The following is a 72,089-nucleotide window of genomic DNA, read 5'->3' as shown; positions in this document are numbered from 1 at the left end:
TTCTGGGCTGCATAGTGGCCCCTGATTTCAGACAACAACTGCTCTGAGCAGATGGTAGATAGGATAACTGGAATCCTTGTGGATGAGGTGGAAGAGAATGGTAAGGCAAAGCCATCTGAGGTCTATAGAAGTTGTTATAAGCCAGGGGGAGCATTCCATGTTAGCTTATACCATACCAGGGAGTCAGGAAGGGGACTAGGCTGCACTTCTGCCAACAGCCCGTGCCCAGACCAATATTTGGTTTTACTAGGTACCTTTCTTCCTTTTAACAGCAGGCCCTTTGTTCCCACATCTAGTAATCTGGGGTGCAGGAGCACCAGGGTACTTGTTATTGATCAGACCAGCACTGCCACCTTTGTATACTCCTCTGCTCCTTTGTAATTTGACACTTAGGAGGTCATTATGACCCCGGCAGTCGGCGTTAATATATAGGAAAGTACTGCTAACAGGATGGCAGTACTTTTCTCTACATTATGACAGCCAAACCGCCAATGTTCCACACCGACTGCCACGGCGGTAACGACAACTGGTCTGGAGACTTCACTCTCCAGCCCGGCGGCCGTCACTTGCTGGCCTGCGGGATTAGGACCCCGCCTACCACCATGGTTTTCGTGGCATCCTTACCACCACAAAAACCATGGCAGTAGGCACTATCAGTGACAGAGAATCCCTTCCCTGTCACTGAATGGGGTCTTCCCCGCCCCCACCTCAGGTTTCACCCCACATCCCCCCTCCTCTCCAGACCCCCTTTCAAACATGCCCCTCCCTTCACACACACACACATGCATACACACACGAATTCAAACATTCATCCATGCATGCATATAACCATTCACACACACATCCACACATACTAACATACATACACGCAGACACACATTCACACAACTCAACACGCACCCACACATCCAAACATGCACACACACAACACGCAACACACACCCGCATACAAGCACGCACAGACATACACACACACCCCCCACACGCACACAACAACCCCCTACCCTGTCAGAGCACCCAACTTAACTGTAGTAAGGGGGTCCTCTGGCAGGAGATGGGGCGCTGCTGCCAGCAGCAGCGTCCGCCAGCAGAACACTGCCAGGCCGTATTATTCTTATAATAAGGCCGGTAGAGGTCTACTGGCGTGGTGTTGCTGGTGGCAGCAGCGCCACCTTACTGTCATTCGCCAGCATGACCACAGCCGGATTTCCGCCATCCTTCTGGCTGAAATCCGGCTGTGGTCATAATCCAGTGGACGGCTGGTAGCCGCAGCAACGGTCTTTTGATGGCCATCGCTGCGGCAGTAGCAGTTTTTTACCACTGGGTTCATAATGACCCACTAAGTAATTGACAGTGGCAACATATCCATTTTCTGAATCGAAGAGTTCAGGCCGTTCCCAAGCTTTAAGAAGTGATCCTCAAGTTCTAACTGTTGGGTAGTAGCATTCCAGAGTGTGGTATTCTAAAAGTGGAGAAGTCTGTCCATAAACAGTTTGATTCTACATTGTGGTTGACCAAAAACTTCAATGCAGATGACTGGAAATACCTTAATTGAAAGCAAGGATGGACCATTTCATAGGCAGACCTGTGGATTACACACACAGCTTTTAATTGCAAACTCTTTGATAGACATTAAATAGAGCAATTCAAGGGCATGTAGGGTATGGTCATTAGTAATATGTCAATTAGTGTAGATCTAAAGCCTTTGTAGCATGCACCACACGAGCAAAGGGCGATATTGCTGTCACCATAGTTGATTAATTTTCTTAAAGAGAGTTAGAAACTGGGTTACTGATTAACTGGGGTGTGAGTCGTCGTCAAGCAGCCACCACAATCTCAGTCAGGGTAAGGCACAGGAAAACCCCAAATTAACCTTTGCTCAACCCGCGTAGCTTGGCACAGAGTAGTTAGACTTAACTCAGAGACAATGTGTAAAGTATTTCTGCAACACTTCAAACAATAAAACAGTGAAGATACCACACAAAAAGATCTCACACCAGGTTAAATGATGGAGCAAAATTTAATGGATAAAACAAGACCAAAACAACAAAAATCCTATCTGTAGAAATGGAGTTATGATTTTTTAGAATTATCTGCAAAATACCACCTAAAAGCATAAAACGCCAAATGCAGCTATCTGTTCGCACTGGATCAGGTCCAATCCAAAAGTTCAAATGAACCATGATGGATTGTGCATCAGGTACCATCCAAAATTAGTCCTGCTGAAGTTTTGCCTTATCAAGTTTTGTATCAATTGTCCTGTTCACATGGAAGATCATCACTGGAAGCAAGGGGAGTGTCACTGGCAGTGGTTAGTATGGTGCAAGAAGCAGGCCATGAGTCACAGATGGGCCAGATGGAGTCTTGCGTTAACAATCCAAGCAGAGGGATGATACTTGTGTTCAAAGAGATTGATTGTAGTGGCTTGTGCTGATTTTCCACGTGAGCAGTGTGGCTTAAGTGTGAATGGGCCCTTTTGCAGTCACAAAGAGCCCAAAAGCTTGAATGTAAGAGTCTGAGAGTCACACTAAGGGCCCAGGACCTGAGAGGCAACTCTTAGGGGGCAGGAAATTCTTGAAGACTGGTCCAGGAGCTGTGGGGAGCCTGTTATGTCCCTGAGGCTCAGATCAGATCAGGAGGACAGCAGACTAGCCATTAGAGTCACTCTGGGGTCCTGAGTTAAAGATACATTTGTAGTTTCAGTTCCCTCCTCAGGTAAGAGTGAAGCAGGCAAAAGGTCAGCACAGGAAGGCAACAGCTCCTTCTGTGTGGCAGTCCAAGATGGAGCAGTCCTTTCAGCAGCACAGCAGTCCTTCTTCCTGGTAGAGTATCCACAGGTCCAGAAGTGTATTGAAGTGGTGTCATCTGAGGTCATTCTTTCATACACATTTGTGCCTTTGAAGTGGGGAGAATTTTCTAGAGGCATGCCTTTGAAGTGCACAGATGCTCCATCTGCAGCCATCTTCCCTACCCTGGCTGCAGACTAACTACAGCAGATATGCAGCCTATTGTTTAGAGATAGGACACAGCCTATTCAGGCTGGGTTCAGCTCCTATTTCCATCCTGCACATTGAGTCATACATGTGCTCCCATTGTGTGTGGCTGTCTAGCAGGAATATAAAAAGCTCAACTGCCAACTACACTCAGGCATGTGACCCAGGCAGGCTGCTGGCACCAAAGTGCTAGAGCAAGAAAATCCCAGCTTTCTAAAAGTGGCATTTTCAGAACTGTATCTTAAATCATCCTACATCATAAGTTAGGATTTTAAATTAGGGTTCTAGAGATGCAAAACATGAAGGGGTTATCTCTTCCCATTTGGAAATTACACTTCCAAAATCTAATAAGGCAACTTCAATTTCTCCTATGGGAGAGATAGACCTTACAGTGAAAAACAAATGTAAGAGTGTTTTACTACCAGGACATGTAAATTTTAGAAGTACATGCCCAGCTGTTTAAATACACTGCACACCCTGCCCTTAGGGCTGCCTGGGGCCTAACTTAGAGGTGAATTATATCTATTAAAAAGGAAGATTTGGGGCTAGAAAAAGGTTTATTTTGCCAGGTCAACATGGCGGTTTAAAACTGCTCACACAGGCTCTACAGTGGTAGGACTGAGACACGTTTATAGGGCTATTTAAGTGGGTGGTGCATTCAATGCTGCAGGCCCACTAGTAGCATTGAAATTATAAGTCATAGGTACATATGGTACTGCTTTACTAGGGATTTATAAGTACATTAAATATGCCAATTGGTTATACACCAATTGTAGCATGTTTTAAGAGAGAGTACAAGCACTTTAGCACTGATTAGCAGTGGTAAAGTGCACAGGGTCCTAAGGCCAACATAAACAAATTCATTAAAAAGTAGGAGGAAGGCAACATATTTGGGTAGTGCAGAAAGGCTGCAGAAAGGGCCATTTCCAACCAAGAGGATGTCCTATATGCTCATGAGAGAACATACTTGGAAGGATACTTTTATCAGTGAATACTCAATTACGAGTCGCTATCTTGGAAGCATTAAAGTCCTCCATAGAATTGTTTGGGCTACTAGAGAAGTATTGATTGCTACCCATCCCCCTTCAGCACAAACGTCCTGCAAGGTTCTCTTGAACAATGTAAAATCTTTCTTCATTAACATAGAATTACTACATTCAGACCTAATGTAGGATATCTCACCTTTACAAATTTCACTTCCTGCATTAATGTCACAAACCACCACCCTCTGAATCATCCCATCCAGGAATGTGAAGACCGTATCAACATTCAGGACATTGTCCCAACATCTATAGTTCATGATTCATCATTATGGGCCTAGTAAACACCAGCCATAACTACATCAATAATTTACTTTTATTAGTTGAAGATCCATGCAAACTGAAACATGACATCATCACTCAAATCTTGTATGCTACACATCACTGGCACAAAGTCAGTGTTTATACAGACATCTCAGGCATATTTTTCCATCCTAACACAATAGAAAATATCTATTTAGTGACTTTCCATCAAGATTTCCTCTATGATCAAACAATGAAAACATTCCTCTGTGGATCAGGCAAAAGCACCTCGTCATGACGGATCAAACCAAACATGTGCTCTGATACTTCCTTTTCTTTTGGTGGCTTTTATTGCTTTTAGCAATAATCTCTTGTTCATTGTGCTCAATTCACATGCTGGTATTGTTGGTAGGATGCCTTTCTGGTCACGGTAGTTTCTTACTACACTCACCCAGTTAATGTTAGTTCCATCATACCAACACATTCCACCATCATATGCAAAGTCCCTGTATGCTATCTCTCTTCTCAGATGCCTTTAACAGCTACATAACCACACTGGAGCACATCTTTGATACGTGCAGCATAGGCCACCATTATATACTCATGATACTTGTAGGAGGCTAGCCTGGTATGTGGTGGGTTCCACAGGTACTTACACCTCATACCAGGTCCAGTTATCCCTTATTAGTGAAATGTAGGCAGTGTCTAGAAGCCAGGATGTCTAGAGGTAGCTGTAGGCAGAGAAGCCAAGGCTGAACTAGGAGACATGCAAAGCTCTTGCAATACTACTATAGCCACACAGTACTTATACACAAGAAAGACAAGGTACTTTATTTTAGTGGCACAAGGCCAAAAATATCTTAGAGGCTATACTCCCTCTGGAGGGAAGTATTATACACAATATATGCACTAGTAAACAAAATCAGGTAACTAAATAGTCATACAATAGTGCAAACAGTGAAAAACACAATAGGTTGCAATGGGCCTTGGGGCAACACAAACCATATACTAAAATAGTGGAACGCAAATGTCTGATTCCCCCCTAGGAAAGTGTAGTGTGTAGAGGGGCACTGGGAGTGTAGGAAAACACCAAAGGTAAGTAAATTACCCTACCCCATGAAGTACTGGGTTTTTCAGAACCCAGTGGTGCCAGGGAACACACCCTAAGACTTTGAGTCCTTCCTGTTTCAGACTACAGAAACACAGAGTCTTCTTGGTGAAGTCAAAGATCTTGTTTATTGGCTGCAGCCAGTAACAGTTATCCTAGAAGTACAACACGGTGTATATTCTCAGGAGACTGCTGCTCTTGCAAAGCTAACCTTCTCTTTTATACAAAATATTATGCTTTGGGCAAACATTCCTTATTTTACAGTTGACCATTCACATATTTTCACTACAAAGAAATAGCAGGGTTATGATGACAAGCCCATATTTCAGTTTGTCCAGCTCTCAATCAATTACCCGGCAAGGCTCAGTACTTTCATCAGATATCAACGGACCCCCAATATAAACAGGCACCTCCTCCTTGTAAAGCAAGTCATAAAGAAAGAAACAGGGACAGGTGCGGGTAAGATTAGGCATGGTTTGTGTGTGATGAAAGATTTTGTGATGTGTTGTGCCTTGATACTAATCTCATTCGGCCACTGGGAAAGAAACTGGCCGAACAGGTTTGGCTTCAGGCAGTGGAGTCAGCTTGTCCAGGTCACAGAGGAGTCAGCAAAGATATACGTGTCCTTCAGACTCATTTTCGGCATTAGTCATTGGCCTATGTGAGGGCAATCACAAAATGGCTGTCGTTTAAATGGAACCCGAGGGTTCAGGACGGAAACTCTGATATTCGGGTGATTTTGTTACCCGAATATGAATACAATGCTTGTGCATACTATTCTAATCATTCTCGGTCTGCTGATACCAAAATCGTTGTGATACGACGATGTTTATAACACGGGTCCAGAATTTTCAGTACCACAGACCCTCCTTTTGCCCTTACATAGGCAATAAACTATACTCACGCTAATCTGAGTCCAGGTCTATATTCATAAAGTCGTTGAGATGTTGCTGTAGCATCATCCTATTACCTAGCTCGTCCCTTGATACAGGTTTCCTTACACACGATGTAGCACAGAGGCCACATATTGCAGGAGCACACTGTACACACAGACAGGACAGGAAAAGAATGGCTAAGATCATCCCAATGACTACCAGAGTCTTCCATCCCCAGGCGGATATCAGCTCCCAGAACCACCCCATCAATGACCAATCTCCTTTATCCACGTAAATAGACTCGGAGATCTTATGCAGTTTGGAAATGGCCTGGTAGACTGTCGGAGCGTTATCTGGGATGAAAACACTGCAACTTGATTGGATCATTTTACATACCCCACCTCGGTCTGCAAGTATGACGTCTAATGCGACCCTGTTCTGAAGAGTCATAAGGCGATCCGACTGGAGCTCCGCAGTCAAATTACCAAGGGCACCGGAGGTTTCAACTACCGTGGATTCAACCACCTTTGTCAATTGCCTTATGTTCCTGCTGTTAACCATAGGACCCCAAAACGGCAGAATACCCTTTACGAAATCTCCAAATTCTTGTCCTGTAGTGTCTTCTTTACTTATGACACCTCTAACTATCCTTGTCTTATGGTAATCTGCCGCGGCCGTATAGGTGGGAGGTAACAGGAATGAAACAAAACATGTGCCTGAGAAGTCAGGGGGCAACCATGTATAGGCTCTATTATGGCAGATGAAATAGGTACCCTTAGCTGCTAAGAACGAAGGAGAAGTCTGAGACGCAAAAACATATGTTTCAGTGCAGATACTTTTCCCTAACTGAGCTCTGGGATTCTTGCCATTACCTTGCAGACATAGGTGACCCTGATGGGGTACAATCCAAATCGGGGAGGATTTCTTTGCTCGCTGGTTCCCACTCAGAGTAACTCCATATCCTGTTATGTTCCATCCAATATATGCTAGTGTCTCATCTCTCGGGATAGTCTCATAGGAAATATCTTCCCTAATCATATCTTCTATACCCTTAGCTAGAGCACTATTCTTAGGATTATCTTTCACAGAACGTAGGGGGTTGGTTTCATACACGTATATGAACACCGTTCTATATGCCCATACAGAACCATTATGGCTGAAAGGCAGGACCAGATAAGGGATACCTTTATCAGTAGTATGAGGCATAAGACCACACACCCAACAGTTAGTTGTGTTCACTACTAATTGGTGTTGGTGTAGAAGCTGAATGAATGAATTGTTGACAAATTCTAATCTTCTGGCAGACTCATGTTCAGGCAGGGGGTGAAAAGAATGCGAGGAAACAGTAGAAGGAGGTATGGGCTGTGTAATGGGTGCAAATGTCACTTGAAAATAGAATAAAACATATCCTATTAAAAACGTCATTACACTAAGCAACATGAAAATACATAATATCAAAAATCGTTTCTTTGTCATTATTATACACTTTCTGGCTTTAAAGTCCATCTGTCTGGCAGGTCTCTCATTCTTGAAAAACTCCATCCTCTCTAATTGCTGCTCGTGGTGGTAGGGTGTTCTATGCTAGGGAATACTTCTGTCAGTCCAGGGCAACTCCCTTAGACCGACCAGAACTGTCGACCTATCGTCTTCAGCTGCACTCCAAAGACTTGGGCAACCACGACCCTACAGCTGAAACCGGATGGCGGTTCGAAAAGAAAAAAACAAAAATAAGAAAGTTTCTCAGATGAGAGAGCCGCACCTTTAAAAAAAAAATAGCAAAGGAACGGGAAAAAAAATATTTGTCCTTAGTTCTTGGTCTCAAATTATAACGGCTTTTTCCAGGTACTGTCTGGTTCTGAAACAAGAGTTCAGGCTCTGTAGTGCTCAATCGAATTGACGGTGGCACAGCTTCTTGCAAATTATTGTCACTTTCTCGTTCAGAAATTGTTCCTTTTACACGTGCATCGCTAAATGGCAAAAAACGAGGCACAGTCTCAGTCTCAGAGTCAGCGATCCCCTCCTGGACCCATCAGTCGTATGGTAGAGGAAAAGGGACCCTCTTGCAGTGTACGCCGTGGATCCAGTTCTTTTTCCCTTCCACTCAAACAGCTGATCTTGTTGAGAGAAGGACGAGGTGGGGGCCGGTCCAACGGGGCTGGTCATTCTTTGGAAGTTCTTGACCAGCACCCATGATCCAGGATCGATAAGATGTCCTGGAGCTTCAGAGACCTGAGGCAGAGTATCGTGAACCTGTTGGTGTAGAACACGCAATTTAGCCGTCAATTCATACAAATAATCAAGCAGTACAGGGTGTTCGATCTCACTGAATTTTGTTGGTCTTGGCACTCCCCATATGTTGGCCGGGCGGCCGAACACAATTTCATAGGGACTAAGTCCCAATCGCGAATACACAGTCATTCTTGTTGTTAGGAGTGCTAGAGGCAGAGCGTCAGGCCATTTAAGACCAGAGCTCGCTTGTATCTTTGCCAACTTCAGTTTTAGCGTGCCATTATAGCACTCTACTAGTCCAGCTGATTGGGGGTGATTTGCAGCGTGGAATTTTTGCTGGATACCTAGCCCCTCACATACTTTTTTCATCACTCGACCCACAAATTCACTCCCATTTTCACTCCAGACCATTCTCGGCATTCCAAACCTAGGGAAGAATTCTTTGGCAAGGGCTTTAGCTGTGGATAAGGCAGTGTTGTCTTTTAAGGGATATGCTTCTACCCATCTTGAAAAAGCACAAACAACAACGAGTACGTATTTCAGATTCTTGCACCTTTCCATGTGGATGAAATCTAGCTGCAAAACCTCGAACGGATACGTTGGAGGCGCAAAATGACCAGCTGGAGTTGGGGTTCCCCTACCAGGATTGTATTTCAGACACACCATGCAATTCTTGACCACATTCTCTGCACATTTAGGAATTCCAGCATTTTGCCATACTGGAGCCAACAACTTACAAATCACTTTCACACTGATATGGGCCATTCCATGAGCCATTGTCACCACTGCAAGCACATACGCATCGGGTAACAACCATCGCTGATGTTCTGACAAGTCAACCCAACAACCATTTTTATCCAATTTACCCGTACTTTCTTTCCACACACTCAACTCTTTCTCTGAAGCTTCAGCTTGAAGAGACTTCACACCCTCTATCGTATCTTCACATATTCCAACGTCACCAACCCATCTTGCGGGGCCTGCAACATACATTCGATTCATCACATCTTTTGCTGTTTCTTTTGCGATTTCGTCAGCAAATGCATTGCCACGACCGACATCATCAGTAACCTTCTTGTATGCACTGCATATCACAATCGCAACTTGTAATGGCAAGGTCAGTGACTCAAGAAGCTCATTCACCAACTGACCATGCTGAATTTTAGCTCCATGCAAAGTCAGGAACCCACGTTCTTTCCACAATCGTCCAAAACTATGGGCCACACCAAACGTATACTGGCTGTCGGTATATATGGTCACTTTCATTCCTTTCGATAACACACACGCTCTCGTAAGTGCAATCAGCTCTGCTGCTTGAGCTGAATTATGTGGTATACGTGCATCTTCAACAATCGTATGCAAAGTTGTGACAGCATATGCTGCAGTCGTATCACCATTCGGACGCTTGAAGCATGAACCATCCACCCATAAGGTACCATCACACTTTACAAGAGGAGTATCTTTAAGATCTACTCTCCCATTCGTTTCTTCTTCTGTCCTAAGAAAACAATCATGTTGTTCAGCATCATCTGTCTCTACTGAAATCGGCAATAACGTGGCTGGATTCAACGTATTGCACCTCTTTATGTGCACATGACTCGCTAACAGTGTCAACTCGTAACCTGACAACCGAGCACTAGTTAAATGCTGTGTCTTGGTCCTGTTTAGCAACGTGTCCACTGCATGTGGAACCATCACAATCAACATATTATTCATCACTAACCCAGCAGACTGTCGAATAGAAACAGCTGCTGACGCTGTGGCTCTCAAGCAACTCGGCAATGCTTTAGCTACCGGATCCAAAGTTGACGAAAAATATGCGCATGGGCGCTGCTTGTCTCCAAAAGACTGTGTCAGCACTGACATTGCACAACCCTCTTTCTCATGGACATACAGTGTAAAGGGCTTACTGTAGTCGGGGGTACCCAACACAGGAGCGGAACACAATGCATTACGCAATTTGGAAAAACTTTTCTGACAATCTTCAAACCACGGAACGGGTTCGGTGAATCTTTATAGGTCAATGATACCAAAGGTTTGGCCAGCAAAGAAAAATTCGGTATCCATTGTCTGCAGTATGATGTAATGCCCAAGAAAGCACGTACTTCTCTCTGTGTCCTTGGCACACTCAATTTAGCAATTGCCTGAATTCTTTCTGAGGTCAGTTTCCTTCCCTCCTTCGATAAGAGATGACCTAAGTAGGTCACTTCTTGTCGACAATATTGCAGTTTTGAAAGGGACACTTTGTGATGTAAATCAGATAAATGACGCAACAACGACAAGGTGGCTTCTTTACAAATCTCTTCGGTATCTGTAGCGACTAGCAAATCATCGACGTACTGAATAAGGGTAGCGCCGTCAGGTAAAACAATTGCATCAAGCTGTTTTTTTAAAGCCTGACTATATATGGATGGACTTTCACAGTAGCCTTGTGGAGCGCGTTTGAAGCGGAAACTTCGGCCTGCTAAACTGAAGCCAAAAATATCCCTGCTCTCCTTTGCAATCGGGATGCTGAAGAAAGCATTCTTTAAGTCAATCACTGAAAACCAGGTGGCGGAAGCTGGAATCATAGTCAATAGGGCAGTGATATTAGGAACAACTGGAAACTGTGGCACAACTATTTTATTTACCTCTCTAAGATCAATCACAAACCTGTAAACAGGTGGCTTAGAGGGGTCAGTACGTTTCAAAACAGGCAGAACAGGACTATTACAAACGTTGCCTCTTGTCTCTTCAATTACATCTTTTTCAATTAAATCATAAATGATCGCTAGCAACGCCTTTTCACCTTCACTAGAGATCTTGTATTGTTGAATGCGTGGTAATTTAACATTGGCTTTCAATGTCACAACATAAGGCGGTATTTCCAACAGACCCACGTCATTAGGACCAGTAGCCCAAATGGTATCAGGAAGAAACGACAATTCGGTCGGAAGTTTATCCTTCGACAAATACATTGGAGAGACCATTTTCCTACCCAGTGTAAGTTGTACTCCCGAAGGAGAACAATATAATGTCGCATACAATCTTTTCAACAAATCCAATCCTAACAAGTTTTCACCACAACCTGTCGTCAGAATAAGGGGTGCTTCCAATTCACAAGGTCCAACAGAAAGGGACATAGGACTAGAAATCGGGTTCCTAACCGTGGCGCCAGAAAAACCTACTGAAACATTCATCTCGCCAGACAAAGGTGCGCCAGGGAGTTTTGAGTGCATAATAGAACTCTTTGTAGCATCAGTATCCAACAGAAAAGGCTCCGACACACCTGAGGTAATCACCTTAACATAAGGTCCATTCTGATCTACTGGAACTAAAAAAACTCCCTCTCTTCGTCTATGGCTGTCCTATCAATTATTACCTTCCAAGTTCTCATCTTCTGCATAGTAGTCGTCAGCAGAGTACTGAGCCGTCCTACCAGACGCGTTATGTTGCTGGTCAAAACTATTCATTGAGTTTTGAGACGGAAAGGAACGCGTGTTCTGGGGAAAACTTCCACGTCCTCTACCTGTAGGAGCTTGTTGAACACCTCGACCTCTTGCGCCAGAAGCACCATTCGTACGCTGTAACAAAATCGGACAACTATACTTGAAATGACCCTCTTCTTTACAATATGAACACTGATTGGGACCTACAGGAACACGTGGTTAAGAAAACTTGAACCTTTGCGAGTTTCTCTGGAACTGTTGAGGTTGCTGATAGTTACTCTGACCACCACGTGGCGGATACGCCTGTTGTAAAAGAACCTTCGTCTTTAATTCTTTAGTTTTCTTGTCTGCTCTATCCTTCTCATCTTTATCCCTATTTTCGTAGTACTGTGCAGTAGCCAATATTTGTGCTGAAGAGGAAACGGCCCAAGAACTCTCTGAATCCTTCAATTTCTTACACAGCTCGGCAAGCAAATTGTGCACAAACTTGTCGACGAACAACCGTTGGCCACCTTCTGTACTCATATCTTGACCACTGTGGTCGATAAACGTTTCCTCAAACCTGGTGAAGAAATCAGACACTGTTTCATCTTTCTTCTGCTTACACGCAGACAATTTATCCTAATTCACACGCATCGCAGGCATTAAAGTCTTCATGTAAGTAATGATCCTAGCAGGCAGTTCTGCTACCAAAGGCTCAGGCTTGGCACCACCAACTTGTCTATCATTTGCAGCACTAATATTAGCCCATGAGTCACCTAACTCTTGTGCATGATCTGTATGGCGAATCAATCCCCACAAAGGCTGTGGAACAACATTCCCAAATAACATGTCTATGTCGGCTAAATTCATAATGCATGAGTCTGCAGTCTGTGATAATTCCTTATAATACCCTGCAGGGTTTTTACGGGGATCAGGCAAAGTCTGCTTAAGGGCTAAAACTTCAGCTCTCTTCCACGGAACATGTACCCAAACACACTGAAAATGAGCTGGGACAGCATCAATTTGATTAGCAACATCAGCCGCAATGGCGTCCTTCCATACCGGAGGGACTTCTCTCATTGGGTACTGTTGCACCTTTTTTTTAACAGAGGAGTCATGTTGGAACAATGACTGAGAAGGATCCTTATTCCTAAGGGACAACAACATCGCAACTGCTTTCTCAACATCGGGACCCACAATCATGCCTTTTTCAAACTCAAACCGTACACGGCACAAATCAGGCGGATTTGTTTCCAAATCATTATCCTCCAATTCCTCACAATGGAAAGCACACATTTTCTCAAAAACGTATCTTTGTTTCGGTGCTTCCCATTGACGGAAGACATCCATAACAGACTCTACATCGTATCTTAAAGGGTAAACAACCCATGTACACGCCATACGGTCAAACATTTCTCTCTCTTGAGAATTAGGCAGTTGACTACGCGACTGTTTACGCTCCGAATCTGGGGTCACACCAGACGACCCAAAGAAAGGAAATATAAGGCTGGCAACAGTATCTGTCATTCTCTGTCGGACAGAAGGAGAAGTTGATGAAAGAACAGGAGGAAAAACAGAGGGAGGCAAGGCAGACTCAGAAGCAGACGCAGAGGCAGTATCAGGAAGAACACCAGAAGAGGCAGTCGATGTAGTACATAAAGTCGCAGGAGGTACAGATGGAGCAGGTAGCGAAGTCGGCGGCCCTTGAAGGGGCTGCGCCATTGTAGTAGGAGCCAACTGAAGAGGAGCTGGCGGCTGTGGAAGAACCTGAGGCACAATAACCGGAGGTTGCACAGCTAAAGGTTGCAGGGGTGCTGTAGCATTCTGCGCATAAGGGGGTGGCGAACTCAACAAGTGTGACATTAAAGGATCTTTCTCAAGTTCTTTTGCTGCATCTTGCTGAAGAAGCGGAAAAACTGGATAACATTTATCGGTCACCAATTTACGTTGCCTGTGCAACTGCTCATTCATCTGTTCTTCTTCATCATCTTTAAACTGCATGGCAGCTTGCATTATCGAGATACCCTCTTCCCTCTTATTTCTCTTTGCTAATTTAATTTCCTTCTGTTTGGCTTCCTTACGCCATAGGCGGAAAGAGTCAAACATTGCCGGCCGGGCTTTCTTCTTAAAAAGTTTAACCACCTAAAAGCATAAAACGCCAAATGCAGCTATCTGTTCGCACTGGATCAGGTCCAATCCAAAAGTTCAAACGAACCATGATGGATTGTGCATCAGGTACCATCCAAAATTAGTCCTGCTGAAGTTTTGCCTTATCAAGTCTTGTATCAATTGTCCTGTTCACATGGAAGATCATCACTGGAAGCAAGGGGAGTGTCACTGGCAGTGGTTAGTATGGTGCAAGAAGCAGGCCAGGAGTCACGGATGGGCCAGATGGAGTCTTGCGTTAACAATCCAAGCAGAGGGATGATACTTGTGTTCAAAGAGATTGATTGTGGTGGCTTGTGCTGATTTTCCACGTGAGCAGTGTGGCTTAGGTGTGAATGGGCCCTTTTGCAGTCACAAAGAGCCCAAAAGCTTGAATGTAAGAGTCTGAGAGTCACACTAAGGGCCCAGGACCTGAGAGGCAACTCTTAGGGGGCAGGAAATTCTTGAAGACTGGTCCAGGAGCTGTGGGGAGCCTGTTATGTCCCTGAGGCTCAGATCAGATCAGGAGGACAGCAGACTAGCCATTAGAGTCACTCTGGGGTCCTGAGTTAAAGATACATTTGTAGTTTCAGTTCCCTCCTCAGGTAAGAGTGAAGCAGGCAAAAGGTCAGCACAGGAAGGCAACAGCTCCTTCTGTGTGGCAGTCCAAGATGGAGCAGTCCTTTCAGCAGCACAGCAGTCCTTCTTCCTGGTAGAGTATCCACAGGTCCAGAAGTGTATTGAAGTGGTGTCATCTGAGGTCATTCTTTTATACACATTTGTGCCTTTGAAGTGGGGAGAATCTTCTAGAGGCATGCATTTGAAGTGCACAGATGCTCCATCTGCAGCCATCTTCCCTACCCTGGCTGCAGACTAACTACAGCAGATATGCAGCCTATTGTTTAGAGATAGGACACAGCCTATTCAGGCTGGGTTCAGCTCCTATTTCCATCCTGCACATTGAGTCATACATGTGCTCCCATTGTGTGTGGCTGTCTAGCAGGAATATAGAAAGCTCAACTGCCAACTACACTCAGGCATGTGACCCAGGCAGGCTGCTGGCACCAAAGTGCTAGAGCAAGAAAATCCCAGCTTTCTAAAAGTGGCATTTTCAGAACTGTATCTTAAATCATCCTACATCATAAGTTAGGATTTTAAATTAGGGTTCTAGAGATGCAAAACATGAAGGGGTTATCTCTTCCCATTTGGAAATTACACTTCCAAAATCTAATAAGGCAACTTCAATTTCTCCTATGGGAGAGATAGACCTTACAGTAGTGAAAAACAAATGTAAGAGTGTTTTACTACCAGGACATGTAAATTTTACAAGTACATGCCCAGCTGTTTAAATACACTGCACACCCTGCCCTTAGGGCTGCCTGGGGCCTAACTTAGAGGTGAATTATATCTATTAAAAAGGAAGATTTGGGGCTAGAAAAAGGTTTATTTTGCCAGGTCAACATGGCGGTTTAAAACTGCTCACACAGGCTCTACAGTGGTAGGACTGAGACACGTTTATAGGGCTATTTAAGTGGGTGGTGCATTCAATGCTGCAGGCCCACTAGTAGCATTGAAATTATAAGTCATAGGTACATATGGTACTGCTTTACTAGGGATTTATAAGTACATTAAATATGCCAATTGGTTATACACCAATTGTAGCATGTTTTAAGAGAGAGTACAAGCACTTTAGCACTGATTAGCAGTGGTAAAGTGCACAGGGTCCTAAGGCCAACATAAACAAATTCATTAAAAAGTAGGAGGAAGGCAACATATTTGGGTAGTGCAGAAAGGCTGCAGAAAGGGCCATTTCCAACCAAGAGGATGTCCTATATGCTCATGAGAGAACATACTTGGAAGGATACTTTTATCAGTGAATACTCAATTACGAGTCGCTATCTTGGAAGCATTAAAGTCCTCCATAGAATTGTTTGGGCTACTAGAGAAGTATTGATTGCTACCCATCCCCCTTCAGCACAAACGTCCTGCAAGGTTCTCTTGAACAATGTAAAATCTTTCTTCATTAACATAGAATTACTACATTCAGACCTAATGTAGGATATCTCACCTTTACAAATTTCACTTCCTGCATTAATGTCACAAACCACCACCCTCTGAATCATCTCATCCAGGAATGTGAAGACCGTATCAACATTCAGGACATTGTCCCAACATCTATAGTCCATCGATAGTTCATGATTCATCATTATGGGCCTAGTAAACACCAGCCATAACTACATCAATAATTTACTTTTATTAGTTGAAGATCCATGCAAACTGAAACATGACATCATCACTCAAATCTTGTATGCTACACATCACTGGCACAAAGTCAGTGTTTATACAGACATCTCAGGCATATTTGTACATCCTAACACAATAGAAAATATCTATTTAGTGACTTTCCATCAAGATTTCCTCTATGATCAAACAATGAAAACATTCCTCTGTGGATCAGGCAAAAGCACCTTGTCATGATGGATCAAACCAAACATGTGCTCTGATACTTCCTTTTCTTTTGGTGGCTTTTATTGCTTTTAGCAATAATCTCTTGTTCATTGTGCTCAATTCACATGCTGGTATTGTTGGTAGGATGCCTTTCTGGTTACGGTAGTTTCTTACTACACTCACCTAGTTAATGTTAGTTCCATCATACCAACACATTCCACCATCATATGCAAAGTCCCTGTATGCTATCTCTCTTCTCAGATGCCTTTAACAGCTACATAACCACACTGGAGTACATCTTTGATACGTGCAGCATAGGCCACCATTATATACTCATGATACTTGTAGGAGGCTAGCCTGGTATGTGGTGGGTTCCACAGGTACATACACCTCATACCAGGTCCAGTTATCCCTTATTAGTGAAATGTAGGCAGTGTCTAGAAGCCAGGATGTCTAGAGGTAGCTGTAGGCAGAGAAGCCAAGGCTGAACTAGGAGACATGCAAAGCTCTTGCAATACTACTATAGCCACACAGTACTTATACACAAGAAAGACAAGGTACTTTATTTTAGTGGCACAAGGCCAAAAATATCTTAGAGGCTATAGTCCCTCTGGAGGTAAGTATTATACACAATATATACACTAGTAACCAAAATCAGGTAAGTAAATAGTCATACAATAGTGCAAACAGTGAAAAACACAATAGGTTGCAATGGGCCTTGTGGCAACACAAACCATATACTAAAATAGTGGAACGCAAATGTCTGATTCCCCCCTAGGAAAGTGTAGTGTGTAGAGGGGCGCTGGGAGTGTAGGAAAACACCAAAGGTAAGTAAATTACCCTACCCCATGAAGTACAGGGTTTTTCAGAACCCAGTGGTGCCAGGGAACACACCCTAAGACTTTGAGTCCTTCCTGTTTCAGATTACAGAAACACAGAGGCTTCTTGGTGAAGTCAAAGATCTTGTTTATTGGCTGCAGCCAGTAACAGGTATCCTAGAAGTACAACACAGTGTATATTCTCAGGAGACTGCTGCTCTTGCAAAGCTAACCTTCTCTTTTATACAAAATATTATGCTTTGGGCAAACATTCCATATTTTACAGTTGACCATTCACATATTTTCACTACAAAGAAATAGCAGGGTTATGATGACAAGCCCATATTTCAGTTTGTCCAGCCCTCAATCAATTACCCGGCAAGGCTCAGTACTTTCATCAGATATCAACGGACCCCCAATATAAACAGGCACCTCCTCCTTGTAAAGCAAGTCATAAAGAAAGAAACAGGGACAGGTGCGTGTAAATTTAGGCATGGTTTGAGTGTGATGAAAGGTTTTATGATGTGTTGTGCCTTGATACTAATCTCATTCGGCCACTGGGAAAGAAACTGGCCGAACAGGTTTGGCTTCAGGCAGTGGAGTCAGCTTGCCCAGGTCACAGAGGAGTCAGCAAAGATGTACGTGTCCTTCAGACTCGTTTTCGGCATTAGTCATTGGCCTATGTGAGGGCAATCACAAAATGGCTGTCGTTTAAATGGAACCCGAGGGTTCAGGATGGAAACTCTGATATTCGGGTGATTTTGTTACCCGAATATGAATACAATGCTTGTGCATACTATTCTAATCATTCTCGTTCTGCTGATACCAAAATCGTTGTGATACGACGATGTTTATAACACGGGTCCAGAATTTTCAGTACCACAGACCCTCCTTTTGCCCTTACATAGGCAATAACCTATACTCACGCTAATCTGAGTCCAGGTCTATATTCATAAAGTCGTTGAGATGTTGCTGTAGCATCATCCTATTACCTAGCTCGTCCCTTGATACAGGTTTCCTTACACACGATGTAGCACAGAGGCCACATATTGCAGGAGCACACTGTACACACAGACAGGACAGGAAAAGAATGGCTAAGATCATCCCAATGACTACCAGAGTCTTCCATCCCCAGGCGGATATCAGCTCCCAGAACCACCCCATTCAATGACCAATCTCCTTTATCCACGTGAATAGACTCGGAGATCTTATGCAGTTTGGAAATGGCCTGGTAGACTGTCGGAGCGTTATCTGGGATGAAAACACAGCAACTTGATTGGATCACTTTACATACCCCACCTCGGTCTGCAAGTATGACGTCTAATGCGACCCTGTTCTGAAGAGTCATAAGGCGATCCGACTGGAGCTCAGCAGTCAAATTACCAAGGGCACCGGCGGTTTCAACTACCGTGGATTCAACCACCTTTGTCAATTGCCTTATGTTCCTGCTGTTAACCATAGGACCCCAAAACGGCAGAATACCCTTTACGAAATCTCCAAATTCTTGTCCTGTAGTGTCTTCTTTACTTATGACACCTCTAACTATCCTTGTTTTATGGTAATCTGCCGCGGCCATGTAGGTGGGAGGTAACAGGAACGAAACAAAACATGTGCCTGAGAAGTCAGGGGGCAACCATGTATAGGCTCTATTATGGCAGATGAAATAGGTACCCTCAGCTGCTAAGAACGAAGGAGAAGTTCAGTGCAGATACTTTTCCCTAACTGAGCTCTGGGATTCTTGCCATTACCTTGCAGACATAGGTGACCCTGATGGGGTACAATCCAAATCGGGGAGGATCTCTTTGCTCGCTGGTTCCCACTCAGAGTAACTCCATATCCTGTTATGTTCCATCCAATATATGCTAGTGTCTCATCTCTCGGGATAGTCTCATAGGAAATATCTTCCCTAATCATATCTTCTATACCCTTAGCTAGAGCACTATTCTTAGGATTATCTTTCACAGAACGTAGGGGGTTGGCTTCATACATGTATATGAACACCGTTCTATAAGCCCATACAGAACCATTATGGCTGAAAGGCAGGACCAGATAAGGGATACCTTTATCAGTAGTATGAGGCATAAGACCACACACCCAACAGTTAGTTGTGTTCACTACTAATTGGTGTTGGTGTAGAAGCTGAATGAATGAATTGTTGACAAATTCTAATCTTCTGGCAGACTCATGTTCAGGCAGGGGGTGAAAAGAATGCGAGGAAACAGTAGAAGGAGGTATGGGCTGTGTAATGGGTGCAAATGTCACTTGAAAATAGAATAAAACATATCCTATTAAAAACGTCATTACACCAAGCAACATGAAAATACATAATATCAAAAATCGTTTCTTTGTCATTATTATACACTTTCTGGCTTTAAAGTCCATCTGTCTGGCAGGTCTCTCATTCTTGAAAAACTCCATCCTCTCTAATTGCTGCTCGTGGTGGTAGGGTGTTCTATGCTAGGGAATACTTCTGTCAGTCCAGGGCAACTCCATTAGACCGACCAGAACTGTCGACCTAACGTCTTCAGCTGCACTCCAAAGACTTGGGCAACCATGACCCTACAGATGAAACCGGATGGCGGTTCGAAAAGAAAAAAACAAAAATAAGAAAGTTTCTCAGATGAGAGAGCCGCACCTTTAAAAAAAAATAGCAAAGGAACGGGAAAAAAATTATTTGTCCTTAGTTCTTGGTCTCAAATTATAACGGCTTTTTCCAGGTACTGTCTGGTTCTGAAACAAGAGTTCAGGCTCTGTAGTGCTCAATCGAATTGACGGTGGCACAGCCTCTTGCAAATTATTGTCACTTTCTCATTCAGAAATTGTTCCTTTTACACGTGCATCGCTAAATGGCAAAAAACGAGGCACAGTCTCAGTCTCAGAGTCAGCGATCCCCTCCTGGACCCATCAGTCGTACGGTAGAGGAAAAGGGTCCCTCTTGCAGTGTACGCCGTGGATCCAGTTCTTTTTCCCTTCCACTCAAACAGCTGATCTTGTTGAGAGAAGGACGAGGTGGGGGCCGGTCCAACGGGGCTGGTCATTCTTTGTCCGCTGGAAGTTCTTGACCAGCACCCATGATCCAGGATCGATAAGATGTCCTGGAGCTTCAGAGACCTGAGGCAGAGTATCGTGAACCTGTTGGTGTAGAACACGCAATTTAGCCGTCAATTGATACAAATAATCAAGCAGTACAGGGTGTTCGATCTCACTGAATTTTGTTGGTCTTGGCACTCCCCATATGTTGGCCGGGCGGCCGAACACAATTTCATAGGGACTAAGTCCCAATCGCGAATACACAGTCATTCTTGTTGTTAGGAGTGCTAGAGGCAGAGCGTCAGGCCATTTAAGACCAGAGCTCGCTTGTATCTTTGCCAACTTCAGTTTTAGCGTGCCATTATAGCACTCTACTAGTCCAGCTGATTGGGGGTGATTTGCAGCGTGGAATTTTTGCTGGATACCTAGCCCCTCACATACTTTTTTCATCACTCGACCCACAAATTCACTCCCATTATCACTCCAGACTATTCTCGGCATTCCAAACCTAGGGAAGAATTCTTTGGCAAGGGCTTTAGCTGTGGATAAGGCAATGTTGTCTTTTAAGGGATATGCTTCTACCCATCTTGAAAAAGCACAAACAACAACGAGTACGTATTTCAGATTCTTGCACCTTTCCATGTGGATGAAATCTAGCTGCAAAACCTCGAACGGATACGTTGGAGGCGCAAAATGACCAGCTGGAGTTGGGGTTCCCCTACCAGGATTGTATTTCAGACACACCATGCAATTCTTGACCACATTCTCTGCACATTTAGGAATTCCAGCATTTTGCCATACTGGAGCCAACAACTTACAAATCCCTTTCACACTGATATGGGCCATTCCATGAGCCATTGTCACCACTGCAAGCACATACGCATCGGGTAACAACCATCGCTGATGTTCTGACAAGTCAACCCAACAACCATTTTCATCCAATTTACCCGTACTTTCTTTCCACACACTCAACTCTTTCTCTGAAGCTTCAGCTTGAAGAGACTTCACACCCTCTATCGTATCTTCACATATTCCAACGTCACCAACCCATCTTGCGGGGCCTGCAACATACATTCGATTCATCACATCTTTTGCTGTTTCTTTTGCGATTTCGTCAGCAAATGCATTGCCACGACCGACATCATCAGTAACCTTCTTGTGTGCACTGCATTTCACAATCGCAACTTGTAATGGCAAGGTCAGTGACTCAAGAAGCTCATTCACCAACTGACCATGCTGAATTTTAGCTCCATGCGAAGTCAGGAACCCACATTCTTTCCACATTCGTCCAAAACTATGGGAAACACCAAACGCATAGTGGCTGTCGGTATATATGGTCACTTTCATTCCTTTCGATAACACACACGCTCTCGTAAGTGCAATCAGCTCTGCTGCTTGAGCTGAATTATGTGGTATACGTGCAGCTTCAACAATCGTATGCAAAGTTGTGACAGCATATGCTGCAGTCGTATCACCATTCGGAAGCTTGAAGCATGAACCATCCACCCATAAGGTACCATCACACTTTACAAGAGGAGTATCTTTAAGATCTACTCTCCCATTCGTTTCTTCTTCTGTCCTAAGAAAACAATCATGTTGTTCAGCATCATCTGTCTCTACTGAAATCGGCAATAACGTGGCTGGATTCAACGTATTGCACCTCTTTATGTGCACATGACTCGCTAACAGTGTCAACTCGTAACCTGACAACCGAGCACTAGTTAAATGCTGTGTCTTGGTCCTGTTTAACAACGTGTCCACTGCATGTGGAACCATCACAATCAACATATTATTCATCACTAACCCAGCAGACTGTCGAATAGAAACAGCTGCTGACGCTGTGGCTCTCAAGCAACTCGGCAATGCTTTAGCTACCGGATCCAAAGTTGACGAAAAATATGCGCATGGGCGCTGCTTGTCTCCAAAAGACTGTGTCAGCACTGACAATGCACAACCCTCTTTCTCATGGACATACAGTGTAAAGCGCTTACTGTAGTCGGGGGTACCCAACACAGGAGCCGAACACAATGCATTACGCAATTCGGAAAAACTTTTCTGACAATCTTCAAACCACAGAACGGGTTCGGTGTATCTTTATAGGTCAATGATACCAAAGGTTTGGCCAGCAAAGAAAAATTCGGTATCCATTGTCTGCAGTATGATGTAATGCCCAAGAAAGCACGTACTTCTCTCTGTGTCCTTGGCACACTCAATTTTGCAATTGCCTGAATTCTTTCTGAGGTCAGTTTCCTTCCCTCCTTCGATAAGAGATGACCTAAGTAGGTCACTTCTTGTCGACAATATTGCAGTTTTGAAAGGGACACTTTGTGATGTAAATCAGATAAATGACGCAACAACGACAAGGTGGCTTCTTTACAAATCTCTTCAGTATCTGTAGCGACTAGCAAATCATCGACGTACTGAATAAGGGTAGCGCCGTCAGGTAAAACAATTGCATCAAGCTGTTTTTTTAAAGCCTGACTATATATTGATGGACTTTCACAGTAGCCTTGTGGAGCGCGTTTGAAGCGGAAACTTCGGCCTGCTAAACTGAAGCCAAAAATATCCCTGCTCTCCTTTGCAATCGGGATGCTGAAGAAAGCATTCTTTAAGTCAATCACCGAAAACCAGGTAGCGGAAGCTGGAATCATAGTCAATAGGGCAGTGATATTAGGAATAACTGGAAACTGTGGTACAACTATTTTATTTACCTCTCTAAGATCAATCACAAGCCTGTAAACAGGTGGCTTAGAGGGGTCAGTACGTTTCAAAACAGGCAGAACAGGACTATTACAAACGTTGCCTCTTGTCTCTTCAATTACATCTTTTTCAATTAAATCATAAATGATCGCTAGCAACGCCTTTTCACCTTCACTAGAGATCTTGTATTGTTGAATGCGTGGTAATTTAACATTGGCTTTCAATGTCACAACATAAGGCGGTATTTCCAACAGACCCACGTCATTAGGACCAGTAGCCCAAATGGTATCAGGAAGAAACGACAATTCGGTCGGAAGTTTATCCTTCGACAAATACATTGGAGAGACCATTTTCCTACCCAGTGTAAGTTGTACTCCCGAAGGAGAACAATATAATGTTGCATACAATCTTTTCAACAAATCCAATCCTAACAAGTTTTCACCACAACCTGTCATCAGAATAAGGGGTGCTTCCAATTCACAAGGTCCAACAGAAAGGGACATAGGACTAGAAATCGGGTTCCTAACCGGGGCACCAGAAAAACCTACTGAAACATTCATCTCGCCAGACAAAGGTGCGCCAGGGAGTTTTGAGTGCATAATAGAACTCTTTGTAGCACCAGTATCCAACAGAAAAGGCTCCGACACACCTGAGGTAATCACCTTAACATAAGGTCCATTCTGATCTACTGGAACTAAAAAAACTCCCTCTCTTCGTCTATGGCTGTCCTATCAATTATTACCTTCCAAGTTCTCATCTTCTGCATAGTAGTCGTCAGCATAGTACTGAGCCGTACTCCCAGACGCGTTATGTTGCTGGTCAAAACTATTCATTGAGTTTTGAGACGGAAAGGAATGCGTGTTCTGGGGAAAACTTCCACGTCCTCTACCTCTAGGAGCTTGTTGAACACCTCGACCTCTTGCGCCAGAAGCACCATTCGTACGCTGTAACAAAATAGGACAACTATACTTGAAATGACCCTCTTCTTTACAATATGAACACTGATTGGGACCTACAGGAACACGTGGTTAAGAAAACTCGAACCTTTGCGAGTTTCTCTGGAACTGTTGAGGTTGCTGATAGTTACTCTGACCACCACGTGGCGGATACGCCTGTTGTAAAAGAACCTTCGTCTTTAATTCTTTCGTTTTCTTGTCTGCTCTATCCTTCTCATCTTTATCCCTATTTTCGTAGTACTGTGCAGTAGCCAATATTTGTGCTGAAGAGGAAACGGCCAAAGAACTCTCTGAATCCTTCAATTTCTTACACAGCTCGGCAAGCAAATTGTGCACAAACTTGTCGACGAACAACCGTTGACCACCTTCTGTACTCATATCTTGACCACTGTGGTCGATAAACGTTTCCTCAAACCTGGTGAAGAAATCAGACACTGTTTCATCTTTCTTCTGCTTACACGCAGACAATTTATCCCAATTCACACGCATCGCAGGCATTAAAGTCTTCATGTAAGTAATGATCCTAGCAGGCAGTTCTGCTACCAAAGGCTCAGGCTTGGCACCACCAACTTGTCTATCATTTGCAGCACTAATATTAGCCCATGAGTCACCTAACTCTTGTGCATGATCTGTATGGCGAATCAATCCCCACAAAGGCTGTGGAACAACATTCCCAAATAACATGTCTATGTCGGCTAAATTCATAATGCATGAGTCTGCAGTCTGTGATAATTCCTTATAATACCCTGCAGGGTTTTTACGAGGATCAGGCAAAGTCTGCTTAAGGGCTAAAACTTCAGCTCGCTTCCACGGAACATGTACCCAAACACGCTGAAAATGAGCTGGGACAGCATCAATTTGATTAGCAACATCAGCCGCAATGTCGTCCTTCCATACCAGAGGGACTTCTCTCATTGGGTACTGTTGAACCTTTTTTTTAACAGAGGAGTCATGTTGGAACAATGACTGAGAAGGATCCTTATTCCTAAAGGACAACAACATCGCAACTGCTTTCTCAACATCGGGACCCACAATCATGCCTTTTTCAAACTCAAACCGTACACGGCACAAATCAGGCGGATTTGTTTCCAAATCATTATCCTCCAATTCCTCACAAAGGAAAGCACACATTTTCTCAAAAACGTATCTTTGTTTTGGTGCTTCCCATTGACGGAAGACATCCATAAAAGACTCTACATCGTATCTTAAAGGGTAAACAACCCATTTACACGCCATACGGTCAAACATTTCTCTCTCTTGAGAATTAGGCAGTTGACTACGCGACTGTTTACGCTCCGAATCTGGGGTCACACCAGACGACCCAAAGAAAGGAAATATAAGGCTGGCAACAGTATCTGTCATTCTCTGTCGGACAGAAGGAGAAGTTGATGAAAGAACAGGAGGAAAAACAGAGGGAGGCAAGGCAGACGCAGAAGCAGACGCAGAGGCAGTATCAGGAAGAACACCAGAAGTGGCAGTCGATGTAGTATATAAAGTCGCAGGAGGTACAGATGGAGCAGGTAGCGAAGTCGGCGGCCCTTGAAGGGGCTGCGCCATTGTAGTAGGAGCCAACTGAAGAGGAGCTGGCGGCTGTGGAAGAACCTGAGGCACAATAACCGGAGGTTGCACAGCTAAAGGTTGCAGGGGTGCTGTAGCATACTGCGCATAAGGGGGCGGCAAACTCAACAAGTGTGACATTAAAGGATCTTTCTCAAGTTCTTTTGCTGCATCTTGCTGAAGAAGCGGAAAAACTGGATAACATTTATCGGTCACCAATTTACGTTGCCTGTGCAACTGCTCATTCATCTGTTCTTCTTCATCATCTTTAAACTGCATGGCAGCTTGCATTATCGAGATACCCTCTTCCCTCTAATTTCTCTTTGCTAATTTAATTTCCTTCTGTTTGGCTTCCTTACGCCATAGGCGGAAAGAGTCAAACATTGCCGGCCGGGCTTTCTTCTTAAAAAGTTTAACCACCTAAAAGCATAAAACGCCAAATGCAGCTATCTGTTCGCACTGGATCAGGTCCAATCCAAAAGTTCAAACGAACCATGATGGATTGTGCATCAGGTACCATCCAAAATTAGTCCTGCTGAAGTTTTGCCTTATCAAGTTTTGTATCAATTGTCCTGTTCACATGGAAGATCATCACTGGAAGCAAGGGGAGTGTCACTGGCAGTGGTTAGTATGGTGCAAGAAGCAGGCCAGGAGTCACGGATGGGCCAGATGGAGTCTTGCGTTAACAATCCAAGCAGAGGGATGATACTTGTGTTCAAAGAGATTGATTGTGGTGGCTTGTGCTGATTTTCCACGTGAGCAGTGTGGCTTAGGTGTGAATGGGCCCTTTTGCAGTCACAAAGAGCCCAAAAGCTTGAATGTAAGAGTCTGAGAGTCACACTAAGGGCCCAGGACCTGAGAGGCAACTCTTAGGGGGCAGGAAATTCTTGAAGACTGGTCCAGGAGCTGTGGGGAGCCTGTTATGTCCCTGAGGCTCAGATCAGATCAGGACGACAGCAGACTAGCCATTAGAGTCACTCTGGGGTCCTGAGTTAAAGATACATTTGTAGTTTCAGTTCCCTCCTCAGGTAAGAGTGAATCAGGCAAAAGGTCAGCACAGGAAGGCAACAGCTCCTTCTGTGTGGCAGTCCAAGATGGAGCAGTCCTTTCAGCAGCACAGCAGTCCTTCTTCCTGGTAGAGTATCCACAGGTCCAGAAGTGTATTGAAGTGGTGTCATCTGAGGTCATTCTTTTATACACATTTGTGCCTTTGAAGTGGGGAGAATCTTCTAGAGGCATGCATTTGAAGTGCACAGATGCTCCATCTGCAGCCATCTTCCCTACCCTGGCTGCAGACTAACTACAGCAGATATGCAGCCTATTGTTTAGAGATAGGACACAGCCTATTCAGGCTGGGTTCAGCTCCTATTTCCATCCTGCACATTGAGTCATACATGTGCTCCCATTGTGTGTGGCTGTCTAGCAGGAATATAGAAAGCTCAACTGCCAACTACACTCAGGCATGTGACCCAGGCAGGCTGCTGGCACCAAAGTGCTAGAGCAAGAAAATCCCAGCTTTCTAAAAGTGGCATTTTCAGAACTGTATCTTAAATCATCCTACATCATAAGTTAGGATTTTAAATTAGGGTTCTAGAGATGCAAAACATGAAGGGGTTATCTCTTCCCATTTGGAAATTACACTTCCAAAATCTAATAAGGCAACTTCAATTTCTCCTATGGGATAGATAAACCTTACAGTAGTGAAAAACAAATTTAAGAGTGTTTTACTACCAGGACATGTAAATGTTAGAAGTACATGCCCAGCTGTTTAAATACACTGCACACCCTGCCCTTAGGGCTGCCTGGGGCCTAACTTAGAGGTGAATTATATCTATTAAAAAGGAAGATTTGGGGCTAGAAAAAGGTTTATTTTGCCAGGTCAACATGGCGGTTTAAAACTGCTCACACAGGCTCTACAGTGGTAGGACTGAGACACGTTTATAGGGCTATTTAAGTGGGTGGTGCATTCAATGCTGCAGGCCCACTAGTAGCATTGAAATTATAAGTCATAGGTACATATGGTACTGCTTTACTAGGGATTTATAAGTACATTAAATATGCCAATTGGTTATACACCAATTGTAGCATGTTTTAAGAGAGAGTACAAGCACTTTAGCACTGATTAGCAGTGGTAAAGTGCACAGGGTCCTAAGGCCAACATAAACAAATTCATTAAAAAGTAGGAGGAAGGCAACATATTTGGGTAGTGCAGAAAGGCTGCAGAAAGGGCCATTTCCAACAAAGAGGATGTCCTATATGCTCATGAGAGAACATACTTGGAAGGATACTTTTATCAGTGAATACTCAATTACGAGTCGCTATCTTGGAAGCATTAAAGCCCTCCATAGAATTGTTTGGGCTACTAGAGAAGTATTGATTGCTACCCATCCCCCTTCAGCACAAACGTCCTGCAAGGTTCTCTTGAACAATGTAAAATCTTTCTTCATTAACATAGAATTACTACATTCAGACCTAATGTAGGATATCTCACCTTTACAAATTTCACTTCCTGCATTAATGTCACAAACCACCACCCTCTGAATCATCCCATCCAGGAATGTGAAGACCGTATCAACATTCGGACATTGTCCCAACATCTATAGTCCATCGATAGTTCATGATTCATCATTATGGGCCTAGTAAACACCAGCCATAACTACATCAATAATTTACTTTTATTAGTTGAAGATCCATGCAAACTGAAACATGACATCATCACTCAAATCTTGTATGGTACACATCACGGGCACAAAGTCAGTGTTTATACAACATCTCAGGCATATTTTTCCATCCTAACACAATAGAAAATATCTATTTAGTGACTTTCCATCAAGATTTCCTCTATGATCAAACAATGAAAACATTCCTCTGTGGATCAGGCAAAAGCACCTTGTCATGACGGATCAAACCAAACATGTGCTCTGATACTTCCTTTTCTTTTGGTGGCTTTTATTGCTTTTAGCAATGATCTCTTGTTCATTGTGCTCAATTCACATGCTGGTATTGTTGGTAGGATGCCTTTCTGGTTACGGTAGTTTCTTACTACACTTACCTAGTTAATGTTAGTTCCATGATACCAACACATTCCACCATCATATGCAAAGTCCCTGTATGCTATCTCTCTTTTCAGATGCCTTTAACAGCTACATAACCACACTGGAGTACATCTTTGATACGTGCAGCATAGGCCACCATTATATACTCATGATACTAAAATAGTGGAACGCAAATGTCTGATTCCCCCCTAGGAAAGTGTAGTGTGTAGAGGGGCGCTGGGAGTGTAGGAAAACACCAAAGGTAAGTAAATTACCCTACCCCACGAAGTACTGGGTTTTTCAGAACCCAGTGGTGCCAGGGAACACACCCTAAGACTTCGAGTCCTTCCTGTTTCAGACTACAGAAACACAGAGTCTTCTTGGTGAAGTCAAAGATCTTGTTTATTGGCTGCAGCCAGTAACAGTTATCCTAGAAGTACAACACGGTGTATATTCTCAGGAGACTGCTGCTCTTGCAAAGCTAACCTTCTCTTTTATACAAAATATTATGCTTTGGGCAAACATTCCTTATTTTACAGTTGACCATTCACATATTTTCACTACAAAGAAATAGCAGGGTTATGATGACAAGCCGATATTTCAGTTTGTCCAGCCCTCAATCAATTACCCGGCAAGGCTCAGTACTTTCATCAGATATCAATGGACCCCCAATATAAACAGGCACCTCCTCCTTGTAAAGCAAGTCATAAAGAAAGAAACAGGGACAGGTGCGTGTAAGATTAGGCACGGTTTGTGTGTGATGAAAGGTTTTATGATGTGTTGTGCCTTGATACTAATCTCATTCGGCCACTGGGAAAGAAACTGGCCAAACAGGTTTGGCTTCAGGCAGTTGAGTCAGCTTGCCCAGGTCACAGAGGAGTCAGCAAAGATGTACGTGTCCTTCAGACTCGTTTTCGGCATTAGTCATTGGCCTATGTGAGGGCAATCACAAAATGGCTGTCGTTTAAATGGAACCCGAGGGTTCAGGACGGAAACTCTGATATTCGGGTGATTTCGTTACCCGAATATGAATACAATGCTTGTGCATACTATTCTAATCATTCTCGGTCTGCTGATACGATACGACGATGTTTATAACACGGGTCCAGAATTTTCAGTACCACACCCAGAGCCCAGGAAAACAGGAGTCAAGTACAGCACAATTCCTAAGAACATACTAGAAGTTGTAGTAAAGGATTATGAAAAAACCAAGACTGTAAGAAACCAACAAAGGATTTCTAGACCTGAAGACCTGTGGAGAGAGGACACCAAGTCCAGAAGTCGATGAAGAGTCCAGGAAGAGCAGGAGCCCCTGCTCACCCGGATGAAGGTGCAAAAGTAGATTCTCCGGTTGGAAGAAGAAGTCAGAAATGCACCAAAGAAGACAGCTGTGGGTTCCTGCTTGGTGCAAGAAATATACCACATCAAGTTGTTGGACGCAAGCTGGGTTTCGTCATTGGATTCTGCCAACAAGCCTTGGCCCATGCAAATCTCACGGTTAGCAGGAAAAGGCGCTACCTGGACCCAGGAGGGACCTGGGTGTCTCAACTTGAAGTGAGGTGACAGAGGGGGCTTTCAGCACTTTAGAGAGCCATCAGAAGACCAGGCAGCTCCTGCAGGAGTCCCAGAACATGGGACAAAGGAGTTGCAAAATGCAATCGTTGCAGCACTACACAAAGGGATCCCACATCACCAGAGAACAACTCAGGGAGACAAGCGTCACAGAATAAAGTGCTGGGGACTGGGGATGTGCTGTGCATGAAGGATTTCTGGAAGAAGTGCACAGAAGTTCAAAGAGCCGCAGAATAAACAGAGCACAGGAGTACTGTCTGGCACAAGGAGGCAAGCCCTTACCTCCACCAAAGTTCCAGGGATCAGGCTCGTCGACAGGAGAGGAGTCCCAGATTACCAGTTGTCATTGCAGAGAAGTGCCTGCTGAAGTAGGCAAGTGACTCCATCACTCCACAGGAGATTCTTACAGTCCTTCTGGTGCAGAACGAAGATAGGCAGTCCTCAGAGCATGCACAACCTGGAAACTGTTGCAGCTGCTGGCAGGAGCTGAAGTTGCAGAGTCACAGTAGCCTTCCTGGATACTTTGTTGCAGTTACAGTGTTCCTGGATCAGTCTGCGGTTGATCTGACGGTCAGAAGCTGAAACAGAGGATGCAGAGGAGTCCTGGTGGAGTCTTGCAAACCGAATCTGATGAGACACCCAGAGGAGAGACCCTAAATAGCTCTGAGAGAGGGACTAGCTACCTAACTGGGTAGGCACCTATCAGGAGGGGTCTATGACATCACCTGCTGGCACTGGCCACTCAGATGCTCCCAGAGGGGCCCCACACCTTGGAATCCAAGATGGCTATTGCCAGGGACACTCTGCAGGAGCTCTGGGCACCACCCTTGGGGTGGTGATGGACAGGGGGGTGGTCACTCTCCTTTCCTTTGTCTGGTGTCGCACCAGAGTAGGGACTGGGGTCCCTGAGCCGGTGTAGGTTGGATTATGCAAGGAGGACACAGTTTGTGCCCTTTAAAGCATTTCCAGAGGCTCTAGGAGGAGACCCCTCCTATGCCTGTAACACTTAATTGCAATGGGAGCGGGTGTAACACCCCTCTCCTAAAGGAAATGCATTGTTCTGCCTTCCTGGGATTGAGCTGCTAAATCCCCAGGAGGGCAGAACCTGTCTGTGAGGTGGCAGCAGCTGGGGCTGCAGTGGAAACCTCAGAGAGCTGATTTGACCGTACTGGGGGTCCATGGAGGAGCCACCAGTGTGCAAGGAATTGGCCCCCCAATACCAGAATTGGACTGGGGGGTACCATTTTCTCAATCTTAGACACCTCACATGGCCATATTTGGAGTTACCATTGTGAGGCTACATATATGTATTGACATATATGTAGTGCACACTTATAAAGGTGTCCCCCTGACTCATGCAGTCCGGGAAATTGGTCCTGGGCACCCTTGGGGCACCTTTGCTAGTGCATGGGTGCCCTCGCACACAGTAACTTTGCACCTATTCTTCAGTAACTGAGGTTAGCCATATAGGTGATTTATAAATTACATGGTGCAGTGATAAATGCTGTGTAATAGTGTTTGCACTATTTCACTCATGCTGCAGTGGCAGTCCTGATGGAGTGTTTGTATGAGCTCCTTATGAGTGGCAAAAGAAATGCTGCAGCCCATGCCCTGGATACCTAGGTACCATATACTAGAGATTTATAAGGAGGTCTTGTGTGCCAATTTGGATTGGAATATGGAGTCACTAGACTATAGTGAAACATTTGGAAACCGAGAGAGCATAATCACTGGAGTTCTGGTTAGCAGGACTCCAGTGACTCAGTCAAGCATACTCACAACAAAGTAAAACACACTGACATATAGGCCACAAACTATGAGCACTGGGGTGCTGACTAGCAGGATCCCCGTGAGATAGTAAAAACACACTGACAAACAGGTAGAAATTGGGGGTAACATGCCAATAAGGATGGTACTTTCCTACAATACTAAAATAAACATTAAATTGAAAGAGATACTTGAATATGAAAACCAAATTGACTGAAGAATATCCATAATGCAATGCAAACTATTATTTTATTTGAACATTCACCAGTCAGAAATCTTGGCAACTGAAGTGGACCTTTGCCTGATTGCTTTTCATGGAATGTTTCACTGGGTCTATTCTAACTACCTGTTGTGGCAGTGTACAATGGTGGTGCTGTATTTGACAAGGTTTTCACCTTCCTCTCAAATGTTTAATGCATTTCAGGGCAGATAAACTCATAAATGTTTCTCAGGAACATTTTCCAATTCTGTATCAAATAAGTTATAAGCTTTACAATTTATGACAGATCCTGAATGGTAACATTCACAATTTCACATAAATAAATAAGCACCATATTAACTATTTCAAAATATGCTTTTGTTAGCTTCATGAAATGTGTGCTAACAAACGTAATAGCCACAGCTGTAGTAATCATATGGAATGTGGTGTGTTCCAACTGAAGTATAAGCATATAAACCAACTCCAGTGTACATAGGGAAAAGTTTGCAGAAGACATTGTGACACAAAAGGGTTAAATAGCTTAGGCAGTCTTAATGAGTGGAAATGCATGCAGAAAACCCTTGCACAGTGTTAACTGGTGAAGCTTGCTTTAGACATCCACAGTGTTTTCAACATCTCACAAGTGTGGCCAGTAGTTAAAAACATTAAGTTTATAGTACCAAGCTGCATGGAGCACATGACACTTGCTTTCAACATTCATAAGATACTGATATTCCACTGGTGTTTAAGATGGTCTGCACCAAGTGAATGTTGCTTGTTTTTTAATGTTCGTAGAATATTGCTATCTTATTTACCGCATACCATTGAGGCTGTGCTGCCACCAAGAGAACTTAGGAATAAGACTGATGGGTACCAGAAAGAACAGAATGATAAACACTGATAACAATGACAAAACCTGAGAGAAGCGAATAGAATAGTGTAGAATGTTGTGCAAGTCAGCTTTTAGTGTATAAAAAGGCTCAGCTGTCAAAGCTCGGGGATGCCTGAAGATGGAGTCCTTCAGAACTGCTGTTGTCCTGCAAGCCGCCCCTGTCACTGTGTCCGAGGGAGGGAGAGGAGAATAATCGGGAAGGGCTTCCCAGTGTTACGTTAAGTTCTAGGGGTGAAGGGCCAGATGCTCATGCTTTATCCTGATCTAAATAATTGTTATGCTGATTTAGGTTCACTTTATTATGAATGATTCCAGTTTCTTTCTCATGTTTCGTTGTGCTAGCACTGTGCTATAAATACACATGCCACTGTTCTGTATTCATTATTGAATCAGTGTTGTTTGCGCAACCATTCCAGTGTGTTAGTATTTCAGTCATTTCTTCTTGCCTCTCTTATTAACTGCATTACAATTGATTCTAGACAGTGTGTTTTACTATCTTTGAGCTAGTAGTGTACTGTAAACTTGATTGTGACCATTGGGTTCAGTATCTAGGGTGAAAGGTTGGATTCTCTTGTGCTGGTCTAAGTGACAGATTTACCTTTGTGCCTTAATTCAGTACATCATGACAGATTACAACATCTACCTCTAACCATGCTTCTAATGTACACATATATAGACTCATAGAAATAGTCTGCTGTTTGACCATCATTGCCAATATAATTGCATGTGCTAGTGTTTAATTAAAGTTACATTGCTTTAGCTACGTGTGTGTGTTGCTCCTCACTGAGTGTCCTTGTTGATTTGTGTCTGATTAACAGCACTCAGATTGGTTACCAGCAGCCAATACATGACACCAACAGATCAACAGTTGCACATTGCTAATATTACTGGTCATTGTTTACACACAGACATATGGGACATAAGACACAAACAATGTACTCTTCTATAAAGTACACCACTCCTTTTTCGATCCCTGTGTTTTTAGAATAATTTGGATGGATTAGCCCTTAGTGCATCTTCACAAATAGTGATCTAGTAGTTGGAAGGACAGTAATAACATACTAAGAGGGCCAGCAATACAAGATTTATGATAAATTACTATGAAATTAACCTATGGTTGAATATCTGAAATCAGAAGGGTATGACAGATTACGGTGAGATCCATTTAATCTTGGATGATCTCTTATAGTTGTATAAATATTTCAAATTTTTAGTACACTTTGATTGGTTAAGATTGATGTATGGGTGGAAAGCTAAGAACTCCATCTCTTTATAGAAAGACAAAATATTTTACTTGCCTTTTAGGCTGATTTTAGACTCTTCAGACTTAGACAGTCAGGTGTGATATCAATCCTTCTTGACATGCAATTAGATATGGGTGGCAATGATATTTGAGTGCTGGTACTGAAAGATCTGCTGATTACCTTCAACAGTGTTTGCAATGACATTCAATGACGCATGCGACTGGGTTTGGCGGCAGGGAAAGGGAGCCAAGCCCCCTTCAAATTTAAACTTGCGTTTCCACTTCGTGGGAAGCGCGCGACTGTGTTTGGCGGCAGGGAGCCAAGCCCCCTTCAAATTTAAACTTGTGTTCCCACTTCGCGGGATGCCCGCAACTGTGTTTGGCGGCAGGGGTAGGGAGCCAAGCCCCCTTCAAATTGAAACTTGCATTCCCTCCTCAAGGGACACGCGCAACTGTGTTTGGCGGCAGGGGCAGGGAGCCAAGCCCCATTCAAATTGAAACTTACATTCCCGCTTTGCGGTAAGCGCCCAACTGTGTTTGGTGGAAGGGGCAGAGAGCCAAGCCCCCTTCAAATTGAAACTTGCGTTCCTGCCTCGTGGGATGTGTGCGGGCGGCGCCCGGGCAAAGCCCGGGCCAAGGGTTGGCCCATCCTTCACCCATCATCGCCAGGAAGAGGCTGGGCCAACCCTCTTGGTTGCAATATTTAATCCATTATAGAGATCACACTAAGAACAGAAGGTACTGTTGTTATTTCCTTTTCTAGAAGGTGTGCATGATTATCATATAAAATGGGGAAAAGAAAGATCAGTCTTCATAAAAAGGAAGGGGGGCTGGGTTCTTCAGTCCAACCATGCATCACTAGCTTTTTATCTTCTGTAATTGGGGCCATTGAATCTGAATTGGAGCAAGCTGAAGAAAGGATTGGGACTGTCCAAAAATCTGCCAAGCAGCCTCCCCTGGAGCCCTCTGTTCATATAATTACTAATTCAAAGGTTGGGTCATCTTCGTCGGCTCCGACTACTAGTATTACACAGTCCGTTCACTGTGATGTGCCTATACATGATCTAACCAAAACCTCTGTTTTAAGTGTTAATTCATCTTTGGAATGCTCCCAGGCAGATTCTCCCCCACTGAAGAAGAGGAGAGCGTGTAAAAGGTTCAAGAATATAAAAAAGATCTTGGGCCCTAAAAAGAGAACCCACTTTCCGTCAGCATCGAGTACCGGTAATTCAGTTACTTTGGTTTCAACTAATGATACCTCTATGAATAAGGATGTTTCTAGTGACACCACCTGTAAAATAGACTGCTTAAATCTTTCTGTGTAACTTTAGAGGAGAAGCTTACGATTAAGATAACTAATATACCTAGGGCCATATTTATACTCCGTTTGCGCCGGATTAGCGTCGTTTTTTTTTACGCAATTCCGACGCAAAACTAACTCCATATTTATACTTTGGCGTTAGACGCGTCTAGCGCCAAAGTCCATGGAGTTTGCGTCATTTTTTAGCGTGGACACCTACTTTGCGTTAATGATATGCAAGGTAGGCGTTCCCATCCAAAAAAGTGACTCCGAGGCATGTGCGCCGTATTTACACTCCCAGGCAAAAATGTTGCCCGGGAGTGGGCGGGTCCAAAAAAATGACGTCCAGCCGCTTTTGCGTCGTTTTTTAGCGCCTGGTCAGGACAGGCGTTAAGGGACCTTTGGGCTCGGAAGGAGCCCAGAGGTGCCCTCCCATGCCCCCAGGGACCCCCCCTGTCACCCTTGCCCACCCCAGGAGCATGCCTAAGGATGGAGGGACCCATCCCAGGGAACATAAGGTAAGTTCAGGTAAGTATTCATTTTTTTTTTTTTTGTGGCATAGCAGGGCCTGATTTGTGCCCCCCTACATGCCACTATGCCCAATGACCATGCCCAGAAGTCCCCTGGGCATGGCCATTGGGCAAGGGGGCATGACTCCTGTCTTTGCTAAGACAGGAGTCATTTCAATGGGGGTTGGGAGTCTAAAAAAATGGTGCAAATCGGGTTGAGGCGATAATTTTGCCTCAGCCTGACTTGCCCCATTTTTTGGCGGCCAAGCTCCATATTCCCCTACGCCGGCGCTGCCTGGTGTACGTCATTTTTTTGGACGCACACGAGGCAGCGCCGCCGGCTAACGCCGGCTAACGTCATTGAATAAATACGGCGCCCGCATGGCGCTTCAGAATGGCGTTAGCCGGCGTTAGATATATTGACGCACAACTGCGTTGGCGCAGTTGTGCGTCGAAAAGTATAAATATGGCCCTTAATTGTTTCTGCAATAATGTAATTAGCACTCTTTCTCAAACACTTAGGGCCATATTTATACTTTTCGACGCACAACTGCGCCAACGCAGTTGTGCGTCAAAAAAGCTAATGGCGGCTAATGCCATTCGGAAGCGCCATGCGGGCGCCGTATTTATTCAATGACGTTAGCCGGCGTTAGCCGGCGGAGCTTCCTGGTGTGCGTGAAAAAAAATGATGTACACCAGGCAGCGCCGGCGTAGGGGAAAATGGAGCTTGGGCGCCAAAAAATGGGGCAAGTCAGGCTGAGGCAAAATTTTCGCCTCAACCCGATTTGCGCCATTTTTTTTGACTCCCAACCCCCATTGAAATGACTCGTGTCTTAGCAAAGACAGGAGTCATGCCCCCTTGCCCAATGGCCATGCCCAGGGGACTTCTGTCCCCTGGGCATGGTCATTGGGCATAGTGGCATGTAGGGGGGCACAAATCAGGCCCCCCTATGCCACACAAAATAAAAAAAATTACTTACCTGAACTTACCTTATGTTCCCTGGGATGGGTCCCTCCATCCTTAGGCGTCCTCCTGGGGTGGGCAAGGGTTACAGCGGGGGTCCCTGGGGGCATGGGAGGGCACCTCTGGGCTCCTTCCGAGCCCACAGGTCCCTTAACACCTGCCCTGACCAGGCGCTAAAAAACGACGCAAAAGCGGCTGGATGTCATTTTTTTGGACCCGCCCACTCCCGGGCGTGATTTTTGCCCGTGAGTGTAAATACGGCGCACAGGCCTCGGAGTCAATTTTTTAGACGGGAACCCCTATCTTGCATATCATTAACGCAAAGTAGGTGTCCACGCAAAAAAATGACGCAAACTCCATGGACTTTGGCGCTAGACGCATCTAATGCCAGAGTATAAATATGGAGTTTGTTTTGCATCGAATTTGCGTTAAAAAAAACGACGCAAATCCGGCGCAAACGGAGTATAAATATGCCCCTTAATTTAGGATTATTAAGTCATGAAGCAGAAAAAAAGGATAATTTAACACCTAAGTTACCATCTAAAAGACCTAGCAGTACATCTTCGGCCAATTCCTTGGTCACCCTTGGTCAAGTTAATATTGCGAACGATATGCTTCGAGGGAAGTCTAAGGAAGTTTATTCCATTGGACCAAATCTCCCCTCATGTAATAAATCTATAAATCACGCAGAATCTTTGCATTTACCTGTTGATTGTATTCCGTATGTTCTGGTGTTCACAAATGTGCCTCCTTTGGATAGTAACAAAAAAGAAGATACACAAGCCTTGATTAGGAAGTCCGCTCATTGGCTGATATCTAAATTTGAATCTAATTATCATCCTAACAGCAAGATCCTTATGGCGCGTAGAGTGAAGCGGGTTGGTTATTTAAGGAAAGCGGATGAGGGTGACTGTGTTGTAATCAATTTTGCAAACCCCTATTCAGTTGACTTTTTGCTGGCTAACTCAGATTATTGCAGTAGGTCAGAAAATGAGATTCATATACACTCTCTGTGCCATTTTTATGATCTTTCTCTTCTACCACAAAGTTCTACTGTTGACGATAGTAACTACAGTTTGGACCCAGTTAGGCCATATCTTCAGACAAATGTTCCTACTAGTAATCGTTTTTTTGGCTCTTAATTCTCTTGATGAAAATGATTGACTTATGGACACTGAGGCCCATATTTATACTTTTTGACGCTAAACTGCGCTAACGCAGTTTAGCGTAAAAAAATGTAGCGCCGTCTAACGCCATTCTGAAGCGCCATGCGGGCGCCGTATTTATGGAATGGCGTTAGCCGGCGCTAGCAGACCGGCGCTGCCTGGTGTGAGTGGAAAAAAAACACGTAGACCAGGCAGCGCCGGCGTAGGGGGAAAATGGCGTTAGGGCGTCTTAAAATGGGGCAAGTCAGGTTGAGGCAAAAAAATCGCCTCAACCCGATTTGCGCCATTTTTTTCAACGCCCAGACGCGATTTAAATGACTCCTGTCTTAGTAAAGACAGGAGTCATGCCCCCTTGCCCAATGGCCATGCCCAGGGGACTTATGTCCCCTGGGCATGGTCATTGGGCATAGTGGCATGTAGGGGGGCACAAATAAGGCCCCCCTATGCCACCAAAAAAAATTAAAAATATAAAAAATTATACTTACCTGAACTTACCTGAATGTCCCTGGGGTGGGTCCCTCCATCCTTGGGTGTCCTCCTGGTGTGGGCAGGGGTGGCAGGGGGGGTCCCTGGGGGCAGGGGAGGGCACCTGTGGGCTCATTTTGAGCCCACAGGCCCCTTAACGCCTACCCTGACCCAGGCGTTAAATAGTGGCGCAAATGCGGGGTTTTTTGACCCGCCAACTCCCGGGCGTGATTTTTGCCCTGGAGTATAAATACGACGCAGTTGCGTCGCCGTCATATTTTTAGACGGGAACGCCTTCCTTGCATCTCATTAACGCAAGGAAGGCGTTCACGCAAAAAAATGACGCTATTTGCCCATACTTTGGCGCTAGACGCGTCTAACGCCAAAGTATAAATATGGCGTTAGTTTTGCGCCGAATTTGCGTCGAAAAAAACGGCGCTAATTCGGCGCAAACGGAGTATAAATACGGGCCTGAATGTTTGGGACCAAAATAAATGATTATTAATGACCATGACTACCCTATACAGGAAGTAAGATAGATTCCATTTGATACTTCCCTTTTAAAAATACCGATAATTCGGTACTAGGTTTAGGACCCAAACCCATAACATTGATCAGTTGGAACATTGCCGGTCTTCGGTCAAAAATAAACAATTTGGATTGGACAAGTTTTATATCATCATCATCATCATCAAACAGACTTTATTCGGCTTTCAACAGGCCATAAAAGTAACGAGTAATAGTACATTGATAAATATGTATAAGAAAAATTATAAATAAATAGGGAAGATAATAAAACACATCATAATTCATTCAAGGACAGGTATATAAAACTTGATAAATTTACATCAGTGCAAAATCGAGTTCAATTACAGTATTTTCTGGAGAGTGAGGAGTTTACCGGAAATTCCAAATTTTTCAAATAAAATTAGTTCAGTACGCCCATAGACTTCCTTACAGAGAGTACTGTACATAAAAAGTTTGCTAAAATTCCACACATTTCAATAGAGGATAAAATCTGTAAGCTAAAATACGCGTCGCGCCCCTGACGCAAATTGGTCGATCTTAAAAAAGGCAATAAAATACGTTTTCTTGGAATATCATAAAATTTACAAAAAAGGACCACATGCATTGTAGATTGGGGAGCTTTTGCATCACATGGACATACTCTTAAAACTGTACTCCAGTCGCACATAATCGGAAAGGTTACTAGCCGATGGAAGATATTTAAGCGGAATCTTGTAAGGACAAATCGATGTCGGGGATTTGCCACGCTTACTAAATAGGGCTGGACTGCATCCGTCGACAGAATTAGTTGGTTAGACATTACTGTAGATTTTTTTGATTCCGCTTCCCATCTCTGTTCATCCAGGTGCTTCAAAGTCAGAGCCCTCAAATCTCTCCTGGTTATTTTTTCCAGTGATTGTGGGTTTTGGTAATATGCTTCACAGCCCATATTTTTAAAAAAGGTCATAATATATTTTAGCCAGGGAACTCTAAGTTTTATATCATCTTTCGACATAATCTGTTTACAGGAGACTTGGGTGGGTACACATCCTTTTATCAACTAGCATTAACCTCCTCAATGGGAAGGGCAAGAGGAGGCCTTTTAGTCCTTGTCTCTGTACAATTACCATTAATGGAGGTGTCTCTAATTTGGTCCTCACCCTATTTCATGATCGTTTTACTATCATTAGGGGAAGTAAAGGTATCTTGATTTAAAATTCTTATAATAATGTTCCTCGAGGTCTCCTTAAGGGAATCCTGGAGGATGCAGTAGATTTTATTGATTCATCTACCAAATTGCAGGATGAAGATTTAGTTGTTTTATGGTTTGGAGATTTTAATATTCCTCTATGCTGTCGGGAGCCCTCAGAATTGTGTGCCATCCAAACTGAGGGTAGAGAGTCGTTAATGCATTTTATTCATTTAACTGAAGGAGAAGCTCTGAATTTTTTTCTATTTACATTTGATCAGGTAAATGCAATGGAGAATGTGGCATTAGATTCCTTAAAAATCCCTCCTTTCTATGGAACTCGAAGGGGAGTGTTATTGATTTTATTTTTATTGGTTCTTCAGACCACCACTTAATCTCTAATTTTAATATTATTCCCCACTGTGCTAGTGACCACAATCCTTTATGTATTAAACTAGACTTAAATATTAAACTGGCCCATAAGGATAAGGGTTTGAGAAGAAATACCACTTTCCATATAAATTCTGGCCTACGTTTGAAATGGGACAAAATAGATCCAATGACATTTAAATGGAAATTATAAGTTCAAGGTTAGATTCTATTAATATTTGTTTGTCCCAGCAGCTAGACCATGATCATATAGTCCAAGAATTAGAATCTTTAAGTAATGTGATTTTGAATGCTTTGGTGGCAGATAGGCCATTCCAGGGGCCGGCCGCACATAGATGGTTTGATTCCGCTTGTTCATCTGCCCATAAAAAAACTAAAAGATGGCCTTAAGATAGTTCCTTCTTCTTGTAACCTAATTAAATTAGCTAGGGCCGAGTACAAGGCCACTCTGGAAAAAAGGAAATCAGAAATTAGGCCTAAGGCATGGGATGAGCTATTGGCTGCCACTTACCTGAAGGACACTTCAAAATTTTAGAAGGTGGTAAATCACTCATACTTCTCGGATAGTACCAGTACGGTTGATGATTGTCTTATTGCAGAGGATGTATGGTTAAGCCACTTTAAGAAGGTATTTTGCCCAGATAATGATATTATGACTAAGGAGGATAATTTTACTAAACAGAAAAACACAGGTTCTAATTTAAATGTCTTAGATATTTGATTTGATCTTCATGATGTTCTTGGAGCCATTAATCGCTCCAAGCAAGGGAAGGCTCCCGGTCCTGTTGGAGTTCCTGTTGACATTTTTAAATCTATACCCAATCTTTGGGGCCCCCTTGTCACAAATGTGTTAAGAAGTGTTGCTAAAAGTAATATACCCTCCTCATGGAAATTGGCAACTATTATTCCTATATTTAAAAAGGGCAATAGACAAGATCCTTCTTGTTATAGACCAATATCTTTTATTGATTCAACGGCCAAGATTTTGGGCAGTGTGATTTTATCATGCCTGGAGGACTGGGTGACAGAGGCACAGATTTTATCCCCAATTCAATTTGGTTTTAGACCCGGCCTAGGCACAGTTGAGCAAGTATTAAACTTGCATCTTATTCTAAGTAAATACGTAATTGCCAAAAAGGAGTCCATTCATATGGCATTTATTGATTTAGCTAGCGCTTATTATCTGGTTAATAGGGAGAAGCTATGGCAAATTATGGGATCTTTGGGGTGTGATAAAGCGCCTACACACGGATTTAAATGTGTCAGTCCAATTTGGCCTATCAGGTCAGCGGACCTCCCCCATTCCTTCAACCAGGGGAGTAAGACAGGGCTGTATTTTAGCCCATTTTCTTTTCCTGACATATATAAATGGGCTTTATGATTTTTTGACAAAATATGGGAAGGATGTACCTAAGATGGGCCAGAGATTGCTCCCAGTTCTATTATACGCAGACGATGCTGTATTAATCGCCTGCACTGCAAATGGCATACAAGGCCTGTTGGACATTTTTTTTACTTTTATGCTGGATCTTGATCTGAAAGTTAATTATTATAAGACATTCGTTATGACATGTGGCCCTCAAAATACTAAGTCTAAACAATTTTTCTATGGGGGGTAATATTATTAATAAGGTTAAGAATTTTTGCTATTTAGGCATGCATGTGAGTTCTTCTATGTTATGGAATACCCATCTTAATTTTAAGACCCAGCAACTGGCAAGGAATATCGAAGCAAATTTCTGTTTTACTCATAAATTGGGCCAATAGACCGCTGTCCCAGATTGTAACACCAAGTGTGTTTCAGCAGCCCTATATGGGGCAGGTGTTTGGGGCTATATTAAAGTACCCACTCTCCAACGTGTTGAGAATACATTTTTGCATAGGCTTTTGATGGTACCTAAATGCATAGCCAACATCATCAGTCACGAGGAGGTGGGCCAATGCTTTTTAGAGGACATGGTTTCCATCGCCCCTCTCTTGCTGTGGATTAGATGTTGGACGAATCCAGCGGCAAGTCCTGTGCAGGAATGTATTACCGAATGTTTACAGTTGGCCAATTCAATCAGGATTCCTTGGCTTTCGTATTTTGAAGAACCACAATTGTTAACCACAAATGCTAAGACCTTGTTGAAACTACGTTACTCTGAGCATATATTAGATTTAAGACTTCACAGTTCTTTGAAACTGAAAACCTTTGAATCTTATGTCCAGATTGTTACGGTTTCTCATATGGAACCCTATCTGACCTGGTTTTCATGTCCAAAAATATATTCTCTTTTAACTTTATTTAGATTGAATCTGATTTATTTTAAGGTGGCCTTTCCTAATCAGTGCACTTGGGAAAAAAACTTACCGCTTTGCCTATGTGATGCTAGATCTAAGCAGAGTACTTCTCATTTTTTTATTTGTTGTTCTCTTTATGCTTCCCCTAGAAATGTTTTTATTTGACCTCTTTTACGTAAATTAAGACCTATTCACTATAAGGAAGCTTTGACATATTTTCAGAAACTGTCAGAAATTCAAATCTGTTATTATGTATTACATTTTTTTAGATCTTCTATTGCTATTAGGGAATTGGTACTAATATCTTATAAATTATTTAGGATATATTTTATATTTTATATTCTCTTTTGTTTAAATTTTATAAATCTTATATCCATTTACTATGTTTTTTGCGATCCTATATGGAGTGAGGATTTAAAAAAATATTTTAGGTCACCTAAAATTTGGGTATTGTATTCTACCATTTTAAGATATTTAGTAACTGTTTTGATAAGAACTATTATAAATTTGTACATTTCTAAGTGGTTTTAAATTATACTTAGTAAATCTTTTCCCTATTTGTGAAAAGGGGACTTTGGCGCAGATGAATTTGGGTTGTTAAGGTAACTTATTTATGCTATGGTATTTGGTTTGTTTTAAAATGTCTTTGTTGCTTGTTTTTAATATATGTGATCTTGTTTGTACTTTTATGGCAACTGCTGAATAAAGAACTTTTGACTGACTGACTGACTGACATTCTCATCTCAAGGTTAGAACAGATAGGGTGTGTGGGAACAGTGTTAACTTAAATGAAGCTGTTCCTGTTTGATAGAAAGTAGATTACAGTTATGTCATCATATTGGGTACCTACTCAAAACTTAACTTTCCTACACTTTAAATTTGGCATTGTTATTGTTCTCTTTAAAAGGTTATACAGTGAGCCAAAGCCAGTTGATTACATTTTAAATGACCAATTTCCTGAATTAAATAGTTCACAACCATTTATGACTTAAATTCATTTTAATTCTAAATAATGGTGGGTGCTGAAAATGTAGAGTGCATCCTGGCCATCAGCAACTAAATGTATTTCAATTACCTGAAAGCAACCTCATTGCATGGAAGCTAATAGAAATCTGCCCAATGTCTAACATTTACCATCTTAATTGGTGGTCAGAATACCTGTTAAATTGTCAGCCCCTGTTTCCAAAGTGTAAACCCTTAAAGTCATCTCTGACGAATAACTGATGTTAATACCAGAGATCACACAGGTTGTGTAATTGAATGTCTTTACCTTCTAACCTTTGAATGCTTATGTTTTAAGTTTCAGTTACTGTTTTCCTTTCCTCTGACTAAGAGAGCAAGTACTGGTGTTGGACTCTTCCTTTACCTGATTCTCATATCCTACTTATCTTTTAGGAATTGGTTGAAAACCTTTCTGTTAAATTAATTTCATATATGTTCCTTTGCTTAAATGCCACTATGCTTTGCTGTTCCTATCAACAAGATGCCTAAGTTGGCAACAATTGTATTTAATAAATGTATTTCAATCCATATTCCATTCTATAAACATACTTAGTTTGGTGGTGTTTGTGAGAAATTGAGTTACTAGTTAAGGGGCAGTGAAACCCTACTCAAGCATCAACCACAATTCTTGGCACGGTGAAACATGAGTAAACCCCAAATTAGCCTGTGCTTAACCTTCTGGTAGCTTGGCACAAAAGTGGTCAGGCTTAACTTAGTGGCAATGTGTAAAGTGTTTAAGAAGTAAACAAACAGCAATAACTTGAAAACCGAACACAAGAAGAATGGTGGCCATATTTAGAAAAACAGAGTACATGTTATTAAACTATTTGATGCAAAAACAACAAAAGTGCACAAATAACTAACTGATTACCTGGTTGCGCCAGAACAGGATAAAGTCACAAGTTCATGCCAAGTGGGATGGCGCGTCGGCTGGATGCAGAGACCAAGTTAGTCATGCTGAGATATATACCTCAAATCCTGGATGTGGAACATTGCACCGTGCACATGCAGTCCTGATTAGTGATGTGGGGTCTGCGTCATGGAGCAGTGGTTGCAATGAGCTGAGAGGGCTGCTATGCAGGCTTATGTCAAGGCTGTGCAATGCTGCATCAGTTCTGATGAGGATCTGTGATGTCCAGGATGAGGATGCATTGTAAGATGGTTGTTCCTATGACCTGTGAGGACAGTGATGCAGGGTTGCTTCATTGCTGCCTTGGTTTTAATGAAGCCAGACAAAGATCTGTGACAGGTTTGTTTCACTCTACATCGGTTCTGGTACAGACCACAGCTGGGCTGGCAGAGCCCATTTAGCCCATTTCAAAATGGTCCAGGACTGGAGAGGCACCACCAGGGGGTTAGGACTCACAGCAGGCACAATCCAGGTGGAATGGTCAAGATGGTTGGAGCCTTTTTCATCCTTAAGGCTCTAATCAGGAGACCAGGCAACTAGACCTTGGAGTCACTCTGGTGGCCCTTAGTTCAAGATGAAGGTCTAGTCCCTCTCACTCAGAGAGCAGGTCAGGAGAGCAGCAGGGCAGCAGAGTAGCAGGGCAGTCCTTCTTGCAGCACAGAAGTCCTTCTTCTGAGTCTTTTTCAGGCCCAGTGATGTACAGAAGAGTTGTGTATTGGAGCCCAACATATACCTCGTGTACACTTCAAAGTGGGTGAAGTTTCTACATTCCCCCCAACATTGGTGTCTGGAATTTGCTTACTCCCTGGCGTAGCTCCAACGTGTCTGGGGGACAAAGACTAGTGTGAAATTTTTTCTGTGTGCTGAGGCAGAGGCTTTGTGATATGTAATTGTGGCAGGTGACAGCTCTTTCCTTTCATCCTGACTGGGATGGCCCATTCTGACAACACATATTCCTCCTTTGTCTTACTGTCTAGGAGTACTACACAAACACCAACTGCCAGCTACACCTAGTCATGTGACTAAGGATACAACCTCCAGACACAAAATAGTTAGGGCAGAAACATACCAACTTTCTAAAAGCTGGAATTTCGGAACTGTGACTTAAATTCCACTACCATTAAAGGGGAGTTTAAATTACGATTCTGCATGACCAAACTTGACTTTCCTACCTGCTCCCAATCAAAAGTTGGCACTTATTATATCTAATTAGGTAACCCCATGTTATCCTATGGGAGAGGTAAGCCTTGTAACAGTAAAAAAAAATAGTGCAGAAGTTTTGCACTACCAGGACATGCAAAACTCAAAAATACATGTCCAACTTTTTCAGCACCCTGCCCTATGGCCTATTTAAGGCTTATCATAGGGGTAACCTATATTTATTAAAAAAAGAAGGTTTAGACTCCGCAAAAGATTTATTTTAACATGTCAAAACAGCAGTTTAAAATTATAGGCACAGGCTGATACGGCAAGTCTGAGACATGTTATGGGGTTACTTAAGCAGGTGGCACAATCAGTGCTGCAATTGCACTACTAATACCATTTAATTTACATTCTCTGGGCAGAGGTACTACCACTTTTGTAGGGGATTATGGCTAAATTGTATGTGCCAATTGGGTATAAGCCAGTTTCGTCATGTTTAAAGGAGGGAGCAAAAGCATTTTAGCACTGGTTAGCAGTAGTAAAGGTGCAGTCTTGTAAAGTCAACAAAAACGATTTCAGCATTAACATGAGGAGTAGGACAAAAGGTTGGGGGGAAGACCACCCTAGGGCTGACAGGTCTAACAGTTATGAACTCCATTCGCACCATGCCTAGACAACTCCTCCTGCACGTGACAAGAATAAAAGGTGGAGCAGACATTTGAAAAGATAGTGAATGATGGTAAACTCAAAACATTTAGGGGCATTTTTATACCGTTTGCGCCGGAATTGCGTCGTTTTTTTTAATGCAATTTCGACGCAAAACTAACTCCATATTTATACTTTGGCGTTAGACGCGTCTAGCGCCAAAGTCCATGGAGTTAGCGTCATTTTTTAGAGTGGACACCTACTTTGCGTTAATTATATGCAAGGTAGGCGTTCCCGTCTAAAAAATCGACTCCGAGGCATGTGCGTCGGATTTATACTCCCTGGCAAAAATCACGCCCGGGAGTGGGCGGGTCAAAAAAAATGACGTACGGCCGCTTTTGCGCCGTTTTTTAGCGCCTGCAAAAGGCAGGCGTTAAGGGACCTGTGGGCTCTGAAGGAGCCCAGAGGTGCCCTCCCATGCCCCCAGGGACACCCCCTGTCACCCTTGGCCACCCCAGGAGGACACCCAAGGCTGGAGGGACCCATCCCAGGGACATTAAGGTAAGTTCAGGTAAGTGTTTTAAAAAAAAAAAAAATTGTGGCATAGGGGGGCCTTATTTGTGCCCCCCTACATGCCACTATGCCCAATGACCATGCCCAGGGGACAGAAGTCCCCTGGGCTTGGCCATTGGGCAAGGGGGCATGACTCCTGTCTTTGCTAAGACAGGAGTCATTTCTATGGGGGTTGGGAGTGAAAAAAAAATGGCGCAAATCAGGTTGAGGCGAAAAAATTGCCTCAACCTGACTTGCCCCATTTCTTGACGCCCAAGCCCCATATCCCCCTACGCCGGCGTTGCCTGGTGTACGTTGTTTTTTTTAACGCACACCAGACGGCGCCGACGGCTAATGCCGGCTAACGTCATTCAATAAATACGGCGCCCGCATGGCGCTTCAGAATGGCGTTAGCCGGCGCTAATTTTTTTGACGCAAAACTGCGTTAGCGCAGTTTTGCGTCAAAAAGTATAAATATGGGCCTTACTTTATTTGACTCCTTGATGTGACTTTGCTGCTCTAGAGCAAATTCACACCACATCCTACAGGTGTATTATAACATATGTTAATATTTATTCACAAATGTTAGCTCAGTTTTTGTGAATTGCATTTATTAAAACTCGTATGTCCTGCCATTTGTCCACCTAATGTGAAGTTAGGTGCAGAGATGACTTTGTGAATTGGCCAGGGCATTTGTATATTTGAAATATATCAAAAATATTGGATTAAAAAATGATTGCTTATTTATCTACCACTTAGCTGTCTGTGTTATCTAATCAGCAATATAAGCAGTACAATTCATCTGATTTTACAGCTAAGTGATTTTTTTTTTACAACTGTCATGAAAATATTTTGAAACCTTTGTCAACTTTATCAAATGTGTAGCTATTTACATATTCACTGTGAAGAATACAACTTTTGATTTCATGAGGAAAATTTGAAATGAAAAAAACTGCATTCGTATTCACTATTTTCCACCAATACATGTTAAAGATGAATATATACTTGTCAGAATGCAGTTAGCATTCTTGTGCCCCAGAACACTGCTGTGAATAAAAACGTTCACAAAAAAGTAAACGTAAACAGATATTCTCTGCTTTTATTTCTTGTGGATGAAGGAGTCCTCATTTATTTTAGCTGTAGAATTCTGATTTAGGTAAGACATCTTTAGAATTACTAAGTTAAGAGTACATTAGCGGTGCTTATACTGTGCTGAATATTGGTGCATGCCCTCTCCCTGACACGCACTTTTAATAACCTTTTTTTATCTCAACCTGTTCCTCTTTGTCTCTTTTCAGTTGGCTGCCCCTCATTTTCTTTTGTCCTGTATATCATAATGCACTTACAGCAGAAGCTAGGCATAAACCTGAAAATCTCTTGTGTAAATCGGCCCTGAGTTATTATATTGTGCAGCAGTGGTTTGCGAGCACCATCGTTTTTACCTTTTATTTTCTCTGAAACTCACACTGAGCGTGGAAAACCTTTAATTTACAAGAAGCGCCGTGCATCTGCTATTTTTTTAAACAAAACCTTCATTAAACACTTTATTGAGCCATCTTCAACTAAAGCAACATTTTAAATCACAAAAGTAAATGTATGGATGATTGCAAGAATACGAACACTGGTGACACTTTATTATCGTAGATTGTTTAGTGAAGTTTAGAAACGCATTCAATAAATATGCAGCAGAAGCCGGAAGGAGAACACGACAACAATGAATTACAAGAAGGTGCTGCAGTCTGACCTTCCCAGGCTATAAAACTAAGATGACTTGTAGCTCAGCGTGTGTCTGTTTGCAGCCCTATGAACAATCTACTGCTCTTCCAGGAACAGATCATATTTCGATGTATTGCTTGAAGTAGGTTTTACTTTTCGGAGTTGCCATTTTCCTATATTGACATATCTTGACGTTTTATTGAAGTTATATTGGTGCTATCTATCAGTGTTGTGTAAGAAAATCCATAACTTCACCTCAATGTTACCCATGTGAGCAATTTGGTTTATGAACTACAATCTCCTGCAGCTGACTTAGGACTTCCTGCTTCATTTTTCAAGCTTCAAGACACTTAAAGATTTTGTCCAAAAAATACACAGTTTCAAGTCTCCTATAAAACATTGCACCTAGTATATAACGAAAAAACAGAGATATGACACAAGTCTAGGAAAAGCTATACATTTTAAAATATCTCATTCATATAGCCTTTTTTCTACCTCGACTCATCAGGAACCCATTAACATTGTGACATGTCAGAGTGGATCCACTTGAGGATAACCAGTTTGAGAAAGTACATGCAAAATGAATTCGTTCTGTACCTACATGTTGTAGGTATGCATCTATTTATTACATTTTGTATTCAACTATGCTATTGATATTGATTCAAAAATGTACTGTTGTGTGCTAATGTATAGGTGCCTTAATTGATAATTCAATATGTAAGTAGATGCATTACCTTTAACAAAAACAGCATCAACATTAAGCACTGCTGGTCCTTCCCCCTCTTTTTGGGGTAGTTGGTGCTTAGGACTCCATATCTTTCTGTCCACTTAAGGAACCCAAGCCAAACTTGTGTCCTTTTTTTCCAAACATACTGTGGATTTCAAAGGAACACAGAGTTTGTGGATTTCCCTGGAGTGGACTGAGAAAATAGGCAAAATATAGCAAACCTTTGATTTCTTTGAGAAAAATAGGAAAAAAGTGCTTCTGGATAAAAATGTTTGGGTTTCTTCCAAAAAACAGCACCAACAAATGGTTTGCATGCTAAAGTCACAATGTTTCCAGTTTTCAGCATAGCTGAATAAAAAAACGAATTTTGAACCACAGTTTTGCCATTTTTCAAAGTGGTAGCCTATTTTTGGCTCTCAATCTACTTTCAGTTTGTGGTGGAAACCTGTGTAAAACCCATGGGTGATCCAGGACAGCTATAGATTTCTTGAAAGTAGACATCATTCTGACTTCAGCAAGGGGCCATATGTGTAGATCCCTCAAGGTCTTCCCAAGTATAGTTATTCTTGAAATAAATAAATATTGAGAATGAGTAGCAAAAAACTGCCATTTGTGACAATCTGTTCATCTGTAAATTGTGGTTATGTTGACCAATTTTTAAATGTAAATTACGTCTGCTACACCATTATAGTTGTGGGGATATATTGGGTTTATAGTTTCTTTAAGAACCCAAGATACCCAGAACCAACAACTGAGCTGCACTTTATAATGGATTATTTTATTGTGTACAGAGTACAGACCAATTCATATAGTGAAATATTTAAAGTGAAAAAATGGTATCAAGCAAACTTATGTATTTCTGAAATGAGCACACAATATGGAGATTAGGGGCAGTGGTTATTTGTACATCTCTGAATTTGTGGGTACCTGTACTAGCGTATGATTTAGAGGGTATGTTACAAAATGTCTTCTTACTTGTTTACTAACTTATATTTGAAAGGCTAGAATTCTGCAAAATCTAATGGAAAATAACAAATGTTTTACTATACTATGCTTCCACAAGTTTTCCAGTAAAAATGATACTAACCTGTTTGAGTAGCCCCAGTGTCCATGACAGGAAGCGGCCCAAAACACCACATGGGTGCAACACATTTTTAAACTGAAAACGGATCCTTGTTTTCAATATAGGTAGCTTTAGAGTTTGGGCCCTAGCTCAGGCAACACCTAGGGAGCCCTAGCAAACAAGTTCATTTTTTAAAACGAGGCACCTAGGAGTATTCAGGGAGGGGTGACTAGTGTGACTCTCACTAGTTTTGTTTTACCCAGTATACCTTGCAAACTTCAAACTTTGACTAACAAAAATCACATTTTCCTCTCACTTCTGTGATGGAAAGTTCTGGAATCTGCAGGGAGCTACACATTTTCTTCCACCTTGCATTTTCTCAGTCTCCTTATAAAAATGGTAACTCACGTGTGTGGGTAGGCATAGTCCCTGGGATATGAAATGGGTCAAATGCAACAAAAATGATGCTTTTTGCAAAGTAAGTAGCTGTCGATTTTGGAGCCTAACTAATCTGTAACCTAGGGAAACCTTGCAAACCTGTACATTGTTTAAAACTAAACACCTGATCCATGATGTGGTGTCATGCATGGTTTCTACAGGCTCTTTTACCTAGAATTCTATACAGACCTCAAACTTTGACAAAAAAAAAAACATTTTGCTCATATTTCTTTGATGGAAACTTCTGGAATCTGGGGGAAGCCACAAACTGGGCCTCCCTGCGCTCCCCAGGTCTCCCGATAAAAATGGTACCTCACTTATATGGGTAGGCCTAGTGTCCACAACAGGAAATGATAAAAAACACAAGATGGGCACATCACATTTTTTCACTGAAAACATACCCTTCATTCCCCAGTATGGGTGGTTGTAGATTTTGGACCGTATCTCAGCTGCCATCTTGGAAATCCTAGCAAATCTGTACATTTATGAAAAACTAAACATCGAGGGGTACCCGTGGGGGGTGACTTGCATGGCTTTCACCAGGTCATTTTACCCAGCATCCCCTGCAAATCTAAAAATGTGATTAGAAACACATTTTCCACACATTTCTGTGATGGAAAGTTTTGGAATCTTTGGGAAGCCACAAACTTCCTTCCACTCAGCATTCCCCCATATTTTATGATAAAAGTGGTACCTCACTTGTGTTGTTAGGTCTAGTGCCTGAGACAGGAAACAGACCAAAATACAATGTAGATGCATTCATTTTTCCACTAAAAAGCTACCCTTGTATTCCATTCTGAGTAGCTTTAGATTTTGGACTGACGCTCAGCCACACCTAGGCACATCTAAAAAATCTGAATTTTTTTTAAAACTAGACGAACAGGAGAGTCCAGTGGTTCATGACGTACATGGCTCTCACCAGCTAATTTTACCCAGATGCACTTGCAAATGTCAAACACACATTTTCCTCCGATGTCTTTGACAGAAAACTCTGGAGTGTTTGGAGAGCTACAAACTCTCTACCACCCTAAGTTCAAACACATTGCCTGATAAGACCTGTACCCTACTTGTGCAGGTGTTCCAAGAGACCAAAACACAAAAGTCGCTATGTTGAGAGATAGGGAACAGAGGTAGCTGCTGTATTTGAGGTCCTGCTGTGGTGACACCAGTGCCAACCTTCGGACCACAGACATTTTTGAAAATTACACCATCAGGGGATGGCTCCCACTGACCTTTGGTTTGAGCCATTTTTGGAGTGAGCACTAAGCCCAGCCACACAAGTGGGGCAGCGTTTTTATTGACATAGGTGCAAGTGCTGGTTAGTAGGAATTTTGTACATTCCTGTGGATTCCTAAACTTTCCATCACAGGAATGGAAGAAAAATGCATCAATTCAGGCAAAAGTTGAGGTTTCTGGAGCATTGTGGGTAAGAAAATCTGATGGAATCCATGCAAGGCACACCACCCTGGACTCCTCTGGTTGTCTAATTTTAATACATGTCTGTGGTTTGTAGGTTCGCATGAGTGGCACCACAACATGGCACCAAATACAGCAACTACCCCATTGCGAATCCCCCAATGTAGAAATTTAGGGTCTTTTCTGTTGTTGTCTCTTGGCCCACCCATAAAAGTGAGATTCCATTCTTACAGGGAGTGAGAGAGTGAGAACTTCGTATGGCAGGAAATCTGTGGCTCCCCTGATTACAGGTCTTTCCATCAAAGAAAGGCAGGAAAAATGTGTGTTTCTAACCAAAGTTTGATATTTGGAAGGGCTTCTGGGTAAGATTATCTGGTGAGAACCACACTAGTCATGCACCCCTGGACTCCCCTAGTTCTCTAGTTTTCAGAACTATGCATAGGATACTGCTAAACACACACCTTGCAGTTGCCAGCACCACCGAGGTGTGTAGCCCTCCACCATTTATTCTGAGGCAGATGTGGCCATACTATATTTTTTTATGCAGCACAATCTGCCCTTCAATGCTGGCAGCAGGCAGCAGGCCCAGGAGCGTGTACAGCCTACAGGAGATTTGGCGGCTGTGGGGGAGGGAACGCTGGTGAGTGCAGAGGCATACTGGAGTTCGGTGCCCCCAGCTGCAGTTGACCTAATGCTCAGCACACATACTAGAAAGGGAGCAGAACCTGCTCGACCTGTTGGGCATCCAGGATGTGGGGCTTGGTGAGTAATTACTTACTTGGTGAATTGTTGTATCCTACAATGCAATTTTATTTTTCAAATACCCTGCTGCTCACATTCAGATGCACTTAAGTTCATGTAATTTAACAAATATTTTATGATCCAATTTGAGCAAGTCTGGTGCTGTACTCATCGCTGGAGAAGCTTATTTGGGCTGATTATTGAAGAAGGCATACAGAATCCTCTGCGTGTCACTAAGATAGTAGTATTGTATTAGTAGTAGTGTTCTCTATGTCTTTCTTTTTATGTAGCTCATGCAGTCCCAAGCCATCTCCCCGAGAAGTGTAGCATGCATCTATGCAGTGAAATAAGAAACAAACTGAGTTGGCCCGTTGAAGGGAGTTGCAAGGCAAAAATCATTTGCTGCAATGCATTAGTAGTTCCAAATGCAGCTAATAAAATTTGGAACAGGGCTTAGGTAATGTTTAATAAATTAGGAATAGGTCAACTCGATATTAATAATATAGACAATCTGATTTACAAAACTACAATGTCAATATATTACTGCCTTGGCCTTTGCCTGTCAAAATATTTTCTGGGAGATTAACTCTACCACTGATCTATTTGTGTTATCTTCTTTATTTCTTACATCAGTCCCAAGGAGCAGGAAGAGGGCATCGAGGATGCCACCATCAGTGCAGCGGTGGGTGAAACTACCACCACCAGCGCCACAACCTCAGGTGATGGCTCTGCTTGCCCCAGTAAGTTCTTGTTAATATAATGTATTTCCCTAACTTTTACCTTCACCCTTTAGCATAGCTTTGCCTCATTTCTCTTGTACTGTGCTTTTTTTCCAGTTTCTCTTCATTCTATTCTAATGTTTGTTTATTCTTGTTATCTCTCCCTGCATTATCATTTCTTCTATATTTCATGCTTCTGTGGCTGACATCCTCCTGTCTGTAGTAATTTCCAATTTATTCTAACCCTTCATTGAACTTCAAATGTCTCACAATCATTATCATGTTTCTGCCCAAACTGTAGTCATGTATTGTGATTGTATTTTGTTAAAAAAAAGAAGAGGTGTAGCTGGCATCTAAAATGTGTAATGTTTTTACTAGCCACACAGACCACCTATGCCAGGGCCATTGACAGTGTGCCAGATGACGTAGTAGTTGAAGGGAGAGTCTATGTGGGGGCAGGGACAGGTGGTGTTAAGTCACACTGCTTGGTTATTGACAGTTACTCGTATACCCACTGTATTTGTTAAGTGAGACAGGTCCCCCATCATCGTCCATGAGCTCTCTGCCCATGGCATTTTGCAGCACAATGGTCATGAGACCACCTAACTGCAGCATGGTTCAATTTGTCACTGCAGTGTTGGCTCTCCAATGTGTGTCTGTTTCTTTTAATGCAGGATATATAAAGCTTTGGATTTCAAACTGAAATTGAAATAATGTGTCTTTGGCTTCCCTCCTAGTGCACACTAAGGCCCTTATTATGACTTTGGTGGTCTACAACATAGACCACCAATGTCCCGCTAGCTACAAGACTGCCAGTGATGGCAGTCATCAAACCACCATATTATGACTGCTGGCGTCTCTCTGCCCAAATTAGGGCAGAGAGCCCCCAGCAGTGATAATATGGTGGTTGGATGACTGCATCATTTGTGGTCTTGTGGCTGGCGGGCCATACTGGCAGTTGGCAGTGCAGTGGAGGCTGCTGCCTAGCACCGCCACGTCAACACAACACCACCACGTCTATTACGACTTAGTAGTAGGTGTGGCGGTGTTGTGCTGGTGGGGTGCTGGTGGCAGAGCAAGCTACATGAACCCCGTTCCCACCAGGTAAGGTGATCGACCAACAGGGGAGGGCGAGGGGGGCTGTCGAGTGTTGTGTGCGTGAATGGAGGTGTGTGTTTGTGTGAATTCGGGAAGATGGGGGGTATTGTGGCCATGTGTGCATATGTGTGTAAATGAGTGTGTGTGTATGTGTGCGTGTATGTATGAGTGATCTGTGCCTGTGTGGATGTATGGGGGTGGGGAGGTGGGGGGGTTTGGAAAGGGGATCGGGGGTTGGAATGGGGATCAGGGGTGGGGGGTTTCAGAATGGGGATCAGGGGTGGGGGGTTCAGAATGGGGTTCGGGGTGGGGGTGTCACTGCTTGGGGTGTGGGGGGCTTCAGATGGGGTCAGGGGTGGGGGAGGGTCCTACATGGAGGGGAGGGGTTGGGGAATCATGCAGAGGCAACAGGAATGAGCTTTCCTGTCGCCAGTATTGTTACTGCCAGGAATTCCGTGGTGGGGCTGCTGCCACAGAATCCCTGGTGGTAAGGATGCACAAAATATTTTGGGTGGTGTTAGGTGGACCGACAGGTCAAAGGTGGTTAACTTTTGGCCAGGAGGTCCTACCACCCTGGTGGTAAAGGTGGTTAACTGGCTGCAATACAGCGGGTTCACTTTCATTGTCAAAATTTGGCTGTACTGCACTGCTGTGCAGTCGGCGGACTGGCTGCCACCGCCGCCGTGACGGTGCAGGACCGCCAGGGTCATAATGACTCCCTAAGTCCCCTTCTAGTATTTCACTCCTTTATTTGTTAGTAAGTTCTGTCCCAGCCTACAAAAAACACTGAAAAAAACCATTCTTGGCATGTTCCACATGTTACGGACCAAGTAGTTCACATATTGATTTAATGGTTTCCATAATGGATTTAGTCCTGTTCAAATTATTCCCTTTTAGTTTCAACTACAATGACTAAGCCTAAACGTAGGTGCATGATGATAAGTGTCACTCCACTATTCTATAGCAAAACCTGTACCATACATACCCAACCTTTTTGTCCCTTACCCTGAAGTAGAATAAGTCAAGTTTCCTTACTGCCAAGCGAATGGGTTTGATTGAAATAATTTTTGTTTGAGGACGAGGCCAGGAAGTAAAGTGGGATTAAGTGTCTGTGGGATTAAGTGTCTGTGATTTCATGTTTTGCATATGGGATACTCTGTTACGAATGTGTCCAATAAAATCTAGATAGCCTGTTCCTTTCCCTGTACTTCAGTACACCGCTTTTCCCACGTCTACATACGGCAGACAGGATATCTATTATACGTGATGTGTGCAACACATATTGTTCATGTGCCTCCTTGGGGTCAAGGTAGAACTGAAAAGCATTTGGAGAAGAGCAGGGCCATTACAATCAAAGTAAGATAGTTGCCCATTGCAGCTTCTCAAGCTGCAAACTGTAGAGAGTAGCAATTTAGTACCTGTTGCGCTAGCTAGCAGGCCTCCATTAATTTAGCACAACAGGAATAGAATACTTGTACTCAATAGTGAATGATGGCTTACTCATTAATGAGCATTATTTTTCTATTTCCACACAAGGAGTCTGTGGGGTTCACTTTTTTTAAAACGTTTATATTACTTAGCACAGAGGATACAGAGAGGCAACAAAAATATCATTACAGTATTCCATTATTACAATCCTTATTGCACCATACCTAATCATTACATATTCGACCAAAATTCTCTAAAATGTATTTTATCTATACTTGAATAATAATAATTTCTCTCAGATATCATAATCTAAGCATCACTTCCTAACTCATCAACCACTTCGAAATTGGAGCCCAGATTTTCGCCTCCCTTTTTTTGGCAGCCCTGCCTTACAGGTGTATAAACTAATCTCCAGATAATATATTGAAAGTATTTGTGCCAGCCACTGATGATAAATTGGGGGTAAGCTTTTAACCAATCAGATGCAATACAGCTCCACACCACTGCCATGGCAAGGAATACAAAATGTTAGTGTTGGCCGGTATTCTCACAATCATCAATCCCTAAAATACAAGTTGGGGTGTTAAACATATTTTCTCAACCAAAATGGCTTCCAGAAAATGTGTAATTAATTTTTAAGTACATCAAGTTTAACACATATAAAGAAAAAATATGCCTGCAATTGAGAAATTACATTGTGGGCAGTGATATCAACACTTGGTCCCTATTTTGCAATTTTGGCAGCGGAATAATATAAGTTAAATAGCATCTTACGGTCCTGTGCCTGGGATCCAGCGGACAGCAGTACCAGCTAACCCAAATCTAAAGATTCTAAAAACAAGCTTCATTAGCACCCAATAGTTGGCTCCAATTCTCTGCATGTTTTCCCAAATCATCCTGCATAAATTCCCTGAGCAGCTAATAAAGGTTGCTGATGCTGCAGTCCGTCGACCCCCAAAGAACTTCCATCACTGGGACTACTTTCCCACGAAGACTCTCCCTGGAGATAAATAAATTCATCTTTCAGTTTTTCCAAAATGTTCAATGTATCTGTAAAAAGAATTCACAATGTTCTGAGCTCCACCTCATGCCCATTTACTACAGTTATTATCTCAAAAAATATCTGGAAGGACTTGAGCATTCCATAGTGGTGTGTAGTAGTTATAACACCAAATTCCTATGTTATGCTTCACTTGCAGCCATAACCTGAACTCAGCACTAAAGATCTGATTATGACCTTGGTGGATGGGATACTCTATCACAAACATGTTGGATATATATCCTATGGAACTTGTAAAACAGCAGGTGGGATATCCATCAAGGTAGTAATCAGGCCTTTAGTGTTTTAAATATATCTTTTTTTTTAAATAACTGGGCTCCACTATTCTCAAAAAAGCAGTGTCCACTGCATTTCCAAAAATCAAGTTATAAATTGGCAGGAGGACTTCCCCTAGCGCTTTACAAGAATGAACTACCATTATTAACATTTGCATGAATTGTGGGGCGGCAGCCCAATGATAACATTTAAAATTAGGCACAGCCTATCCATACCTCTCCCTCTGCAGCACTTAATACTTAAAAACCGTTCGAGCCTTAGCAAAAGATCATATAAAACTGCTGGCTATCACTTCCATACATTGAAACCAAATATGCTCAAATTGCAGTGGAAGAGTCCTAACAAAGTACACTACCCTGTGGAGGAAGAGCATTTTAATAACATCTCCTCACCCTACTATTGAGAGATGTAGATCATTCATGCACTGCAGTTCTCTTTTAGTGTTGGCTAAAACTGGAGCAACGTTTCTTTCAACTATACAGTCTACATAGCGCGTTATCTTAACTCTCAAAAATTTCACTTGATCAGTCCTTCAATCGTCCTCAACGAATACCATTTTGTTAGCCAATATCTGATATTTGTTCCTATTTAAAAGACATTCCGACACATTGCCAAATCTTTTAGTTTCTTTTTCAAATTCTATTTGGGCAGTCTCATGATCTGGTATTAGTAAGGTGATCTCATCCACATAGGCTAGTATCTTAGTGCTAAACCTTACTTATTAATTGATCAATCTATGGAGCAAAGAACAAGGATAAACATGGGCACCACTGCCTTGCGTCACTTGAAACTGAAAAAGCTTCTGATTCTAGCCCCACAATTTGAATTCTTGCAATATGATTATTATATAAAGTATGAATAGCTCCAATAAAACCAGGGTCTATATTATTCCACCTAAGCACCGCCCATAGGTACTCCCATGTCACCTGATCGAAGGCTTTTTTCAGCATCAAGGAAGATCAGGGACATGGGAGCCCTGGAAACCTCCATCTTACTACTACCTGCCTGGCATGGTCAGTAGTCCTCCTTCCTCAGATAAACCCAGGGAGAATCCAGTTTACTTATCGCCATGCTCTGTCAGGAAACAAGAACCTTCATGTAAAGTTTAGCATCCCCATTGATTAGGGAGATGGGCCTGTATGACCCTGGATCAGTTGGATCTTTTTCTTTTTTCTTAAAGACAATAATATTCACAGTTAACCAAGATGCCAGGACCTGGAATCCAGCCTGAAACCCTTAACCAAGTTTAAAAGCTCAGCCCTTAATTCCAGAAAAACATCTTATAAAATTCCAAAGGAGTTATATCCTGTCCAGCAGTTTTCCCAGAAGCCAACGGGCCTAAGGATTACCTCAATTTCATCTAAAGTCATTTGGACCGTAAGCTCCTCCCTTTCATCATTGTCCAACTGTCCTCCCAAAACAGAACACATGTATTGGCTCACCACATTGCCCACAGGGTTAGCCTCTTGCTGGTATAGATTCTTATAGAAGTTCCTAAACACCCCAAGTATAGCTGCTGTTCCCTTTACTAATTGTCCATGTACATTCCTGATTTCTTTAAGGTTGCTGTAAGCCATCGCCTGCCTTGTTCTAAGAGCTAAGAATTTACCATCCTTTTTGCAAAATTCATAGCGGAGTGCCTGGAACTTACCCACTACTTTCTCCAAATAGAATTGGGTAATTCTAGCCCTAAATGCCGAGATCCTGACTAGTGTCTCACATAATAATAATTTATCTTTAGCTGTCTTCATTAGCTGAGATTCCAGTAAAATCAACTGCTCCCTGACAGCCCTCAATTGCTGGTATTGCATTCTCTTCTTATTTAAAATTAACCTTGGGGCCTGATTTATACTTTTTTAGTGCTGCATTTGCATCATTTTGTGATGCAAAAGCGGCGCAAACTTACAAAATATAATTTACTTTTGTAAGTTTGTGTCACTTTTGTGTCAAAATGTTATGCAAATGCGGTGCTAAAAAAGTATAAATCAGACCCTTAATGCCTCACCTCTTATTGCGACCTCTAAGAAATCCCAGACCACAATGTTAGGACCACCATCTCCTTTGATTTCCAAAAAGGCCAGTATCCATTTCTTCATGTGTTGAACATATTCCTGATCCGACAGTAACTCCCTGTCAAATGACCAAGTCATGGTATGTTGTTTTTTAATCAAAGCTCTAATTTCTATCACTAACGGATTATGATCCAACATGATTCTTAGGTGCTTCTTAATTTTTTACCCCTTACTTAGCTCGGATTAAAAAAAATAGTGTTGCCTGACATGCTTCTTATGCGGGGTCCAAAAAAAGAGTACCCTTCAGTTGCTGCAAAAATATCTACCAGACCATGGTTTAATATAAAGGTCTGTACTGTCCGAAATACCTTGGGAATTTTCGCATCATACCAACCTAAGTGCTGAATGGGCAAATTACAATTCATATAAATATTCAAGTTTACATATTCACTGATTTGCATCGTCCAAGATGCAAGCTCAATGTTTCTAAAGGCGATTATTGCAGGATCATCAAGGTTAGACCCATAAATTAAGCATAATGTGACCATAACCCACCAACTAGACACTCTACCGGCACTCAACAACCAAGTTTATGAGTGGATTTCTTGATCAGTTCTACCATTTTATTACGGGACAGTAAAGCTACCCATTTAGTAGTGGTCCCCTGCATGGTATATGCCAGTAGTTGGTGGCCAGGAAACTCCAACAAATGTTTCTTGGAACTTGTAATGTGTCTCCTGCATGCATTTAACATCCGCCCAGAGCGAATGTAAGCCTTCCATCACACCTTCTTTTGTTACTGTCGGTCAATACACAAATGTTTAACGTATCAATTCATAAACTACTTATCCATGCCATTTATATTTTGTAAACAGCGCGTCCAATAATTACAGTGTATCTGTTTTTCATTGCCATCCGATGTAAGTTTTCAATGTTTTCCCTTACTTTTACCCTTAGTTCTCTTGTGTGCTCCCCCATGACCCATACAGCACCCTTTTTTTCCTTCATGCCCCACTACCGTCCTCCCATTCCTAAGGCCTGAAAAGTCCCCTCCCCCTCACAAGACAACCAATCCCCCCCACCATCCACACGAGACAGCTAGAAAACAAGGTCTGTAAGATTTATTGCTTGCCCCCCCAACACAGTTTCAAAACTCTTCTTGCACTATTAGTGAGTGACTCAAAAAAGAGAAACAATACAAACACCAGAAAATCAAAGCCAAGTGTGGAGTCTCAATTAACCTGCTAATTTACACTTAACTTGTAGAGAACACATTACTAACAAGTTTTTAACCCCGTCATACTGTCACCCACCATCCTGCACATTCAACAAATCATTTCCTCCTTAAGGCAGTTTTTCCAACTACTCTTTAGCTTTAATTTCTAAAACAAATGCACACACAGCACTTTTGTGCACAGTTTTAGTCAAGCGGGATTCAATAGATATGCATCCACCCCTTTCCCCTGAAAGGGCCTAATAAGTTGTCTTAGTCGCCATTGTCTCTCCACTGTTTTGTGACTGAAATCTGGTTGAGTAAAGAAAAGGAAATCATGTCAAAATTTCTCTTTGAGTCAGGCTGGTCTTCTCAAACACAGCCTTCCTTAAAAATAATTGCCAAAGTATGCAATAATAGCCTCACCACTTAACTTTCTTGCAGGGAGCGGGGAACGATGAGCCCTTTGTACCTCCATCTCCCAGATGAATTTCTTGAGTTCAGGAAAAGCACCTTTAAATAATTTATTTAGAAAGGTCCTCCTATCGTTGCCCTTCACTCCTTCAGCAATCTCTAATATCCGTGGATTATTGCATTGTTAATGATTTGAAATATTTCCCATTTTCCACTGGATATCCATAATCTGCGATTCTTGCATGGAAGACTGTTTCAACATTGCACTTACATTGGTCTCAAATGCCATGGTTAGGGTGTCAATTGCTGTTATACGTTCACCAATATCTGTGCAGGCTTTGGCAATTCTCCTCACAGATGCATGAAGTTTTTTGTTGGCAACCCTAGATGGAGAAAGACATGATGGCGACTGTGTGAGCGGCTGTGTGTCAGTCCCTGTTTTTCTAGCACAAATTGGTAGTCGAATGCGAGAATGCTGAATGTTTTTAGGAATGGGAATCTCTATCTGTGCTGATGTGATCCTCTATTTTGTTGAAGTTTGTAGGCAAGGAAACCTCAACTTTCACAGGACACAGAGCTTTGTCAGAGCACTGGTCTGGAGGGTTGTGGCTGCAGGCAATTGCAGTGGGTCGGAACTGCTGTGGCGCAATTGGTGCCCATGTACAGAGCCGCTGAAGGATAATCAACCACGAAAACGCCAGTTCGGAATGGCACCAAAGGCTCCCTGGAGCTCATGGGGGAAGGAGGAGAATGTAGGCAACCACATCTGTAACGGCAGCCTGTTGCTATGAACAAGGTGGGTGGCTCCAGGGGGCTTTGTTCCAAGAAGGGCTTGTCTCAGGGAAAGAACGTCCATTTGGCAGTCAGACTCAGTGAGGCAGTCTCAGTGAAGAATGGAATGCGACCTCCAATAGCAGATATCTTTAAGGCTTGTTGTGTGGTATAAAGAAGTAACAGAGCTGTGAGAGAAAGAGCCATTTGGACCGTATTTCCCCAATTCAGAGGACCAGCAGAAGGAAGTGACAATCAAAAGAGAACCTAACCCCACTGGTGGAATCGGTGTGGATCCAGTAACACAGGACCTTCAATCGCAAACAGCGGCAATGGGCCTCCCCCCTCAGGACAGTGTGCACAGTAGCTCGGCTTCAGCTTCAAATGTTTATTTGCCTACATGCGATCATAGCTCAACTACAGAGATTAATACAGAGACTGAAGCTATTTCAAGCCAAGCAACCTAAGCTCGAGGGAACACTGAGCCTTTCATTTTGAGTACCAAGGGTGTGACTTATGCTGATAAGGGTAATGTGCCGTCTGACCAAAACCAAGTTATGGATCTACCTAGCATTACTGGAACTAAATTGACTAAATTGACTGACATCGAACAGATAGATACTGAAAAAAATGTTTTTTTCCCTGTCAGACCACTCCAGGGACTCAGATGACTCCAATGGCAGCTTTCGTACTTCAATTGGGCGACTGAGCAATTCAGTCTGCACTAGGAAATAAGAGAAAGCAAGCTCTAGGAAGTCTTTGAATCGGAAAACAGAAAGAAGGAGGATTATAAATCCCGCTGTTCATGGGATGAAGCTGGACTTTTCCTCAACCCAACAAACCTTTGTACACAGTGATGATCCTAAACAAGGTTCTGTTATCTACCCAGCCGGGTCTGTAGAGTCTGTTTCTTGATTTGATTTATCGTACTATGATGTAACATCATGAAGAGACTCAGGCCCTCATTTCAACCTTGGCGGGCGGAAACTGCCGGGCGGCTGCCAATGCAGCCACACTCCCGCGGGGCCTATTTGGAGATCCCCGCTGGGCCGGCAGGTGGAAACCTGGTTTCCGTCTGCTGGCCCAGCGGGGATCTCAGCCACAACACGGGAGCCGGCTCCAAATGGAGCCGGCGGTGTTGCGGCTATGCGACGGGTGCAGTTGCACCCGTCGCGCTTTTCACTGTCTGCTATGCAGACAGTGAAAAGCTGCATGGGGCCATGGCAGGGGGCCCACGACTCCCCTTTCCGCCAGCCTTTCCATGGTGGTTCAAACCGCCATGAAAAGGCTGGCGGGAGGGGGACTCGTAATCCCCTGGGCAGCGCTGCAAGCAGTGCTGCCCTGGGGGATTGAAACAGCCGGGACTAAAGTGGCGGGAAACCGCCGGTCCCGGCGGTGCGACTGCAGCGCTTCCACCGTGGTCATAATTCCCCAGGAAGCACCGCCAGCCTGTTGGCAGTGCTTCCGTCAAAACAGCCCTGGCGGTCAAAGAACGCCAGGGTTGTAATGACCCCCTCAATGTTTGACAGTAAAAAAAAGCTAGGGCTCACTCTTTTAAGGAAAATGCATCTCTGTTGTTTTAATCTGGGGTTATGGTGCCTCCTTTCAGCTAGTCAGTGCTTTTATGTGAGGCATGTGTTGGTAAAATCATGTCCCTGTGACTCTCCTAATAACATCAAAAACTTCAATGGCCCTAGGGGACCAGCAATGTACAGCTGCTGTGCCAATAAAGAATTTGTTTGCACAGAGCATTTTTTTTACAATTTGCCTTTTTTCCATTCTTGATATTACTATTTCCTCTAAGCTATCACCACCACTGACCAGGCAGGAGATATTGGCCCATCTCCGGCAGCAGAGGTTGGAGGCTAGCCGGACAGGGTACCAATGGCTGGTGGAGGAGGAGGTTGAGGATCATGCACCTGCCCAAGGGGTCCAGTTCCTTCAGGCAGCTGCCTGCATCTCCAGCCTCCAGGCCATGTCAGCGCTAGCACTGCCAGCAGCTTGAAGGCTACTGCGCCCACACTACCATTGTTGCCCCTTTCAGACCGGCTACTACATCGCCAAGTGCTACATGAGCTGGCACACTTGGGCCGTAGGATAGCAGACATCGAGGCCCAGCTTCAAGACCTATGGACCAGCCTGAAGAATGCCCTCTTCTAAGCCATTTTTTGTTTTGCGGGATGGAGTTTTTGTTGTGGGTGAAGAGGGTGGGAATTAGGCAGGGGATTTTATTCTTTTGGACTTTTATCATGGACATTCACATTTCAGACATTGGTTGTGGAGAGAGAGCTATTGTTTTGGGATAGGGGGAGCCTGTTGTGGGTGGAGAGGGGGTTCTAGTTTTTGATGGTTTTTAGTAAAGGGAAACATTTCTATTATACTTATGTCTGAAGATTATTTTTGTGTTTAACTTTGCATTGATGCCTTTTTGCATAGCCTGTCTTTTTAATCTGCTTCTTAAAGTGCATGCCAGTTAGGTATAGTTAGTTAAACCCTTGTCCTACTAGATTCTGTAACAGTATTGGTCATTGGGGGTATGCTGCCATTCCCTATATTTCCAACTTAAATCTAAATAAACAATAACTTATCTCATCTGCAGTAGTTCTCTTACCTGAATAGATGAAGCGAAGGCATCCCATTAGGTGATGTCCAACTGTAAGATTATCAAAAGGATTATTCATCACAGGCAACTAAATTGAAAGAAAACCACTTAGTTAGTGGGTTATACATACACATTCATATTATAGCATTTGAAAGACTGAGACCTGCTACTATCAGCATGCCAGATATTATTAAAAAAACTAGCAATAGCAAATTATTCTGAGCAAAGGTGAGCGTGGAATTTAATGACAATCAATGTTACAAATTGCTCAAATCAGGAAAAGTGTATTCAAAGTCTAGCATGGACACGTTTAAGAGGGTTTGTGTAACAAAAGCCTGAATGATTATGTTGACATTGATGAATAATGTTCTTTTCTGCATGGTTGGGTAGGTTGTGCTTGGGTTGGCGATTGCTGAGGTAATAGAAGATGCTACAGTGAGGTGGTGTTGCATTTAACCACATCTGCCCCACCAAGTGTGTGATCCATTTGGTGTAAATTGAGTCACATCTCAATAAATAACACAGCTCAGGTGAAGAGGTTTAGGCCCATATTTATATTATTTTTGTGCCGCATTTGGGGTGCTTTTTGATGCAAAAGCAGCACTTTCGCATCTAAAAGTGGCACAAGTGGGGCGCTAAAAAAGTATAAATATGGGCCTTAGGGTTTTATATTTATGATGGGAAAGGGGATTTCGGGAAAGGTGTGACAAAGACAAACACAACAGCAATATTTGGCTGGGTTATGGCCAGCACATCAGCATCAATCTGTTGTGGGAGAAAATGAAGGAATGAGTATGAAACAATTCAGTTAAAAGCACTGCAAAAAGTCCTTCTGCCCCACAGACCCAAGTTAATAGATATGTAAATGTTTTGTAATCTAGCTTTGAAAAAATAAAGTTATGGTGGAGTGAATTGAGCCCACACAGTTCTAAAAAATATGATTGTTAGAAGACGAATTATAATGTATTGCCAAACTGGGTGGTACATCTGCATTCTTCTTGGAATGTCTGATTCTCTTGGGTACCTGGCTGAACCAGTCTGGTAAGTAAGCAGGAGTGTTGAGCTCAGCTTTCGCCTCTGGTTCTTGCAAGAGAGGAGAAGGCCTATGGATTGTAAAACAGAAACTGTATTTTAAAGCCAAGGAGAAGTACAGAGTGAAGGTAAGTTTCTTGAGGTGTGCACTAAGAAGACTCAGAGGCAGAGGAAAAACAAGATAAGTTTCATGTTTGCTAGCAATGCAGCACACACACTCAGCAGCAATTCCCAAATCAATGCACCTCTCTCCATTACACATAGCTGAGTACTAGGCCTTCGTGTGCTCGTCATCATGATTTTCCTTGGAAGTTGATAGCTTCCTTCATCTAGCTGTTGAGGTGCTCCCACCCTGAGTCCTTCCATCCTCCTCCTGACTCCGAATCACTTCGTCCTAGTTCCTAACCGAGCGAGAGAAGACTGTGGTGCACTGCTGTAGAAGAGCAAGTAGAGAAACAGAATAAGAGCATTTTATATAGATTTATGTTTGTTAACTAAAGTGACCGGTCTGGTCTCTAGAAGAACAGAAAAAAAGGAGTGGACTTTGCAGGTAAATTGTCTTTAAGTTTGAAAGGGCCAATCACCTTAAGGAAAAATGACCCATCAGGCACCAAACAATTCAAATCATTGAAATCAAGTTTACTAATTGGTTGAACAGCCTTACCGCTGTCTGCCACCACATAAATCATCAATCATCGCTCACAGTCACTGAATAATGTATCATCACTCATTGGTGCAATAGTTGTATTTACCTCTTCCAACCCAAGCATGGTGGTTGGTACACAATTATATCTCCTCTTTGATGCAAGCAAAACCTTGGAAATTGGCACTGGCAGTCTTGTAAATCAATGATCTTTTGGGGTAGCACTGCTAGGTGATGCAAAAAAGGATAGTCATGGGAGGGAGGCTGACATTGTCTCCAATGTCCTGAAGGGAATATGGAGGTTTCCTCACTGAATACTGATCCAAATTCACTCTGGTCACAGATGTGATTACAATGGTGGGGCAGCACAAATTAGACACAAACAAAAAAGCTCTGTTAGCTATATCGTTTTTTTGTTGGGCAAAGAAAGTAGTTTGGCAATAAATAATTAGAAAGTCCTGTGGTGACTTATTCAGAAATGGAAGTAGAGTTGGTCCTCAAATTCAGCTTGTTCACCCAGAAGTTGGTCAGCTAACACACCTGAATCTGACCAATTATCCTCCTCCTCCTCCTATGCTGTTTAAGGAATGGTGTAATGGTGTGTTATAAAATATTGGGTCAATCTCTCCACATTTTGAGGCAAGAGTCTGGTCCATCTTACTGTGATAACTGAGCCAGCTACACTGAACACATGGTCAGGAGACACAATGGCTACAGGACAAGCCAAATACTTTATTGCCAGTCTGCTGAGTACTGGCCAGTGGCACATCTTTTATACCAATACACCAATGGATTTTTATTCACATACACCTCTTTTGGGTCATCCAGATACTTCTGGAACATCCTCTTAATGGCCAGTAGTGATGCCACTTGTTTGACATCTTTTGCCTACTCCTCTGCACTAGACTTAAGAGCTGCCACTTGAAATCAATCCAATGCAGAGGCTGGGGGCAATTCTTCTGTTCCTGTAGTTTTGTTATTTGCTGGTGTTTGTATTGCTGGTGTTGGCTGCTGTGAGACAAAACTGTGTTCTACCCAGGAGTGAGACTAAGTAGTTTCCAGCTGTTCTTCTTCAAGGTCTTCAGCTTGCTCAACAATCCACCTCTTGTATTTTGAAACATCACCTTAAGAAAAAGGAATGAAAGTGAAAATAATTGTTTTGTACCATGGATCAAGAAGTGTGGACCAGATGTATTTTTTGGACAACATGATGTCATTTTGCAGCCTTGAATTGTAAGCCAAGTGAAGGAGTAAGCTCTCAACCAAGGCATGCTCTTTTGCATTTTCATTCATGTTTGCAACTGAAAATCTTTCAGATACCTTTTGAGGCTGGTCCTGTAGCAGACACAACTGGATGGCTTGGCTCATTGCTATGTCCTCCTTGCTTCTTCCCGCTTGAAAACCCTAAAAGGGAGTAGCATCTGTGAGAGACATCTGACTAGGCCCCATTTGTCTGCATCCATGGTCATAGCTTTCCAATTACATCCCCTCCTCTTTGATGACATAGTCATTGATCTGTCTGTACTGCTCAAACAGACGTTGCAAAATTTAATATATAGAGTTCCATTGTGAGGGCTTTAATTGGTGCTCAGTGAATAATCCTCAACTGCTTCAGGGCTTTAAAAGAATGGCTGCAATAAGTGCAGATTCATCTAATATTTTGCTATGTCGTCTTTTTTGAGAAATTCCTGGACATCCAGATTGATGAATTATGCCAAACACAGGACCCTGAAATAGTTACCATTTGACATGGGCTTGGCTATAATACTGCCATTATCCATGCAACAAATCCAATTCTGAGACCTCTGATCTACAGCCAATCATACACATTGCTGTTCAATTCTTTCAATATGTTTGTAGCTGTATGGGATTTTTCCATGAGATCTGTAGGTAGATGTTGCCTAACCACCACAAAAGAAATCCACTGTGCAGTGATAGTTGCTTGACAACTGGTCCACATGTCTATCGTCAGGTGAATAGTGTGAACAGCACTTTGCTACAAAGCTTGTCCAAACAATTGCAGCACAACTTGAGTACTGGAACAACAACTTTAGCAAAATAGGTCCAACTTGGAACCCTCCATTTGAGGCAAATGTTCTAAACTTCCTCAAAAGAAGAAGGGAGGAGGTCCTGCACTGACATTTTAGCCAGCTTCCCATTGTACAAAAGGGCTGTTGGGTGGTTGCAGTCATAGGGCCCCTCCTGCCTAAAACATCTCATAATAGTAGCCTGGAATTTCTTCATTTCTGTGGCCACTGACTCAGGTAACGTCTGAGAAGCAGGTGGTGTTTGACTTAATGTGCGTCTTGGGGCAGTCCTATATGTTGTAGTGTCACCATCTGACTCTGAGTCATGGCCATTTTGAGGCTGCAGAGGTGGATTACGCTGGTGCACTGCTGAGGACGGGGCTGCTTTGTTTGTTAAAGATGGCCCCTTCTTCTTCCTCATGATCTTGCACCCTTATTAAAGCTGATGTTTCCAGGCTCTCCTTACCTTCACCACCATCACTTTCAGCATTTTTAGGGCGCTCCGCTCACTGGGTAGCATGATGTTTTTTCATATGGGTCATTTGACATTTAGTACCGTAGTGTGAACCAGGCTTACCTCGGCAAATACTCACATGGCACATGGAGCATATTGCAATGTTCTCCTTCTGCTTGGTAAGTCTAAAAAAAAGTAGTTTCTTATTGGGTCACTGCCAATGCCTGAAGAACTGGAGGTAGGTGGGTTTATTGTCCATTTCCAATCTGCTGTGCATACCTATACTGAGGTAGGGGTTGGTGCAGGTCTGAGCTGGGGCTTTACAAATGTAATAGCTGGTACTGGTACCTGTGCCACATTCTTTGGAGCAGGTTGTCAGACTCCTAAGTGCCAACTTCTAAACCAATGTCTGGCTTGTCATCATCCTCATCTCCTTCCAGGAACTTCTCTTTTCCTTTGCCTCTCCTGACATCTCTCGGATTCTGCCGGGGTCCAATCCATGTCCAGATTATAATCATCAGAAGGGATGCTTGGAGAACATTGTGGGGTACCCTTCCTTTTTCATGCAGGAGATCTGGGAGCCTGTGATTCTATAAGAGTAGATTCTTGCTCGGCAGGAAGCTCAACCACCTGTTTTGCTTCTTCTTTAGGAAGAGCTTCTATTGCTGGTTGCTGCTGATGTCCACGTTGCTCTCTTTCCTGAAACTCTTGGGTACTACTTTGAACAAGGGAAAAAATACAATTCAATGTCATTGCTCATCGGCAGCGCCTCGCTGATGTGGGTACATGTTTTGAACAGGCCTTCAGTTTGGCATTACTGTGGGTGAGGTTTCATCTGTTGTGCATCTAAAAGCAAACAAGCAAGAAAAACACTAAGTGAAATGCTACAAAGTTGCAGTTTGAATTAGTACTGACAAAGGCAATATAATTAAGTGTTGTTGGTTACATAGGTAATACTTAACAACAATTTACCCACTCATTTTAAAGTCAAGCCACACCACTAATAAAAAAGTGTAATTTCCAATCAGGATAACAAAACAGACAGATAGAGCTCTTTGCTTTATGTGTGTCTTTTCTCAAGGAAACACCTGTGACAGTCAGGGAGGTACATGGGTAAACAGAATATTCCTTTAAAAAATGAAGGCTAGTGAATGTCTATGGCAGGCAAGATGGCCCAGCGTTAAATTGGAATAATCAATAAAAAATTAATGATGATGGTGTGTGTGCAGTGCACATACTCTTTAGCAGGCAGCATGTCCAGGAGAAAATGCAACTATAGCTAAAAAATTAATGCTATTGTGCAGCTGTGCTCCTGCGACAGCCAGGGTGAGGATGAATCGAGGCAGAAATGAAAGAAAGAAGAAATTAGATTTAAAAACTTAAATTACTAAAAATATTTACAAAAAATGTAAAACCAAAAAACTTACAAATGTGAAACAACTTTAAAAAATCAAAAATGTAAAAAAATATATATATATTAAATTGTGATAAAAAAACGACAATGAATTGCTGATGTTTGTATGGGGGCAAGAGTAACGTATTGTGAGGCAAGTTGAAAAATTCAAAAATGTATGTATTAACACAAAGCACTATTAATGATAATCATGTCCATATTATAAATATGCTACAATAATCCTCATGCATATTATTAAACTGATATCACATACAAGCCTATGGCAAAAGCACATAGACTGGCTGCACAAAATGGCTGCTGGCCACATGGTCAAACAAAAACAGTGAGGAAGGAGGCATGGAGAACAAAGGACACATTCAGGCCTACGGCAAAAGCACACTCACTGGCTATACAAAATGGCTGTGACCCACAGGGTTAAACAACAACTGCAAGCAATAAAGCAAGGAGAAAATGAACAAATGCAAGACTATGGCAAAGCACACTAGCTGGCTACACAAAATGGCCACCAGCCACATGGTCAAACAGCAATAGTGAGCAAGGAGACACTGAGAACAAAGAACACATGCAAGCCTATGGCAAAAGTGTACTCACTGGCTAAACAAAATGGCCGTGAGTCACATGGTCAAACAAAAACAGCGAGCGAGAAAGCATGGAGAACAAAGAACAAATGCAAGCCTATGGCAAGAACACACTGACTGGCTATACAAAATGGCCAACAGCCACCTGGTCAAATAACAACAGTGAGCAAGGAGGCATGGAGAACAAAGACCACATGCAAGTCTATGGCAAAAACACACTGGCTGACAGCAGAAAATGGCCTCCGGCCATATGGTCAAACCAAAAAGAGCAAGCAAAGAGGCATGAAGAACAACAATCACATGAAAGCCTATGGGAAAAGCACAATGGCCAAGTACACCAAACGTCCTCTGGCCACACTGTCAACCAGCAACAGCAACCAAGGAGGCATGGAGAACAAAGAACTCATGCAAGACTATGGCAAAAGCACATTGACTGGCTATACAAAATGGCCTTCAGCCACATGGTCAAACATGGTCAAACAACAAAAGCGTGCAAGGAGGCATGGAGAACAAAGAAAACATACAAGTCAATGCCACCAGCCACATGGCATGGAGAACAAAGACAAACAGTAGTCTATGGCAAAGACACCTATATATACACTGGCCAGATAAAGGAGGCATGGTAAGACTGAAGAAAACACTACGATTAATTGAGCAATGCCAAACACGAAAATTAACTTGGCTATAAAAGGTTTACACACCTTCTCCTATGACATCAAATATTACCCCACATATGCACTTTTTGCAGGACGAAAACATGAAATACATGAAAAACATGAAATACAACCAATAGCCATTTTGTATTTTCTACGTTTGCGCTGTTTTTGTGACAAAAAATGACACAAATGTGTCACAAAAAAAGTATAAATATGGGCCCAAGTGTTTTTTGGTAGAGATGCAATCATATTCCTGAGCATAAAGAACAAAATCAGTGGGAAAAGCACTCAGGGAGGGGGGTGCTT

Source organism: Pleurodeles waltl, chromosome 12, assembly GCF_031143425.1.
Source record: "Pleurodeles waltl isolate 20211129_DDA chromosome 12, aPleWal1.hap1.20221129, whole genome shotgun sequence".
Classification (NCBI taxonomy): domain Eukaryota; kingdom Metazoa; phylum Chordata; class Amphibia; order Caudata; family Salamandridae; genus Pleurodeles; species Pleurodeles waltl.
This window is presented reverse-complemented; position numbering follows the sequence as displayed.